Source organism: Apodemus sylvaticus, chromosome 6 (assembly GCF_947179515.1).
Source record: "Apodemus sylvaticus chromosome 6, mApoSyl1.1, whole genome shotgun sequence".
In the NCBI taxonomy this organism is placed as follows: domain Eukaryota; kingdom Metazoa; phylum Chordata; class Mammalia; order Rodentia; family Muridae; genus Apodemus; species Apodemus sylvaticus.
The window spans coordinates 91,043,745-91,115,833 of NC_067477.1; the positions used below are offsets into that span (position 1 = coordinate 91,043,745).

The following is a 72,089-nucleotide window of genomic DNA, read 5'->3' on the forward strand; positions in this document are numbered from 1 at the left end:
ACCACTTTCTAATTCATTGGTCTCTTTTAAAATTTAATTCTCATGTTCTGTCAATCCTCTTCAAATATTATATCATTTAAAAATCTCATTCCTGGCATGTTTCAAAGTATTTTTTTTCTTAATTTTAAAGAACATACTAGTCTGTTGTAACTGTGTCTGAGGCCCCTGCTTTTGCTCATGGTATTTTGAGATTACTCTGTGAGCTGCTCATATTTCTCAGAATGTCACTTTTACACCTCATGATGCTATGCTTTTATTTCTACCATCACATAAGGGATTCTGCCTATCTCGTTAAACCTGTGTTCCTACACTGACGTTCTCTTAATATGTAAGTCTGTGATTTAGATTACAATATATTCTCTCTCTCCTCTTTTCCTTCCTTTCTTCCTTCCCCTCCCTGAGTATAAGCAGCTTTCTTTGGAGTGTCCCAGGGGCTTAAGGGTCTACTGGCTCATCTTCATCCTGAAGTGTAGTGTAGGCTTCCCGGGAGCCGCCTACTTTAGAGCAGTATCATCTCTGTGTATCATATCGGTCCTGGCCCTAAGGATTGACTTCACAGTCCCCATTTTGGTGAACATCCCTAAGCAAAAATACCCTTGCTGTTTGAGAACCTTTCACCTATACTTGGATTTTAATCTGGTAATTTCTTTCTTCTAGTTCAGTATTCTGAAAATCATGCAAAGCTTGGTGCAGCTTACTTGCACAGATGTCAGGTTTTTTTTTTTTTTTTTTTTTTTGAGTCTTTCCCACATTTGGTCAGATTTTTTTCCTTTCTGAAAGGGAGGTTTAGACAAGATTTCACTAGACAGCCTTCCCGCTTCACCTTTTTAGCGCTGAGATTCCAATGTACACACCTGCTTCTGGATTTCTTGTCTTCAACCCTTGAACTTGATTTCTACCCCTATGATCTGAGGTGTGTGTTAGTGAAATCAGGAAACTTAATTAAGAGTATGTAAATTGTATTTATTCATAAATAAGAATTTTTATGAGAAGAGAGTTCAGTTTTCATCAAACCTGGAGCTTGTGATTTGAGAGAACTGCTGAAATAATTCCAGTTTTAGTCTTATGCTGGGACTATTTTGGGAGCTTGAGAAGGTAAAGCAGAGGCTGTGCCTGGAGGTCTATATGGCCTGGCAGGTTATCCAGTTGATGTCATATGTCATAGGCATGTGCCAAACTTACCCAGCCTTTTCTGGGTGCTGAGGATTTGAACTTGGGTCCCCATGCTTTTCCCTGCTATCTTTCCACTATCTCTTGGGTAGAACTTTGCCCGTTCTTTCTCTTTAGTTGACGCTGATTAGTATCCTCTGCTACCGTATGTTCTGCACTGAACCTTCAGCAGTTCATCTTGTGGGTGCTTTATTGGCTTGGCATTCCCTTTTCTAGACATGTAAAGTAGCAGACTATCCCAGCTTTAGACTCTGCTGCTATAGCATGAAAACAATGGTGACCGCTACTAAGTGAATGGTGTGGCAATGTTCCAATAAAATTATCTGCAAACCAGATGGTGCGCTGGACTTGGTGGCAGTGGGGGTGGATGTGCCAACTCTGGCTCCACGCTATAGAGCTGTCCTGTATGTCCCCAATGAACACCTACACACACACACACACACACACACACACACACACACACACACACACACACACCACTGTACACATACCTGGAGGTCCTTCTGCATCCAACTCTGTATTCTCCAGATACTTATTTACTCTTTGCATTTAAATGTCCCCAAGTCCCCTGAATCTACCCTTCCAGCACTCAGTAAATGGCACTGCCATCCAGAGCTGCTGAAGGCGGGAACCAACGGGAGCCATCTTCACCACACCCTCCTCTCATCCTGATTCTGTGGAGATACCTAGAAAAGGCAGGTCTGGAAATGGCATCTGACACACACAGTCAAATTTAACATTTCACTAACAGAACTAAACTTTATTTCCATGTTTATTACATGTTTGTCTTTGATGCTGAGTACATATTAGAATTGACTTAACATACAACTTGGGAGACCGTCTGATATTCTCCACTGAATGAGTTAAAAAGGAATGTAAAACTACAAAATACTACTTTAAGTGTGAGTTCTAAGGTATGGTAAATACAACAACAAACATCTTGCTATTTTCTCTAATTTTCCAAGATGGATTTCACTATAAAAGCTTTTTTTTTTTCCATTTCAAGAAAGGAAGGGCTACTCATAAAAACCTTTTAAGTAGAGGGTACAAATAACACAAATTCTACTGTCTACTTCCAAGTTATGATTTGAGGGGACTCATGTCAACTGCAAATCTAGTGTCTTAAGGATTAGTCTGACCTAAGGGTGACACGCTAACACAACTCCGTTTGACATTCATGATAACCATTTGGTAGTCAGAATGGGGATGGCCAAATACTGCTTAGTGACAGAAATCCAAAATGAATCTGTTCCAAGGGGACTGAAGCCAAGAGAGATGACTCCTTCCATCTCTGCACCCACGCTGTGCACAAACGGAAACTGCTAGTTTACACTACATGTTTCAAGACAACTGGCATGTGTAGCTGGTGGAATTCACACAACACCAGTGTGACACCACTGAGTTTTGTGTAGTACTCTATAAACCGTTGTGAGGCAGTACCTATCCTTTCTGGGAGGAGACACAAGGGTCTCTATGGCTCAGGCTGGCTTTGAACTTAACAAACCTCTCAAGTACTGACTATGCCTGTACCCACGCAGGACATGTCTCTGCAGCACTACTAACCTTAGGTACATGTTACTTTTCTTGAGCCAGGTAGCACAGGCTAGCCTAAAGTTTGCTATGTAGCCAAGTATGATGTTGTTTCTGATCGCCTCATTTCTGATTACAGGCAAGTAGTACAACATGACCACACTACTCAAGTTCCATTTTTTTTTAAAGTTAGTTTAAGATATATTTTTTCATGTATTACAAAATAAAGATTACTAAAAGTGAGTAATGCTCATTGTTCTAAGCTTTAGGATCACCTGCTCACCCTCTAATTCACCTCATGTGCTTCCTCATGAAATTGATTTACATGATTTATGGCTTAATATCTTAACGGCAAATTGTTAAAACTTTTCTAAATCAGTTTTCCATTATCAGATTCTTAAATGAGAAAGAACAAGAGACACTCCATAAAATTCAACTTCCTCCCTTCCCAGAAAAACCAACATCTCTCTGAAAATGCAAAAGCTCGCTCCTTTTCCTAGACCCAGGCTAGCGAGCTCTCCGTGATTGGGTGTAGTGAGCATTCCAGGCTTTGAGGACTATGTGGTTTCTATTGCAACTACTCAATTTCTGCTACCAAAGTAGGAAAGACTTAGACAGTGTGTAATTAAAAATGAAGCAGTGTGAAGTTGGCCAGCAGGGGAGGCTGGCCACCCCCGCTTGTAGTGTCACCTAAAAGAGACTGGTATCTTGTTGAGTGCAATGGCTGACTCAGGACCTAGCAGTAAATCACCATAAATATTTTGAGGATGAATATTTTAAATTTAGCTAAGTCTCTGCATTAAATAAGATGCTTCTATTAAGAATCATGCTCTCCATTGGGGATAACATCAAGAACTTGTTTAAATATTAGTTACTGAGGGTTTAATTTTAAATTAATAAATGATGTCCATACAGTTTAATATCCAATTTAATTTTTAAAAAACTTAATGAAAATATGACAGAATCAAAACATTTAAAATAAGTACACTCACTACCCACTCCAGCAATTCATTTAAGTCATACCAACTATAGAATATGAAAAATAAATTCAGAAGTGTAATTACTTTAAAATACACTACTTCCACTTTCAATATTTTACATTTATGTATATATTCTATAGTGGAAGCAGAAATTCTCTCTAAAAACATTATCTTCTTAAAATCTTGAGGTGCATATTAGAGCCACAGGCAATATCCGACATATAAAATTGCAGAACAGGCCTTTGGGATTTGGCATCACTGGTACAATACAATGAGCAGGGCACAGACTGTACAATGCCTAAACATTAGAATAAGAACCATTATTCTCTTCAATGGAGAATGATTACTGCATATTCTACAAGGGCAGTGATGTTAGCAATTCTGTTGGGTGAATGTCCTGACATAATTTCCAAATGTACAACAACACAAACAACTTTGTTAAGGCCATGTTTTATTTGCTGATTAATGGACAAAAGGCAATGTAATTTATTTCAAGTATTTTCTTGAAAGTCTGTGCTCATAAAAATCATGAAAAGTTGGAAACAGACTGTTAAATCACTGAAACTTTAAATATATCTTACACAATCTCGTTTGTACAAAAATACAAGTTAAATATAAACATAAAGCAGGCATGGTAATTTTATGCAAATCTGTTTTATGTGATCTGTAGTTATATATAAAAGTTTCTTGGTTCTGTTATTTGTGAAAAGATCAACACCAGATTGAGTTACTATCTATTAGCAAAGGGCCCTAAAAAGCTTACTTCAGCATTAATCTTGTACATGGTTATAAGTGTTTTCTAATTTGAGATCATCTAAACACTGGGAAAAAATAAAAAGGGCAGTATGTCCATAAACCAACAAATAATCTGGCTGCAGTGTATCCTAAACACAAATGCACACATCCTTACGATGAACATGTTAGTGCATACACACAGGCGCACACACATGCACGCATGTATGCGCGCACACACACACACACACACTCTCTCTCTCTCTCTCTCTCTCTCTCTCTCTCTCTCTCTCTCTCTCTGCACACATAACAACCCGGCTACACGAAGCCTAATGAGGCGCCGCGTCCTGCTCGATATTCAGCTGTGCATTTTTTCTGACTTCATCGAATGAGTAGCTTTTTGTCACCTTCCCATTCTTGAAAACCGTGTGGAGAAGATCCTGCAGGATGTAAAGTTTGTTATTAAAAAGACCATCTACTAAACAGTCAGGCCATGCATTGACCAATTTACTTAAGAGGTCAAATACTCAAAGCTGCCGAGAGCGTCAGCTATGACAGTCAGATTATGATAAACACGCTTAGACTGCCTTTCTTCAAGGGAGAGGCAAGCCACCAGACGCTCATCTTCTCTACTGCTGAGGACAATGTTTGCCTGGGAGAACTGCAAGTAGTCCTGGTAGTTACTACTCTGAGTCTGGCCGAGCGCCTCAACACTGCTTAGACCTGCCAATCTACAAGTTTAATAAATATGTTAGCCATTAAAGTTTGGCCTTAAAAACAGATAAAATCTAAAAACCCAACCCCAGACAGAAACAGAAAAGCAGGTATTGATTTTTGTCTCATTTATAGTGACTGAGGGACATAAAGACTGTAATTGCAAGGCTACAGACAAGAATCAACAGAGGACGAGGACTCACTTTCCCTAAGGCCCTGGACAGTCTAGTTTCTATATGAAACATCTACTTTAATTCATCTTCCTATTAGTACACATGATGATAATAGTACAATAGCTGGCACCTTGTGTGCTCCAAATTAGTGTTCTAGATGTAGCATTTCTTTTTTTGAAGTTTCAATATAAACTACAAGAAAATGTTGGGTTTTAAGCGTTAGCCAAAATGGCTTGATGATCATAGAGGCTACCATCAAGCTTATGCCTGGACGCGAGGATACTGGACAGATGCTCTTGAGCACTGTTCAATCAATATTCCCTTTGACTTTAGTCTCAACTGCCTTTGCTTCATTTGAGATGACCCAATACAGCAGAGCTTTGGAAGGTCCAATTGCTTTGTAAAATCTACTCAAAGAATTGTTGGTAGACTACAGAAAAGAGACTTAATTCTACAAGCCTGATCTACCAGTTCATATGGTTTTCATAGAAGGATTATTTTATTTCAATCCCAAGTCTTAAAAGACATAATGAAATAAAATTTGTAAGCAGTCAGATTTGCACAGTATTAAAAGCAAAATAGCGGTACATGTGTACTTAGAGTTGAAGAATATATTCATGAGAAGGTTTTCCTCTTAAACTGAAGCCCCCCTCCCATTTAGTGGCTTAGAGACCTGTTAATTTTTTAGTACATATGTTAAGTGTACTTATGCTGAAAACCGTCAGCTCACATGGCCTACTTATGCACATATGCTATATGTGCTTTTCAGTTAGGTTAACCAGGATCAGAAAACTCATATAATCTGAATGACGCACTCCATGTCTATGATCCTAAGACAATTGCTTTATCTATTTATTTTTTTAAGCCTTAAAGTTCTAATGATATATTTGCCATCAAAATGTTTGGAATTTGGCTAGTTTGTCTATTATGAATTTACGATATTTTACTATACTAAAGATAGTTAAATGAAGTCCAAGAGCAACATCTAATAGTATCCTTTGCTATGCTCCTCCAGAAATCAGTCACTGCTAACTTATAGTAAGATTAAGACCAAATATAAAAGGTCTGTTAAAGGCCATCAATATGGGTCATGCTGGTCACTGTGGGAAAAAATTATTTCACTGTTGTGACTGTTCTTAAAACAATTTGCAAGAATAACACAAAACTCCCTTTTCTTAATTTGTGAAGCTAGTTCACTACTGTTTTAAAACCCAGTCAACAGACACTTACATGGCCATATTCCTCAAGGTCTCCTTTCCCTTCTTCAAGGGTAACAAAGTTCCCCGCTGGTGTCCTATGTAAAGATAACCGGCCCTTTTTTGACCTTTTGTTGGGATCAGCAACTGGGTCCTTAAAGACATTGACCTGAGAAATCCAAATTAAGAGAAATATGATAAATCATCTCCCACTGAATGTCTCTAAAACATGTACACAGCTCAATGCTGGAGCTCCTGCCGGCACACACAAGGTCTTGAGTTGGACCACTAGCTAGACTCAAGATTTTTGTTTTTTTAAAAGTGTATTACATACAAGTTTTAAAAGTCGATATAGTAGCTACATCACCCTACAACTGGCTGTTAGAAACATAACTCATTAGTTAGCCTGTTTCCTTCAAAACAGTCATGCCATGGAAACCCACATCTTGGTTTTTAAGGACAATTTAGAGAAATGTATCCTCAAGTTGCCCTTACATAATAGACGTTTACATAATCTATGTTTACAAACTGTAGAGAGAACTAGGGTGTTTAAGATACAGACACTCTTGTCATCTAACTTTTCTCTTTCGTTACTTCTTACCTTTATCCTAGTAAGAGACTAGAGATACAGCTCAGAGGTGGGGTGCTAGTCTACTGCGAAGGAGACACACACACACACACACACACACACACACAGTTGGAGAACCTACTGAGCATGGTAGACAGACATGAGAAGCACAGACCAAGGGGTGCTGCAAATTCTAATCCAGGCAGGTCGCACTGCAAGACTCTGACCCAGACCAGTAACAAAAACGACTTAACGACTCAGAAGACAGAACAATGTGTATATTAAGACCAAAAGGGTGGCGGGTAAAACTCAAGCAGATGGCAGCAGCAGTGGAAGCGCAAGAAATAAGACAGTGTCAGGACTCTCCAAAGCAAGGCGGATGCAGCACACAGGGTTCCTTCAGGATTTATTTATAATTACTGTTTACATATGTGAACATGGTCAAAGCACAACTCTGCGGAGCTGGTTTTCTCCTCCCCCTCTATGTGAACCTGCGTGGGAGGAGCCTTTGTCTGCTGAGCCATCCCGCGGGCTCTGCTCTTCTGGGCTCTTGGCTTTCCCTGAGCCCTACTCCACAGACTCCTCACTCAGCTGTTAAGAGGTGATGAGAGCTGAAAGGGGTGGTGCCCAGCCACTTTCGGCCACTGAACGGGAGATTCTGGTATCAACACCGGAAGAAGCTCGCACTCTACCCTTGTACTAGGTCTTGGCAATGACATACTTGATCACCTTTAGTATGTGATGGCCAGGCAAGCTGACAGCCTTAATCTTATCCAAACAACCAACTTCTTCATACAAAGGTATACAGCATACAGTGGGAATGATTCTCCAAAGAGAGAGATCAACACCGGTTCTCTTAAGTAATTGTGTTCATTGGTTCCCATGTGTTTGTTAGCAGCTGACACCCTTCTTTCCTATTTCTAAGTTAGGTAGTGCCCGCCAACATCTGACAGCCCAGCAGCACACTGCCCTGCATGGCTCTCACTGTACTTCTAGACACACACACACACACACACACACACACACACACACACACACACACACACACACACACACGACAGGAAAAGCTGAAGGGCTTACCCCAAGGCCATTGGTTACAACATAGCTGCACTTGAAGGAGCAATTCAAGAGGTCTCTGGTTAACTTCTGTAGCAGAGCGCCGCCAGAACCGAAGGAGACATTCTCAATACTCCACTTTTTTTGTTTCATTCCCTCTACAATCTAGAAGATTAAAAACAAAGATGATGGAGGTTATTCTCAAAGGACAATACTGTGAAACTCCTGCAGCTGTTTTGTATCACTCAATACTTACTTAGAGGCCTAGGCAGATAATAGAACACGTTTTCTTTCTAAAGTAAGTCCCACTCAAGATGAGAAAGGCGTCAACATGGGTGTTGTGGAAGGCAGGGATTTCACTTGTAGAGGCCACTGTGGTTGGGATGTGGGCGTGAAGAGGCGTGAGAAGACTGGCTATATATATACACTTAAGGTTTTGTAAGCTCTCTTTCCTAGCTACCTCACAAATCACTGCCCAACGCCATTGACAAGGCTGAAATATTTGCCCCAAAGTACTACGCACTCGGGATTTCTAATCATCACAAATAAGTCCCAGTGCACTGTGTTACTATGTATAACAATTATTATGCACCACAGGCAATGGATCTGTAATTGGCAAGAACATATAATGACTTGCTTGTAGGTAACGGTGGTGACAATGGCCATTTCAAACTGCCTGGTGCTGCAGTTACAGCCTTAAAATGAATCATTTTCACATTCTACCCACACATCATTTATATGTTCTCTGAACAGATGAAGTCTCAAATTGATCTTTTCTCTTGATTTTCAACGTTGTAAAAGGAATGGAAATCCCAAATAGCATCACATGCTACTAATCCAACACAGAGAAGTTCAATCACTTTTAAAAATCCAACCATCTAATTTTTCTGTGGGTTTTTAAAAAACCAAATGTTTTCCAATAAGAATTAATGTAAAATCAGTTTATTTTACTAAAGTGGTGCCTTTAGCTCTTATACAAACTTGGTCTCGCATCTATTTATTACTGTGCTCTGTGGGAGGCATGGCGGCCTTGCGCTCACAGATAAGCACTAGGGGAACCAGGCATGTAAACACGCTGGGTTGTCTCTTCAAAGGGACAGAGGTACATCCTTGATTTCTGCCCAGAAGGCTAGAAGCAGATGTGGTTCAGAGCCTAGTGACCTCTGCACTTCCTGTGGGGCTGAGACCACACTGGAACTTTTGCCAGACTTTTATAAGTTCGCCAATCTATAGAACTTATCTTTTTGACAATCTATAAATCCCATCTTTATAGAAGATGTCACAAGTACTTTACAAAGAGTGCCTTAAGATTAAGTTAGTATCACCAGAAAAAAATTTCCACAAATTGTGCTGTATTTAAATAAGGCCTAAAATACCCAGAGTCAGACTCTTGAAGTCTGAATCAACAGCTACTTAGTTGTGTTGAACTGCACTAGCTTCTTGCCTCCTGCTACAATAAGCTCTGTATCCAAGGCCCCTAAACAGAGTTTTCACTGAGATAACTATCACAATTAGAGAACAAAAGCCCTGGCAATCTGCCAGATTTCAAAGACATCCTCCTTTTATGAACTTTGAAGAGTCAGTACTATTTTAATGACATTAGGAAGTCATTCTAGTGGAGAGAAGGGTTAAGCTTCTTCTTTTTTGGTGGGGCCAGGGGGTGTTAGAGACAGTGTAGCCCTGGCTGTCCTGGAACTCACTTTGTAGACCAGGCTGGCCTCGAACTCAGAAATCCACCTGCCTCTGCCTCCCCAGTGCTGGGATTACAGGCATGCGCCACCACCGCCCGGCATGGGTTAAGCTTCTTAAGGGTGAAGCTGCCAGTCCAGGAAAAACAGCAATTTGTTAAATAAAGTACTCCTCCCCATTTTTACCAAAATTAAAGAATCTGTTTTGTGTATGTAGAGAGAAACTGTTAAGATGAATACCGCTGCCTGCGTCTAAAAGCACATGAGACTTATTTCCAACATGAAAAACTCAGGCGTTATCGTCTAGGTGTGGGTTTCTTCCACCTGCTTGGCTTTGAGAACCATGAATGTATTTGTATCAACAGAAAACTACTTGTCACAGATGGTTACCTTCAGTTGTCACCTTGACACAAGCCAAGACAGGGAGAGGGAACTTCAACTACCTCCGGCCAGATCTATAGGACATTTTGGTAATTGCTAACTGATGCGGGAGGCCCGTCACACTGTGAACAGTACCATTCAACAGAGAGGTGGGTCTGGGTTCTACTGAGAAAGGCTGAGTGAGGGGGTTCTATACTCAAGGTTCTCCACCATCCTCTGTAGGATGTCCCTAGATACTTAGTCCTTCTCACACAACAGCTTCTAATGTCCTAAGACCCAGTGTCTTAAAGCAGAGTTCCCACTTAAGCAAGGTCGTTTGGGAGGGCAGGGAGAAGCACCTTCATTCTGCTCCTGCAAACCTCCAGGGACCTCACTCTGGAACACAGGAGGCCATAGAAATATGATTATACATCAAAGCTCTCATTTTCAAACCAATCTTTTGAAATTGATGTAATCCGGATAATGACTTAAAGTCACACTACCTTACAATTTCTTTGCCTGATGTAATAAAACACCCTGAAAAAGCAACTCAAGGTGACAGGTTTATTTGGATCAAATGCCAAGTTACAGTCCCTTACTGTGCGGAAGTCATGACAGCACAGGAACCAAACCCAAGAAATTGTCAACAATGGGTGGGTCTTCCCACCTCAATCAATGTGGATCAAAATACCACCCCACCAGATCATACACCAGCCTGGCCTAGATAATTCCTTAGTGGGACTCTGTTCCCAAGTGAATCTAGCTAGATTCTGTCATTCTAGCAACGAACACCAATTCTCATACACATACTCTGAGCTCTTCACACAAAAGCCTTTATTTTTCTTTCTCTTTAGAATCCTGTCAGAAGGTAGCTAGTGAGGCCTGTAGAAATATGTTTTGGCTGCCGTTTCAGTATTTTAAGCTTCTATTATTTCTAAACTTTAAGTACTAGACCAAAAGTATTTGCCATTATAAAGAATTTAAATAAGACTCACAACTGCATTTAAAATTCAATAGGCTGTCTATGAATACAAAAGAGTTGTTTCAAGAATGGGGATTCGTTATTGGGACACATAACCTGTAAAACACATACCTCCTGTAAAGTATTGATATCCACTCCATCTCCTTGAATGACTCTAAGATAAGGTGGCAGCAACTTGTAGCCTTTTGAGTTCTCAGTAACAGGAAACTTCTTGCCTAAAATATCTAAGACCTGTGTGAGGAAAAACACATGACATAAGTAACTAAAACTGGGACAGGGTATAGGGGTGCTCCCTCAGCTAAAAACAGTTACTTAATCTTAAATCACGTATAAAGTTATATAAAGTTTGTTTCCAACACCTTTTAACTGTATTAGAAACAGGTGTGCTCTCTCCTAGTTCAATTAATTTATGTCACGGAAGTCGCACAAAACATGCTTGCTTTCTTTACATCTTTCAAAGTATAGCTACAAAAAAAAAATCCCTAATATTAAAACCAACACATATTTAAATAAGAATGTAGGGAATGACACAACAAATTAGTAATTATGACTTTGATTTGGGCTTATTCTGGTTTAGATGTGTCTGACATCTGGATCGCAGTGCTGAGAGAAATGTAACCATCAGAGTAAGAACAAAGTGTATATAACGCGCAGCTGCCCAAAGCTCTCGGCTCCCTCCGGCTCACTCAGGAGTCCTTACGCTACTTTAGCCAACGACAGCTGCTTAAGATTGTACAGCAGCGCAAACACTTAACACAGATTTGACCTTGCTCAGGAAAACTTGGTCAGACGCAGAAGCGCTGAGACACCCCTTCAGACTGTAATTACTCCCTGACAGAAACTGCTTAAAGATCTTAAAGAAAACAGACCATGTAAATGGCTCTATTTTTATAACTATCACAATGGAAATGTAAAGGCAGTTTAGTCTGTCAAAAGTGAAATACCTCCAGCTAAGGCACTGACCCTGGGCTGTTTACAGAATAAATAAAGAAGACGTTCTGTAATCTATGCTCCCACGTCCTCCAAGAGGACAGTGACATACATACCATCTGCTCATTAGCTGAGAGGCCGCACTGGATACCAGGACCCCGGTTCCATGTCTCTCAACCTTGGCAGGTCATTTCCTCCTTTACAACAGAAAGCTACCAGAAGGTGGGCTTCCTTCCTTCCCTTTTGATAAGGTTAAAGTGAACATTTTGGTGTAAAGCACCACACAGCAGCTCTCTAATAGAAGGCATCAATGAACGCCTGCTGTGACGAATACTTTGTAAAAAAAAAAGCAAATCAGGCCCTCAACACCAAAAAGGCCTTCCTCGGCTTATTAAGAAGCAGTGTTAGCTCCAGTAACACATGACTGAGAGGGAGTTTTGAATTATCTGTATTCCGTATTACCCTGAACACATGCTTCTGTAGTAACAACTTCAAAGTTGTAACGATGACTTCTAACAAGTGGAATAAGCCGTGAGTAGTCTGATTGATGGTAATGCTACTAATTCTGAAGGCACAGAAGGAAGTATTAAGCAGTCCTTAATTGTCTACTTGACAACATATAAATAAACTAACCTTTATATCCTTTCTATGCTATTAATATGTGACCTAGGGCAAATCTTTTGCTCTCCCTCTAAGTTAAAATTCTGAAAAATAGACTTTTCCAGAGAGCCTTGAAATGCTGTCTACAAAATGATCAGTGAAACAGCTGTGTCCAGGCGTCCTAGCGATACACATTACAATTTACCTTCAGTACAGTGTCAAGCGGATTTCCAGAATCAGGTCTGATGATTAGTGGCGCCTCTGTACTTCTCGATACTATTAGATGTCTCAGGTCTTCACCCCATATTTTCTCACACGCATTATAAATGTCATAGCTATCGCTGACCACAGACACAGGCACTGATGAGAACTGCGTTACTATGTGTTCAAAAGCATCTTTTTCATGGTCTTTCCCCCAAGCCGTTATGGTACTAGAAGACAAATTGAAGAGTCAGACTTTCTTAGACGGACACATGACCTATTTCTGAAGCATATTAACTACCTGTTCATTATACCACATCTTCAGTGTTACAGGGAAGGAGATCCAGTTTAATAAGTATACATCAGAAGGCAAATTAATTTCTCCTAGTTCAATTAATTTATGTCACCGAAGTCGCACAAAACATGCTTGCTTTGTGGGCCAAACCACTCCGTGAACAATTTGTTTTCAACACTACAAGTTGATTATTACTTAGCTCTTAAATTAATAGTTAATCAGTAATAAACTGGTTTTTGTGTTTCAGTATCCCTCAGTCTATTCAAATAAAGTCAGCAAGCTAAAAAGCACGTGCAGCTAGCCTTCTATATTTCACGCCAGATATTAGAAAGGGTGTATGCATGCTTCTACTTTTGGGTGGCAATGGTAGCACTTGGCTCTTTGCTATGAATTTCTAAAAATTTACATCTGTCTAAAGACACATCTGTCTTTTTCACCTTGCAAAATCTTTTATCTAAAAGCAAGTATCTAATACTTTATCACAGTATATACAGTCAAGTAACTATAACTTAAACCTGTTATACCTTAAAATGTCCAGTAATAGGCAGTGATGTAGTTTATCTATAGGTAATAGTTAGAACATAATGTAATTTAATAGAAAACAAAATGTAAAAGTTTCTACTAGGAAACTATATTTCATTCATCCTTTAAGTTGATTTTCTTAGGCACTCCTTGATAAGGGTGGAAAGCCAACTAACAGAACTATATTTATTTAACTCAGAAATTGTTATTTTATATTACTCTTTTTATCCTAAAAGCCTAACTAAGGGAAATACCTTTTCTGTCAGTGGCTGTTAGGAGCAGCTGGCAGGTGCATTTGAGGACTATACGACTACACTCACTGACATTGAGACAAGGCCTGTTTATACAAGTCATGTCACAATGAATGTTCTTCTTACAAACCAGGAGCCACATCACGTCTCTACTTCACATAGCTGCCTGCATGCTATAGGAAGGACAAAGACAAGAAGCCCACTTTCATCAGAACTGCTCCCATCCTAAAGAGGACATTTACGTCGGAGAATTAAGCTCAGTGATCAACCCTGGAGGGATACACAATGGAAGATCAGACTCCTACAGTCAGGCATTACTGCTTATGTAGCTCCAACTGACTGACTCAATCTCAACAGGCCTACTACCCGGTCAATCTCAGTCATAGGAGGTTTGGAATTTCTTCATTCTCCTGCTGCTCTTTTCTCCTTCATCTACTTGGGAACCTGGCTCTCTGGTACAGACTGGAAGTCTCTATCTACTCCATGGACTTGCTGTGTGGACAGCACTTCTAGGATCACAGACCCGTGCTTTACTGATGGCATTTCCCCAGACGCCTGTCATCAGCCTAGGCTGACATCACTCCAGAATCTGAGGGGAAAAGGTGTGTAACTGAATCATTTTTTTTCCAGAGTCGAATTCTCTAAGGAAGTATTTACAATAGCAGTAATGCTTTAGAACTATTTTAGATGTTAGCATTTATTCTAAAGGGCCTTCTGTTGTAAAACGGTAGCATCTCCTTTTGTGTGGTCGAACAGAGGAATAGAAAGAAAGAGAGATGAATTATGCGCCCAAGGCTATCTACTGTGTCAGCTATTAAGTCAAGCAGGCTTTTAGTCAACTACAGAAAATATTACAGGATCATAAAGCACACTGGGCTTCATCCTGTGCACGCATAGTGTCCTTTTCATTTAACCCAGAAGCCCTAGGAAACTCCTTGTCTTTAGGCTCATGGTATATTCATGTGCTTATTACTCCAAAACTTATTCAGTTGATAGCCTACTATGTGATTGCTACATTAAAAATTGACAAGACATGGGCACAGACTAATAAAAACACAAATAACACAAATAACTTTCATCAGCTAATACCTGTTGCTTAATCTTAAAGCTTTTATGAAAACATATACATCACAATTCAAATAATCTACTTCAGCAATTTTATCTCGTTTATCAGCTTCTTTGCATTCATTTAACCACCTAGGCTCTGCCCTCACCTCCTCAGACTACTGTTTCCTATACTACCTCCCAGAAAGCCTAGCTTCTAGTAGAAAGCCTAGCTTCTAGTAGAAAGCCTAGTTTCTAGTTTTTCTATTTTCCTGCTATCCAAATGGTCTAAAATCTATCTCTAATATATTATTTGCTCAAAACTTCAGGATCTACTTCTTCAAGGCCAGACTGGGCTACAGGAGACCCTGCATTAACAAACAAACAAACAAGCCATCATGCTGTGCACAGTTAACACTTAACATTAAGGTTCTTAATAAATTAACCCTCGCCCCACTTCTCAATCTACTCCCCCCCCCCCCAATATAATGTACTCTTTGGAAATGTAAGCTCAAATAAACTCTTTCTAAGTTGCTTTTCTAGTCATGGTGTTTTATCATAGCAACAGAAAATATCTAATACAGCATCCTAACCCTGTTTATTGAACTCATTCTACTAATCTTACTCCAAATATCTTTTGTTTTTGTTTTTCAAGACAAGGCTTCACTGTATATAGTCTTTGCTGTCCTGCAACTCCGTAGACCAGGCTAGCCTTGAACTCACAGAGCTCCACCTACCTCTGCTTACCTAAGTACTGCAATCAAAAGCATGTGATACTACCACACCTGGAAAATATTCTTTCTTTCTTTCTTTTTTCATCAATCTACTTTTAATATACCTGTTTCAGCCCTTAGTCTCTAAAGCATGTGTATACTCTATCATAATGCTTGGTAGACAGTAAAACATAAGAAAAGTATTACTCAGAAAATGTTCAACCACATTTTACTACTTCCTTATGAGGCCAAGATTCTACATAATGTCCCTATAAGAGCTTTTTTGATCTGGTCAATGGATATGAACCTCTCTCAACTTGTTTGAGACTACTACACCCTAATCGTGTTTCTTTAAATAAAAATGCTTAGCAAACAGAGCTGACTGTTACTAGTGTACTATTTTTATCTTGAGAGGGTCAGCTTTGTATCTTTTTGTCCCTGGCAGCACGAAGCAGACTGCCTTGTACATGAAAGCTGGTGAGTTAAAATGTATCAGTATTTATAGGATGAATCCCCAGGTAGGGCAGTCTCTGCGTAGCCTTTACTTCAGCTCCTGCTCCACACATTGTCTCCCTTATTGCTCCTGTGAGTATTTTGTTCCCTTTCTTAGAGGAACCAAAGCACCCTTACTTAAGTTCTCCTTCTTGAGCTTCCTGTGCTGGGTGAATTGTAACTTGAGCTTTTGGGCTAACTTCTGCTTATTAGTGAGTGCATACTATGTGTGATCTTTTATGACTGGGTTGCCACGCTCAGGATGACACTTTCTAGTTCCATCCATTTGCCTAAGAATTTCATAAATTCATTGTTTTTAAAAGCTGAATAGTACTCCATTGTGTCTATATACCACAATTTCTGTATCCATTCCTCTGTTGAGGGACATCTGGGTTCTTTCCAGCTTCTGGCTATTATAAATAAGGCAGCAATGAACATAGTGGAGCATGTGTTCTTATTGCATGTAGGAGCATCTTCTGAAGTAAAGGCCACCCAGAGACTGCCCTACCTGGGGATTCATCCTATAAACAGTCAACAAACCCTGACACTACTAAGGACGACAAGAAGTGTATACCAAAAGGAGCATGCAATGGTTGTCTCCAAAGGGACCCTGCTAGAGACTTACAAATACAGAGGCAAATGCTAGCAACCAACTATTGGATTGGGCATGGGGTCCCCAATGGAGGAGCTGGAGGGTGGTCCAGAAGAGCTGAAGGGGCTTACAGCCCCATGGGAAGAACAATGATTTCGGCCACCCAGATGCCCCAAGACTCCCAGGGACTAAACCATCAACCAAGGGGCACACATGGTTCCAGCCAAAAATGTGGCAGAGGAAGGCCTTGTTGGGCATCAGTGGGAGGAATGGTCCTTAGTCAGGTAAAGGCTCAACAGAGGCCCCAACAAAGGGAAACCGAGGTGGGGAGGGGGGAGTGTGTCTGGAGGAGGGGTATATACGTGGAGGCAGGAGGGGTTGGGGGTTTTTGGGGAGGGAGCAAATTGGGAAAGGGCTTTACCATGGCAATGTAAATGAAGATGACACTCAATAAAACACACACACACACAAAATGTATCAGCGTGATAAAGCTCAGATCATATGTACAGAACTTTAAGCATTCCTGAATGATATATATAGGAAAGGAAACTAAGAACCAGAGACATGTACTCACTACATACGCTGTTTACTTCCCATAAAGGGAACTCGACTGGCTGCAACCTGGACTGTAATTTCCCAGTGTGCCTTTGGCTTAGTAAGAAGGAAGCATAAGAGAACCTGAACATCTTTTTAAATCATCATTATTAAAATGGCTTTTAGTCTAGAATTGAAGCTACAGGGTCCAGATGGCAATTTCCTGGACAGAGACAGGTGAGCTCACACAGAAAACCAAGGAAAGTAAGCAGTCCTCAGGGGTTCCTAGCCTCGACTTAATCAAGAAAGATCTACCTGCATGTGCAATGTAGCAAATGAAAAACCATTCCTTAAAATAAAACCAGTATGGCAACTGTTAATTGTTAGGAAAGGTCTTCACTTCTTTTACTAGAAAGGTTTGGAAATCCTAGTCAGCTGGATACTAAGCTTTGTAAAACATGTGCACATCTAATTTGTACTGTCCATGAAAGTTTATTTAGCATCTGGCTCTGTTGTCAAGTAAGGTGTTGCTGAGTTACAAATAACTAATTCAAACAAGATTTAGAAAGCCATTTTGTTTGTAGGGCCAGAGATAGAAAACATGAGGATGAGAACAAACTCAGTTTTACCTGTGCTCTGCCGCTGGAACAGAATAGCCTGGAACAGGATCTTTTGTCCCATAGTATTTTTTAATTAGAGCAATTCCTGCCACAGTATCTGTTCCTTTGAAGTTAACCAAATGAGCAGATGCCCCTATGCCAGCAGTCTGGAAGATCAACAACAAATCGAGATTCAGAGTAGGAACGTCCCGTCCCATCTGCCCCACCCCGCCTCTGGACAACACCCCCCCCACCTCTGGACCTCACCCTCGTCTCCACCCTTGCACTTGTGCTGTTCTGCACCAGCATCTGCTGCCCCTTGTCTGTCTTCCCTCCACCTAACACATAAACGCCAGAACATGTGCTGAGAGGTATATTCCACATACTAGGAGCAGGATGACACACAACAGACATTCAGTATTCTGTTGCTATGCCTCCAGAATTGCAAGAAATGGCCTACTTAAAAGCAAGCTCAGTTCCAGTGATAATTATAATTCTATTTGAGAATGGCCTCTCGCTGCAGCGGTTTATGTAAGAATGTTCCCTATAGCTCAGATATTTGCACACTTGGTTTCCAGTTGGTGGTGTGTTTGGCAGGTACAGCCTTGCCGGATGAAGTGCATCACTGCAGGAGGCTTGAAGAGTTTCAAGCCTCATGGAATTTCCAGGTTTCTTACTCTGCTTCATGCTTGTATTTGGAACTCTAAGTTCTTGGCTTCCTGTTCCTGCGGTTACACCTCCTGCCACGACAGGCTTTCCTACCTTTCTTCCATCTGTTGCTTTTGATGCTTTCTCAAAGCAACAGAAGTAGCTAACACACCACTGACAATCCACATTGTATTCCATGAGGCTCGTCTGTTTCCTTACCTCTTGCGAAGAGACTCCTCTGTAACCAAAGTCGTGTAACTTGTATTCTAGACCATCTAAGTTACCAGAAGTTTCTAACAAATATTTGGCCAGTATTTTCTTCTGCTCTCTTGAATTTGTGGCCACAGTAATTGGATACCACGACTGAACAAGAATAGTCTGTAAAGAAAAATAACCACATTATTAACATAAAATATTGGGTTCCTTTTGGGGAAATGATAGCTTTCTTAGAAGGAACATCCTGTACATTTAGACTCTTAGAAACTTCAGTGGGCTCTCTGAGGCAATAGCTAGTATGGGCACTACAGATGTAGTCCATCGCTCATCATTGTAAACTCTCTAAGCCTCAAGGAGGCAACTCCAAATAAGTTTTGATTCAAATTCCAAAGAAGCAAATGGTATTTTGAATGTCCGATGACGGGTCAGTTAATATTGAGGGACCATCACATTGTCCTAAGTCCCTAATGCTCGCTCTTGGTTTCTTTACCTGTTTGGACCTGTACCCAACAGGCCCACAAACCAACTCTGACACACATACTAGACTCTACAAAGTAATTACTTAAAGGAGTCGTGTTTTCACTCCTTCAGGCCAACTTGGTTCTAGGAGGGCTACTGATATTAGAGAATTCTACCTATCAAAGCTTGTTATAAAAAAGTTTTGTGAAGTATTTATGCGAGGAAGTGTTAGACTTGTTAAGTTCTTACTTTCTAGTAAGAACTATTCTTCAGTTTCACTTTTTTTTGACTGCCAGGAAACTAACTCCAAATTCAGACTGATGTGTAACCACTGGAATCGCACTGGTGAATTTGGCTTGGGAATGTATTATACTTTATTCTAGAATGATAAATTTCCATTTTTATGTTTGAAGCCTGATAGCATATTATCAGATGCTGCTTCCAATCTACTTTAGAAACAGCTAGAATATAAAACTAAAATGGTAAAGATTACTGAGCTGGATGAAAAAGACAGTTCATTTCTGATATAAATTTTATAAACCAAACGTACTACATATAAGCTAAGTAAATAAAACAAGTGGAAAGAGATTATTTCATCTTAAACATGACAATCTGCTCATCTTAAAAAAAACAAACTACTGTGGCTTTAGACTCCTGTGGTTGAATCGAAATGGCCCTAAGGTCTTCTCATTTGAAGCTCCAGTTCTCATCCCTTGATTCTGGGCTATCCTGTGATCAATCATGTCTATCTCTTTGTCTCCGTGCGTCCTTATGTGTGTCTGTCTGTGCATCTGTCTGCCTGAGGCTGCCTGGCTTAGCTGAATGCAGGTGTTTAAATCGAAGCAAGACCTGAGGAACATCTGGGGATCATAAGAGCACAAGGAACAGTAGTTGTGTAAAATTACTAAGTCTGGGAATAGTGTGCTAGACAACAAAGCAGATGCAGCTCTCACCTCTGACCCGTCTGCTCTCAGCAGTGCTTGCCTGATCCCACTGCCAATCATGATCTTCCTGTGAAGCTGTGCTCTGTGCTTCACACTGTCACTGGATATCATTCCAACTCAAGCTTTAGGCAGGTTCTCTATCATTCTTCACTCATATGGTCTGGCATTCCCCCGCCCCCCAAATACCTGTAGCCATTTTGTTCCCTGCCTGCCAGCTATTTCATATAGTTGGTGTAACATGCCTGCCAGTCACTGACACAGAGAAGTGACGGCTTAGAGCAAGGTCATCCTGACCCCACACCCTGCTTTGTTCTGTATGAATGTTCTATATGAGGTTTGCTAATCTTAAGAAATTCCACTAAGCTTTATGTAGGACCTCTCAAATCAAAGGTCAATATAAACTGTTACGTCTAAATAGCTTGAGTCGGGGCTGACCACCAGGCAGCACTTCCTACACCTACATATGTGCTCACTGTGGTTCTTGTGGCTGACACTAAAAATGCTATTAATATGCCAAAAAGCTATGATAATACTCATGCTCTATTATCTCAATATTTTGGAATTTCCCTGTTCACCACCCAACCACCACCCCCTTACCTTATTCAGGACCAATTGGCTTAAAGGCTAGCTAATGATTCTGTAAGCCAACTGCTCCCCTCCTTGCCCTGTAAACTTTTGAGCCTGATTTTTCCTATAAAAAGCTTATCCTAAGAGCTTAGTAGTACTATTAGGCTTCGGAGTCCCTTGTGTATTCCTGAACATTCAGTAATATCATGGTGTGTGTTCAACAAACTATTTTTGTTTAACTGAGATCAGTTTGTATGGTTTGAGTGGCCATTTCTCAACACCAACATTTACTAATTAGTTACTTTCAATTAAGACAGAATCTCCTTGTGTTGTCCAAGCTGGCCTGGAATTCATTCTAGTCCTGCTTCTGCCCCCAGGTCCAGGTTTAATTACCATTTGCCTGCTTTTTCTGAGCTATGGGAAGAACGGAGGGACTTCTCTGACCTTCACCGGAAACATCCCTCTCCCTGCAGCTTTCGGTTCACACCCCCGCCTCTGCTGAGCCGTGTCCCTCAGCTCTGCCGTCCTCTTATTAAAAGCCACCCCCCAAACTTATGATTCCTAGGACAGGGTTACCCATTCTTCCAGTACCAACTCAACAGACATTTTCCATGATATTCATGTTCACGGTTAGCTACGAAGCTGCAACTCTCCCATAAAGGACCTGAATAAGGCATAGCTTACCCTTTTGTGCCAAGCACTGTGTTGAGTGATAAGACAGATAAATGTAGATAGATAGATAGATAAATTTACTTGTTGAATCAAATAAATCAGCTCTACATTTCTTTGTGTTTTTTTGTTTTGTTTTTTGTTTTCCTAGAGTGTTGTGATGCAGCCCTGGCTGGCCTTGAACTCAGAGGCCCGAGGTTCACCTCTGTATTTAAATAAGCTCAGTAGTCAGTTCTCTCTAGGAGTAGACAAAGATAAGTAAAGCACAACCTGAAAAACTCTAGCTGCGTTATACCTCAGAAGACTGAAAGGAGGGAATTTACTATCATACAGGGCTCCTGCACAGCAACAAAACCGGCTTAGACTGCACTGCTGTGACACACCCCACCCCTACAAAAGACCCTGTAGGAAGAAGCAAAGGGTGGTGGTGGTGGTGAGGAAGGCAAGTTAGTTTGGGCTAATCCAAGGTCTACTAAGTAGGCAGGCCTTGATGGCAACTTCTCCAAATAGTCACATCCTCACACAGATCCAGACTGTTTCTAGCAGAAAACTGAGATCTTACTTTCCTTTCAGAGTGTTTATTACCACGTCACTCGCATAAATGAAACAGTCTGGCTGCTCTATCTGCTTACCCTGGTAGGCCTCAGTTTCTCCCTCTGTGAAATGGCATTTTATAAGTGTAATTTCTTTAAAATCATCTTTCAGTAGCAAAAAGGTTTCATTCTAGTTTTTATTTTGTTTTTTTTTTTTGGTCAGAAGGGAGTATCTGGTCTAACGGGCTGGTTCCTCAGCCACTCGGGATGCCTGAGATGGTCTGTAGAGCTCCTAGCCTCTCTTAAACTTAGCTGGAAATCTGGCTGGAAAGGACTAAGGCTTCTCCAGGCACCAATGCTCATGCAGGTGAGTAGCACTCAGTGAGGTTACTCATTATTTCAACCACACACTCCAAAATGGAATTGAACTATTTGGGTGTTATGTTTAATCTTTTAAAGTAAGAGCATGTTCAAGTTTGTAAGTAGGGTTTGCTGCTCTGGCAACAAACTTTAAGTACACAATCGTGAGAGTAGGGATGAATTTCTTCAAAAGATACAGTGACTGTGCCCTTCTGTTTAGCAATGTGTGTGCCTTTGTGGAGGCAAGAGGCGGGGCTGGCTGTCCTCTTCTATCCTCTGCAGTGTCCCCTTGAGGAGATGGACATTTCTTTTTTGAAGTTGGAACTCACTGATTTTTGGTGAGGGTGACTTACTGCCAGCAGACTCCAGCCGTCTCCCGACCTCTAGCCAGCATTGGCGTGGCAGGTGTGCATAGCCTTGCCGGCTTTTTGTGTGGTTACTAGACAATGGGATTTAGAGTCTCACACTGGTGCCACAACAAATACTCTTATTAACCAGCCCTCCCAGCTGCCTGATAAGATTTTTTTCCTTGTCACATTGTGGTTTCTTAGTAAAATACACCATATAGTCACTCTTAGAAGATGATCGATATAGAAAATCTCTAAAGGGAAGGTGAACGACTTACTCCCCCCTTTTGCATTTTTCAAGCGTGTGGCGTGTGTGTGTGGGGGGGTGGGGGGGGGGTGGGTGGGTGTATGCATGTGGGTACCTGAGCTTCATGTTCAGAATCATCCAGGATTGGTCTTCCATCTTATTCATCGAGACAGGGTCTCTCAATCAAACCCAGAGCTCTGGCTAACTTGCTCTGCAGATTCCCTGTATCTGCCTTCCAAGACTGAATTTACAGGTGGGCTCTCAATCCCACCTAGCATTTACAAGGGTTCTTGGGGTCTGGACTCCCATGTTTTTAAGACTGTGAGGCAACCACTTTAACCACTAAGCCCCTCCAGCTCCCATTTCTCTACTCTTTACCTGCCTTTTGGAAAGTCCAACTAATCATTGGGCTTACTGATAGACTACTCAGTGGCAAACTAAGTGATCCATGTGCTTGGTTGGCTTTGAAGATAAAATGCTAGTCTGAATGTACAGGCTGAAACAGTGTGGTTAGGAATCACTCTACTACTATAAGGTTGGGGATACCGGCCGGGCTGTGGTGGCGCACACCTTTAATCCTAGCACTTGGGAGGCAGAGGCAGAGGCAGGCGGATTTCTGAGTTTGAGGCCAGCCTGGTCTACAAAGTGAGTTCCAGGACAGCCAGGGCTATACAGAGAAACCCTATCTCGAAAAAAAACAAAACAAACAAACAAACAAAAAAAAGGGTGGGGGATACCGGTCAGTGCAACAAGTATGTGTTTAGCATATACGAGGTCCTGTGCTCTGGGTTCCTTCTCTGGTACCACCAAAATTAAATCCCCCAAATCTTTTTTCTACTTTTGTGGTTTTATAGTCTTTTAAAATTAAAATCTCTGAACACAGTTAATTCAAATTTTTACTATAAAGTATAGGCGATTAAAACTTATATTTTAGCCTACTGTACCCTTTTTTCTAGCTTTTTAGGCCTACAATTAGTTGATGGCCCATCAAGAGTTTAACAACATTTTAAATTCCCTGTCAACTTAGTAAAATGTATTTTAAAGATATTCTTGGGTCTTAGTTTTTGAAAATCTTATGTTATGCAGATGAAAAATTTTATCAATTCTGAAATGCTGATGTTAACTATGCAAACACCATTCAGCAATGGGGCGTTTTACTGTTGCTTGCTGGGTTGGTTATTTCCTCTATCGATAACTATATAGTAATCCATTAAGAAGCCAGTATTATCACCACCAAAACTGTAACCATAGCAATGTGGAACCACTTAAGAGATATATGTAAGGAATATACCCCATCCCCAAAAAAACCCAGATTCCATATATGCCCCTCTTTTAGGTTTGGAAACTAAACAGTATGAACACAGAATCATGTCTATATTTAGGAGCTGAAAACTTCTCTCTCACACACACACACACACACACACACACACACACACACACAAAATCAAAGAATGGATTGACTCTGATTGGAACAGAATGTCCACCAGAAGTCTATAGTTATGAACACTGGACTTGGTCTATTTTTCTCATTTTGTTCTAAGCTAGTTTACATGGAGAAAGACAAGGGATTAGCTGGCCTGGTATAGCAGCTGTTTGTGAGGCAGAGGCAGGAGGACAGTCAATTCAAGGACTGCCTTAATTGTGACTTAAGGTAACTCAGCAAAACCTTGCCCCAAAAACCTTCTTGAGGAAAGAGCAGGACATGTAGTTTACCGGGAGAGTTGCCTAGTGTGTACTAAGCCCTGGACTCCAGCCCAGGCATCGCCAAAAGAAACACACAAAAAATTGTAAGGAGATGTCAACTGAGCTTTAAGTAACCAGTATCAGTCATCTGATTTAGACGGAATCTCCTAAGACCAAATTTCATTAAAAGAACCTAAAAGTATCATTTAGTGATAAGGAAGCTGTAACAGGAGTTACCTGTAGATCACACAGCTTTACCAGTAGTAGCAACCTCACCAGATTTCTAGTTCAATGATCTCTTATCTTCAGTCACACACAGAAAAACAACAACCAAACCAAGCCAAACCAACCCAACCCCCCCACCCCCCAGAAAAATTCTGGAAAAAAAGCAGAAGCCCTACTGACCTCAATCCAGTTGGTGAGCCAGTAGCACTCTGGGTCTGTGTTTTCCACGGTGAACAGCACGTTCCCCCTGGGGATGACAGAGCCCTCGGGGACAGCCTTTACTTCAATTGGGAGATGACCATCGTATTTCTGTCGGGAGGCAACAGTACTTTCATTCATTGAACAGGTGATACTAAGTTGCCTGTTGTTTTGAGTTGTTTTTACACTTTATGGAAACTAAATTTTGGCACTGCAGAAGGTATAGATATTGTTAAGTCATTAGCAATAATCTACTTAGTGTATCCTGCAGCTTCTAAAGTAAGTTAAAATGATTAACAACTTAGGCACTAATCCAGCTCTTTAAATTCATGCTGTTTCTGCTAAGAACACCTACCATTTACAATCAACATGGATCAAACAGCATTTCCTCCGACTTGTTCAGAAAAGCGAGAGTAAGTTCATTCTAACATACTCTAAAAATATCCTACAAAACAACTTGCTTGACATAGGCCCTTCCCATAGATGAGAGAAGGAAAGGCTACAGAGAACACACAGAGAAGAAGAAGTTATTAACTATATAAGAATTTTAAGTAAACTTATCTGTTATCTGGCAGTAGACTTGTTAAACCACAAAGACCCTGACATTCAATGCTTAAGTCTAAGTTATAGCCCCCATAACCTCATGTACTTGAATACTTGGTTCCTAATGGTGGAACTGTTTGGGAAGGATCAGGAGGTGCCTTGTTGGAGGTGTGTCACAGGTGGGATGGGCATTTTTCTCTGCCTTGTGGAGAAGGATGTAAGTAAGCTCTCAGCTTCTGTTCCATCAGTTCCCTGCTATGATGGTCACACACACAACTTTTGAAACTGTATGTCACAATAAACTCATATAAGTTGTCTTGGTCATGGTGTCTTACTTAGCACAGCAACAGAAACCTACCTAGGCCAGTGGCCCCCCTCGCATCCTTTCTCAAGCTGAAAGCTACAGTTAACCCTTGTGTAGAAGGCAAGTTTTTAGAAAATCCTAAGAGTTTATGCGATTCAAGGCACAACATTTAAATGAGAAAAAAATATTTCCAATGAAAAACACTGGAGACATGATGATGTAGCAGAAGGCTGCTTACATATCCTGGTTTGATCTCAAACTCATCTACAAGACCTTGGGGAGTCACTTAACAGTTCTAGACCTGACTGTAAACTGGGTCAGACCAGATTATGTCTAGTGAACCCTAAGATTTCCTACATACATAATTAATACTGGCCACCAGAACTGGCCACTCTTCACTGCATGCTATCTTCACAGAGACTCTCCCAGGAGGGAGTGATGGCAAACACACATTAGCTCAGCTGGCATGCTTAGCAATATGCTATGGCTCTGACTTTATCAAAGAACCACAGGCACCTCACTTTAGCATAAAACTCTTATTACTATAGGCCTGAAAACTACAAGTATTTCTAATACTATGGGTTTGCTATGCTGTACAGCATATTCTAATTTTAGTGTAGTGTAGTGTAGAGAAAACACTAGACTAAGACTTGGTCTTATAATTTAATTCCTGGTACCTGGAAGTTCAGGACATTATAGTAAAGCAAAGCATAAGCATCAACTCCAAGGAGCCACATCAAACAAGTCTGACTACTTGGTGAGAGGCAGTTCCCAGAATTATGTTGTAATAAATTTACAGCATCTATTCTGAAACTGCCAAGTAACCATTCTCTTTAAGAATTACTAGTCTATTCCCATTTCTAAGGTATGTTTTCCAGAAATGTATTAAATTATCTTTCAAAAAAAAGGAGTTATTTATAATTTAAGTCACATAGCATATTACTTAGGTCTACTGTAAACTACTGGTTAGTGATTCACACTACAGGAGAGAACCAAATGCTACATACAGATTTTTGCTAAGTATATCTAAAAATAACCATTATATTGAGATCATCAACAAAAAGCTTTAGTTATAGCTGAATTTTCTATTCAAATTCCATGGCCAAGAAATTTTGAATTAAACCAAAACCAGAGAAGCACTGACAGACATTTTTACCTCAAGGATGTAGTTCCATCCTCTTTCATTAAAGACATCATCTTGGAAATGTTCTCTGTATACTTCTTTGGCCTCCTGGATTTTCTCTTTGGTCACTACTTTACCTGCAAGCACACAAAGGTCGTGTCTCCGTTATGAATGCTGAGTCACCACAGCAATGTTTTCAGCTCTCTCACCCAGTTCATGACTGAAAGGTGTGGGGAGGAGGAACCAACTCCATCAGGTCAAGAGCAGAAGCAGAAAAGGAACTTGTACTTCCAGGAGTTTACCCTAAGAATAAACTTTAATCTACTTTACAAGCACAGGAGCAGCCAAGCGTAGGGACTGAGGCTCATAAATGAGGTACTCGGGAAGCCAAGGCAGGAGAATCATGAGTTTTGAAGCCAGCCTGGGTTACATGGTGAGACTCTGTCTTGAAAAACTAAAACAAACAAGCAAGCGGAGAGCAGAAAACGGTTTACATAGTATCAAAACAAAATAAACAATGCTTTTAGAGATCTTAAATGTAAGAAAAGCAACAGCTTTTATTTTCCAGGTGAACTTTCTTCAGAGATGTCTCTGGGGCTGGGAAATCAGTAATTTTCACAATTAGTAAGTTTCTACCCACTCTCATTTTTATCTAGCTTCTCCTTCTGTACATCGAGGGTGGGGTACAATACCTGCTTACAGGATGGCGAGAAGAAATACATCGTTTAAGATACACAGCTATTTGTAACATACAGACCCAGAGCAAGTTCTTAAAGTACAGATAGCAATGGGAAACTAAATGGTAGGTAGGTGGTTTTAGATTTGACAACAGTAAAACCTTCTGAATGTACAGGCATTGAAGTTAATTCAAAACCAAACACAATAAATTCAAGGTACTTTTTGGCAGTGTTCACCTGTATTAGATCATGCAGCTTCATCCCATGGGGTCTGAACACACATGTGCACTTTGCTGTCACATCACACAGTGTCAACAAATGCTGCCTAAGATATTGCTCAGCTCTGAAACTAACTGCAGTATTTTTACTGTATACACAATATTCTCTGCTCTTACAGAAACACAATGGTTTAAGCACAGAAAATAGACTTCTACCAGTGTTTTCCTCCTGCCTCTCCTAAGTATGTAGTTTAAGCAAGTGTAGGTCTGTACTGTGTTGTGTTAGTGTTTGATTTTAAAACTGCTGTTTAAGTTGTTGATCTGAGTTTCATAAAAAATTCTTCTTTGCATTTGGCTTGTGATTAGACAGAACTCCCATCAATTTATGAAATGACCTTAAACACACTTCTGACATTTGTACTATATATCTATATGAAGTGGCAGTCTTAGCACTGATGATTAGAAAATCAAACTATTAGCTTTAAAATATGTTGAAGATTCTCTATATTCTTCAGTTTCAAGTATCCAGCTAAAATTTAATTCTTTAGGTAAAAATAAGCAAAGGTACATTAATGTTTAGTCATTAATAAAAGGTAACATTAGATGTATTATGAAGTTCTTTGTTTTTTTAAATCAGCTAATGTTTACTTTGTATATCTGTTTTATATACTTATATATTCAGGACTGTGTAAACATTTCTTGGGTTAAGAAGGAATTGCCAATGGCAGTCGTTTAAGAAGCAGTACTCTAGAAGGCAACGAATGGAGCACGTGTGCATGCAGAGTAGGCAATCAAGGTAGCACGTGTGCAGTTGTGTGCAATGTAGACAATCAATGCAGCACAAGTATGAATACTATTTATATATAATAACTTACAAAGTTACAGAACTGAATACAAATTTGCAATCTATCTTTAGAAACAAATATAAACTCCTTAAGTAAGTATAAACTATTTAAAATACCCTGTGAATTCTTTTTCGTATAGTAGAACTTTTACTTCTAGCTGGGTTTCCAGTAATGCAGCATGTCTGACCTATCTGACCTTAAAATAACAATCATTTGCAGAAAAATTAAACCCAATCTATACTCAATTGAAATTATTTTGTTTCAGAAATTTCTAGATGTATAAGGTCTTTGGATCTGATTCTCTGCCTAGAAACTCCATTACACAATACGCTGTAAATGGCCTCTACAAACAAACAACCCACCCCTGAAAATTACCCGGGGTGGGGGGTGGATTTTTGTTTTAAAATGCATTTAGAAATAAACCCACTATTATAAACAGTTTTGAAAAATGAAAGTTTAGGGTATATCTGAAGCAATCAATATAAAAATATTCTAGTTAAACCTACTATAATTCAAAATGAGTTTCTGGATTACTAGTAAATCCCTTAATGAATAATAAATAGCTCTTAGTGAATGGTTAAGTCTACGAGTAAACAAGAATGACCTAGAAATATTACTGACTGCCTTAAACTTACTTTGGAAATGTATGTTTCAGAAAACCTTTCTCCATCTTAAAACACCACACACACACACACACACACACACACACACACACACACACACACACACTTTCCAAATTCTAAAATTTAATGCATTTAAATTAACAGACCAAAAATATTTTATAAAATAAGTTAAGTGTGATGATAGCTCAACACTATAATGTTAACATTTAGGAGGCTGAGGCAGGAGACTGATGTGAATTTTAGGACAGCCTGAGCTACTTATCAAATTTAAGGCCAGCCTAGGCTACAGAGTAAGGTGCAATAGTAATAATAATGATAATGATAATAATAGCAGCAAGCCAAACAAACAAACAAACCCAGCCAGAACCAAACCTTCCAACACAACACCTAAAGTGCTAATCAAATGTAATTAAATATCAAAATTAAATTACTCAAAAAGTTACTTCAAATAATAGAACATAGCAATATAGAAAAATATGAAGTTACATAAAAGCAGTGTTTTAAATGGACTGGGAAAAGCAATACCTTTTAAGTACTTATTAAGAATGTACTGCAACCCATAAAATACTGTTTCCTCGTATTTCACCTTCCTTACTTTGGAGTTTTCTGTCTTCTTTTCACGGCATTCAAAGTACGAATAAACTTTGCTTGTGTTGGGTGGGTATTGTTTATAATGAGTAACCTATATAAAGAAAAATACTTTCATTAGGAAACACTAAGAGTAGAATTAAAGCACAACAGACAAGCCTTCAAATTATTTCCAAATCAGAAACAGTTCCCCCACTACACTTGCCACTGGTCAACCTCTTACCCTGGAGACACATAGCTAGATACAAGCTTATCACCGAAGACCTTTTAAAGATAGATACCTTATCTACAGTCAAACAAGCACTGAGATTACAGGAAGTGGGTTTAAAACCCTTCTAGTGGAAAGGACCTCACCTGGTCTTAGAGTGCAGCCTTTCTTGCAGTCTGAGGTACACAGACCATATCAAAGGGACCAGGGCAGCCAACACACACAGGCTGTGCACTTGTTTTCGATCAAATGCTTGAGACTGGGGGCACTTCAGGTTTGGGGCTTTGAAATACTTGACTGTACTTGTATTTGGGGGTAAGACCTGCCTACATGAAAAATGCTTTTCATTTCTGTGTGCATGTGTATGTGGTGGGTGTGCATGTGCATGCAGGTGTGTGGAGGCCAGAGGTGCCTTCGGGCCTTCCTTGGGTCTTCCTCAGTCACTCACCGCCTTACTTTTATGACAGATCAAACCTTGAGCTCATCAAGTCAGCTGCACCAGCTGGCCAGCACGCCCTCAGTCTCCTTTCTCTGCTTTGCCAGCACTGGCCTTGCAAGCGGGTGCCAACATGCCTGGCTTCTCATGTCAGGTGTTGGAGATCAAACTCAGGCTCTCAGGCTTGTGCAACGAGCACTTTACTGACTGCGCCATCTTCCTGGCTGCCATATTCTGACTGTGACTTGTTTTATGAGGTCAAGTTTGGAATTTTGCTCCTGGACATCCATGTTCAAGAGGTTTGAGTTTTGGATCAAGAATGTCCAACCTATACAATTACTATGTAGTGTGTCAAGTCAATGTCTCCTCGTGACCCACCTCTTTATGCACCAAAGATGCTCTTGACTGCCACAATGTTCTACAGAAACCTGGATTAAAGCAACAGTAGCAGCAAGAATTATGAAAAGCAAATAGGAAGCTCGTTTTAGGAGTCGCTGAGATGGCTCAGTAGATAAAGGTACTTGCTGTTAATAATTCTGATGACCTAAGTTCGATCCCTGGAACACGTGTGGTAGGTGAGAACAGATTCCTGCTGGTCATTCTCTGACCCCCACATGAGCACCAGAGCACACATGTCCCTACACATACATAAATATAAAATGTAGTAAAACATCTAAAAACAAACGAGAACCTCCCATTTTGTTATTTCTCAAATTGCTTTTGAACATTAAGTTTCTATATGATCTTAACCCTTATTAGTTTAAAAACATGAAAGCCTCCTACTAACAGCTTCTATTCTATGAATTTGGTAAAGGCCGCTGTTAGAAACTTAACTTCCATCAGAAGAAAAGTCATTCACTAGACTGTCAATTAACTGTATAAATAAGTCATTTATCTGTAAATGTACAAAGTTCCTGACAAACAGCTAGAGTAGTACGTGTCTGCACAGTGGTAAGACTAGAAACAGGAACATTAACAGTTCAGTAAGGTATAGGGTAAGTCACAGCCACGGCAGACCAAGCTTCATGGGTGAACACAGTTCACACCAAATTCCCTGCTGAGCTGTGGTTCCAGGTTTAGGAAAGCCAGTGTTTCTTTGGCTGCACAATCTCAATCTCAGTGAATCTCGACTCTATTCTAAAGAATCATTCTAGCTCAGCATTAGTCCTCTAAAATAAATGCATTTTCACTGTGATTTCGGAACAACCATCATCTGTGTGTCCTCCCCAGCGAGGCATGCTGGCATACAAAGGTGTGTGTGGGGGTGTGGGGGGGTGGGGGGGTGGTGGGGTAAATCTTTACAGTAGCTTGGACTTTGAGAGCCTGGGTCCTGCAGCTCCTTTTTGTTTAGGCACAGCTCCATTTGATAGGCACAGCAGAAAACCATAATAAAAGGCACAGGAGCCCATGGCCTGATACTGATGTCAGTTTAAGGAAAGCTACAAAAACTAAGAGAGAAAGCTCAAACAGAACCACAGTAATTAAACCCATTAACCTACCACAATGCAAGCCAACCAACCAAACAAACGAAAAGCCCAAGGTAAGTCTATTTATAAATGACATTTCGGTTAAGAGTTAAGCTCACTAGGGGAAAAGATGACCCACACTTAAAATATACCCGAGATATACGTAAACCACAATATCCTCCAAGCTACAACCTTGTAACTAGGTACTGATGTAGAAGAAAAGGAAAAACGAAATGAAGGTCTGGATCACATGGTACATGCTTTATAAAACTCAGGGTCACAGCAGTATTCCACAGCATCTACCCTGACCTGAGTCCATATACTCAACAGTGTATCTACCTCCTACCAGATGTTATAATTTGTAAGGCAGGCTGGGGGATGGGCCAGTGGGCAAACACGAGGACCATGTGCAAGCAAGTGGTGGCCCAACTGCAATCCCATCATTGGGATGCAGACAGGATCCACAGAACAGACTGGCTAGCTGGGCTGACCAGACTGTGAGCTCTAGGTTCAAGGGAGACCCCACTTCAATGTTATTTTGGAGAGCAACTGAGGAAGATACCAGACATTAATCTCTGGCCACCATACATGTTCATACACCATGTGTGTACAAACTGAATATTCCAGAAGCATGCAAACACGTACACACATGCCACATACATAAAAATATACAAGGCAAATTAATTGATTTTTTTTTTTTTTTGCTAAGTCAAGAGACAAAAGTTGAATGGAAATATCACTAACTTATTTAGCTCCACCAGGGTCTAAAAGTATAATAAAACTTCCCATCATAGTTACACTTCTGTAAAACAACTAAAGTTCTTAATTTTTTTTTTTTAAAAAAAGATACTTATTTTATGTGTAAGAGTGTTACCACATTCATGCAGTTCCTGAGGAGGCCAGAAGAGGGCATCCGCCCAGAGGGTCGAGTCACCACGTGCATGCTGGGAACTCCTTTCCAAGAGCAGCCAGGGCTCTTAACTGCTGAGCCATGTCTTCACCCACAAGTATTTAATTTTTAAAACTTTCTTTAGGATACTTTTTTATAGTGCTTTACAACCCACTTTTGCCTAAATATATAGAATGTTTCCTATGTTCAAAAAGATAGCATCATTTCAGAGTTGCATAGGCTATTGAAGTAGAAATGACTCATATTTTACAATCTTAAGAGAAAATTTAAAGTTTAGCGAATAAGGTTAGGAATTTAAAATGCCTATGCAAATTGACAGGTAATTAACTACGAAAGAAAACCATTAACCTATGAACACGCGACACGCTGTTATTAGAATAATATAGTGATGATTAGATCTAGTTATATGGGAATACACAATGGTTGACATGGTTGACGGGTACTATTTTTTAAAAGCGGAGTTTCTCAGTAAATATTACTCCAAGAATACAGTCGACAGGGAGCAACTCCAGCTTTACTAGTTTGCTGCCTTCTTTACCTTCAGCTAAAGTGATCAGTGAACTTCATCACACACAGGGTATGACTTAACTAGTCAGTTCACCCACAAACACATAACCGGTTTGTTCCATGTGCCAGGGCTCACGGTTTCAGAGGCTGAGGGGAGGAAGGAAAATAGGCCGACATAGTCCTAGTTTTTACAGTGCTAATGAGAAGGGTGAGAGAAAAACAATACGCAGACAAAATAACTCCAGATTAAGATGGATGCTATGAAAAATTGAGGACAGAAGGAACCTGGCAATTATCTTTAAGGGGACCTAGGGAGATTTTTTTCCAAGGTGGTGAATGTGAACAAGACTCAAATGGCAAGACAGGAAACTCTTTGGCCTAAGGAACAGTACAGAATAATGGCCAGTGTTGTTGGTCCTTGGAACTGGTCAGGTCGGTATAGGTAAGAGATCACACACAGGCACAGGTGCTGAGGAGGAGCTCCCATTGTGTATTAAATGCAACAGGAGCCACTGACTTAAGCTGGGGTAAATGTAACCTGATTCACACATTTTTTACTGCTGGGAATTGAATCTAGGCTCTTACTTACATATGGTCAGAATGTGTTCCAACCCTGAGCTACAACTCTTAGCCCCGCCTCACAATGTCCCGGGCTGGGGGCTGGGGGAAGAGAGACAGCACAGCTGGAAACATGTGCCATACATATCAATCTTGCAGACAGAAGGAGAAATATGGATTTCAGGATGCTCAGAGCAGAGTCAGGAACTAAGAAGTTACTGCCCACAATTAAGTCAGATAAGGAAAAGACCTACCCAGTATTTCTGGAGGTAAAGAAGGGTTGGAACTGATGCGGAGAACAACAGACATAACAGATACCCCCTAAAGTTTGGCTTGAGCAACTGGGTTAACAATGGTGCCATTTAAACCAGGAGTAGTGGCACACGCCTGAAATGCCAGCACTCAAGTAAGGCAGAAAGGTTGCCTTGAGCTGGAAGGCTAGCCTGGGCTACCTAGTGAGTAGCACACCAACCACAGGTCTGTAGCAAATCCTACTGCAGTTTCTTCTCAAAGAAAGGGTTCATGTATTAAGTCAATGAAGACTATGAGAGGGATAAGTGGGAAAATCAACAGCTCAGTCTTCAATATAAAGCAATACTAATCAGTTTCATGAGCTCAGAATTAGGTGTATGAAATGGAAGATCTTGATTCCTATTAATTTTTGCACTGCCTTGATTTCTATTGCTAGATAAATTGATTCTATGAGAAATACAAAATTCTTAGGCAATTCCTAGGCAATCTTACTCTTAATTGTTCCCTGAACTGGCAGAGCCCTCCTGTGGCTAACAGCTCTGTTAAGAACACAGGAGCCTGTGAATATAACCTTTAACAGAACTTCATTGCATCTGCTTTCCTGATGAAAAGGTAAGCCCAGAGCCTGGAGCGATGGCTCAGCGATTAACGGCACGATTTCAGTTCCTAGCACCCACCTGTAATTCCAATTCCAGGGAATCTAGAGGCACCTGGCACACATGGTAAACAGGCATGCATGGAGGCAACATATCCACACGGTTTTGTTTTTTCTTAAAAAAAAAAAAAGCCCCACAACGCTTCTAGAAAGATTAGGTGCTAGACAATAACTTTCAATGCCTAGAATAAAAAGGTTTTAGCTCCATGTTTTAACAGGAAGAGTTTTCTCCAATGTGGGTTGTTAGCCAAGCAACTTCATGAAGACATTCCATTCCCTAGGCTTTCTAGCCTTGCCCCACTATGATTCAGGATTGAGGATAAAGGCATAGTTAAGGTAAGCAGAATCCTCCTGGTGGAAGGTGGTAGTTTGAATAAGAATGGCCCCCCCATAGGCTCTCCTATTTAAATGCTTGCTCATGGGGAGTGGTACTATTAGGACACTGGCCTTGTTGGAGTAGGTGGTCTTACAGGAGGAAATGTGTTCACTGTGGGTGCTGGGATTTGAATCTCCATTGCTTAAGCTACACCCAGTGTGACACAGTCTCCTTTTGCTGCCTTGGGATGAAGATGTAGAACTCTCAGCTCATCCAGCATGTCTGCCTGTGTTGCCATGCTTCCCGCCATGATGATAAAGGACTGAACATCTGAACTACAAGCCACAACAATTAAATGTTTTCTGAGAGTTGCCACAGTCACAGTGTGTCTTCACAACAATAGAACACTGACTAAGACAGGGAGTTAGGTGTAATTTTCCCTGCGTGCTCCTTTAAGGTGTTCCAAAGGTTGGCCTGAGATAGTGTCTCAAGATCTTTCCTTCTAAACTGATACCAAATCACCAAAGGCAACTGGTACTTGCCCACTTTCCCAGCATTTTTAACTGGTAAGGAATAATCAAGAGCCAAAGTTTAAAATACCAAGGGCTAATATATTCAAGGCCACAGACTAAGTCACATGGGCAATACCTCCAGCATCAGAATGGGCTCTACTATCCCCATCCTGGCTGACCTCTGCCTTACTACGCCTAATGAGTAAAACAAAACAGAACAGTAAAACTTATCTGCTTTCCAGGAGTTTCTAAAGTTGGTGAGGCCCTGGAAATTTGCTGCCACAGACAATAATCTGTTGCTCCTTAGCTCTGAAGCACCAACTGCTTGCAGGAGCTGGTGCTCTCCTTCCAGGGCGTGGTTCCTTTACCTCATGTTGGCAGCCTCACTGTCTTATCTCGATTGTCCAAGTTTTCCCTACAACTTATAAAATTTACTTAAGGAAATACCTATGTAAGCAAGGGTGGCCTCCTATCTCTACTTTCTCATGCTAGGATTCCAGAGGTATGTCAATGACTGTTACATTCCTGTCTTTAAGGACATGAGAAAAAACAAACAAACAAACCCCCGCTGAGTCCTAGCAGGGCCCCTGCTCACTGCTAAGTGCTGACGCCATGGGTCCACGTTCCCAAGCCACCTAAGAGGCGATTACAAAAAAATGGGAACCAGTGAGAGGAAAAGATTGGAAGTTCCAGTCAGAACTAACCTGGTCATACGATTCTCATCTCTCCAAATCTCTTCTGCAATAACTCTCAACTTCCTGTGTTCCTTAGCCATTGGAGAACACAATGTCTGACGGCTTCATCGCTACAAGGAAGTTAGGCAGCTCTTGGAAGCGTCCCTAAAACCAACCTTTCTCCACTCTGGACTGGAATACACTGTTGCTCCCCTCTGGGTTCCTTCACTACATGTTTGCGCAGGATAGCAAGAGAGCCGAGCTCTACATCGCTGGCCTAGGAAGCCCCTGAGAAGGAAGCAAGTTCCCTGGCCGCACACTTCTCAGTGCTGTGATGAGACCTGAACACTTCTGAAGGACTACTTTTGTGTATTCTGTCTTCTCCAGCCACAGCACAATGACAGTGTCTTCTGCTAATCTGCTAGAGATAAAATTTTGAAAAAATGTTAAAACTATTCTCTGCTGTAGGCGTTTATTAAGAAAAAAGGTATACAGTTTTGTGGAATCCAAAAGAAAATCATCTTTGACTGCTTTTGATTATTTGGAAACTGATTATCCCAGAGGTAAGCTAAAAAGAAAAACCATGCCTCCTTTACAGGAAAGTCCCAAAAGCAATCCGACCACCAACTGCAATGGTTGGCGTGCGTGCATGGCTCCTGCCCATTTGCCCTAGCTGGGTTAGTGCAATGTCACTAAAGCTGGGTAGGAAATGTGCCCTAAGCGATTCTGAAAATATAAATGATTGAAGACATAAAAGCAGGCCCTTTTTATTTGGAAAATGAACTCAAGATGAAACTGAAGAGCTGCATTTGCCTGTGTTCTCAGCTCCTTATTACACATAATGAAATACGAGATCCCAGAAATGGAAGTGTGTTTCAAATGCTCCTCCACTAGCCCTGAATGTCCTGCCCTCTTTTAAGGACACTGTGAAAATGTATCCCACATGTTGCTATATGCTTGGCCACCACCTTCACTGCTCAGTGTAGTTTAGGAAACGTTTTTTCCCTTTAATCTGAGAAGAAATCTCTTCATCAGCCAGCCACTCTCCTAAACAGCCACGAATTTTTGAGATCTGATAAGAACATATAATAAAAGAATTTTTCACTGTAATCTCGTGTTTAGCATTCTTGCTACCTTTCTACCTAGGATTAAAAAGACAAAAAGTAAAGGATAAATACTTTATATTAGCCCGATGAGGAATAAAATTTATTATATGCAAATCAAATTCATGCAGATAAGCAGGACTTGCTAGGACACTGGAAAGCTTTAAGGTCACTTATTAACTAGAAGCATCTCCAAAACACCACTGCAACCTGCTGCTACAGCGGCTTCACATTTGGTATTCACAATGGCTGAAGGAGCAACTGCTTTCTTTTTGATAAACCTTGTAGCGGATCCAGCTGCTCGCCTGGACCTCACAGAAGCCTGCCTCTCTGGTTTCTGAGTTTAGGGATTAAAATAAAGATGTGCCCTTCTAAGCCTGGCCTTTTATGTCTGTTTATATTTCCCCCCATTTACATTCAATCATTTATATGTCGTAATACAGTAAAATATCTAAAAATTATTTGGGGGGTATTTACTTATATTTTACTTTTACAAAATGAGACTTTTCTGAAATCACTAAGAATACCCCCCCCAAAAAACGCCTCAACTGAACTAAATCAAACAGAGATTTTAGAGCTTCCAGTACCACGACAGAAATGGTAATGACCTTGCAAAAGGTGATTTCCACTTTAATTCCAAAACTCAGAAGGCAGATGCAGAAAGATCTCTGAGATCTACAAAGCAAGTTCTAGGACAGCCAAGGCTGTTACACAGAAACTCTCCCTCGAAAAACTAAGATGAAATAAAATTAAATTCCATGTGAAAGACCACCTGTTGATAAATCTTGGCTCTTTTAAAATGAAAACTTACCTGCCTAGAACAGTTAACAACAACAACAACAAAAATGGACAAACTAGTATGTAAGCAAACTAGAACTCAGAAACATTCAGATTACAGGGTTAAAAAAGTAAAAAGCAAAGAACCAAAATAAAAACACGAGAGTACTACGCCTAACTCGCTACACTCTAAACCATCACGATATTCAAGTAAATACTAAACTTGAAAGCTAAAATCTAATCTGTTCTAGTGATGGTACTACTAGACATTTTACCTTTTAAGCGTCTTGGCTAACAAACTTAGCTTAAGATGAGTGCAGTTCATGTCACATAGTTGGGAAGGAGTGCATTTCTTCATCACTCCTCTCATGGCTAAGGTGCATTTCAAATGGTATTAGTCCAAGAGTCAACTCAATAGGCACCTTAAAGCAATGTGCCATTTTACTCTCCCCACAAGTTCTCCCGGGTTAAAACTCCAGTTCCTTTACCTCTTGGTGTTTCACTTTCCATTTCACAGAAATCACGTAGTGATCCTGAAAAGCCAGAGCACACTGGCCTCTGCAACCAGGGGCCAGGCACGTGAGTGCTCCCTAGGTGCAAGGGAGTTCGAAATGCAACCCCACAGAGTGGGACGGCTGAATCAGACCCCGCTCCCGGGGCCGGGTTTATCCTCCGCGCTGGGACCACTAGCTGGGTGAGGGGCACACCGCCAGGACCTCTCCCCGAGCTCCCCAGGGCAGGACCGTGCCTGCCGTGCCAGGGGCTGTTACCTAACTAGCCCGATCGTCCCGTGGTCTCCTCCGGTCCACCCTAGCCAAGAGCCAAGGCCGCCGGCGGCTACGGTAGCTGCAGCGTGCGCCCATCCCGCCGAGCCTCCGGCCGCGCCCCCGCCGCGGCGCAGGCCCCGCCTCCGGCCCGCGCCTCCATCCTTCAGCCACCGCGTTGCGGCTCCTCCACCTGCCCCATCCAGCCGCCCTAGCTCCCGCCGCCCCCGGCCCTGAGATCCCCATCGCAACTCCACCTTGTACGAGTCGGTGGCCAGCAGGATGTTGAACTCGGCTTCTGCCGCAGCATTCATCTCGGGCCGGAGCGGAGGCGCCGCGCCACGAGCTGCCCGGCGCGGCTGCGAGCAAAGAGAAAAATGGGCTTCGCTGCGCTCCGTTGCTTAAGTCACCGCTCGCTCGCAGGGGGGCGGGAGAGCAGGGAACGGAGCGCGGGGAGGGGCCGGGAGGGCGGGCAGGTCCGTGACGCGCGGCAGCGGAGGCTAGCGCGCTACCCAGCCCGGCGCGCTCCGGCGGCTTTCCCGGCGGCTCCGCACCCCGCCCATCCCGGGGACAAGGGGCGGGGCATGGCTGCGCGTGCGCAACGTAGGGGCAGGGGGGGGCGGAAAATGAGGAGGACGTGAGGCACGCGCTCTGCCTCAGCGGCGCCCGCCCCGGGCCTAAAGCCGATGGTCACCCCAGCGCGTGACCTGGGCGCCTGCCTCTGAGGGGCGTGGTTTGCTGCATGGGCGTGGCTTGGGCGTTCCCAGCCTCGCCCCTCCTGCCGTGAGCCTCTTTGCCCGCCCCAACCCGGACCTTCCTCTTGTCCTACCCAGTCCCTGCTCGTCCTGAGAGTCTTGTTGGAGTCACGCCACCAGCTAAGGCCAAGGAGCCACCCACTGTCGTCTCTCCGTTCCCTCACGCGCTGAATTACCTTTGTCTTCCGCTTGGACTATGGTTGGAATCTTTGGTCCCCATCCGTCTTGTCGATCCTGATCCTCTAGATTTTCTTTTAAAATCACAAGAGCTGTTTCGGTCTGAGTTCCCCTGGTGCGTGGACTTGCTTTTCTCCTTGCTCTGTCTGCAGCCGAGTTCTTTGATCCTTTGAAGGCTGTTTTACTTTTCCTGGAGAAAAGCCTAAACAGTCTTAGGGGAAGGTTAAATTCAACCCTCTCAGACAATGTAGGGATGAGACCAAATTGAATATCATATTGTTGGGAAGTAAAAGGCATCCAGCCAAGTCTTAGACAGTGGATCTGTTTTTTTTTTCTTTAAATCATTAAATAGTGGAGAAAGAGCTAGTAACTTCCCAAATTAGCGAAATGACGTCTAATGACGTCATCCAATATCCCTGAGCCAGTCCTGTTCAGTTTTCACATACATAGTTGCGAAATTTGTTTTGCATTAAACTAAAATTCCCTTTGTATGTTTAGTAGCATTTAAGAATTCTAAGATTTAGGTTATGTTTTTTTGTTGTTGTTTTTATAGAATACAAGTAGCAGGGGGAAATTGGTATAACTAAACTGGCACAGACTGCATCAAGTTAGTAGCTTCTATTTGCCTTTTATTTCCCAACAATATTATATTCAGTTTTCTCCAGGAAAAGACAAACAGCTTTCAAAGGATCAAAGCGCTCAGCTACAGAGTCCATTCATCTACTATTTTAGACTGTTTTATGCAGAAAAAATTAAGATTCTAATTACAAAGTAGTCTTTGTTTACGATAGCATTTTTAAAAACAAATTTTGATTTTGCAATCTTTGAGGTTTTTCCTTGTATAAAAATAAAAAATGTAAAAATGCTAACATTGAAAGCATACTGACACTGCTAGATAATTTCAAGAACAGTGTTTGCAGAAGTATTAGTGGCTCAGTCCACAGTGATCTTGAGAGGAAAAGGTGCCGATTGAAGTTGTTAGAGTTTGGATCATAAATGTCCCTACCCCCAAAGGCCTATATGCTAGCATGGACTGATGAGTGGGGAGCAGATCAACCTTTACGAGTTGGGATCCGAGTAGAGTTAGTTCCATAATTGAGGAGATGGGGGATGTTGGAAGACTTACTCCCTTCTCTTTCTCTTCAGATGAGATGTGCCATTGCCACCACAAGCCCAGGGCAGCAGGGCAGAGCAACTGTGAACTGAAACTGAGCCAGAATCAACCTTTTCCTCCAGAGTTGATTTGATGAGGCATTTTGTCGCCATGATGAAAGCTCACTAACATAGAAATCATGTTACCAATCGAAACCCGCATTGCCAAAGGCAGAATCTGCCATGTTCTTGCACAATTATATATTTAAACCAGGCTGGTTTTGAATCTGGGTTTAGAACTGTGATAGGAAATTATTACCAGATATAAAACCAGGTTGAAATAATGTCTACCAAAAGATAACTCGAGAGAAGAATTTAGTTGGCACTGTTAGTAGCGTGCCAAAGATATAACAAACTGTTTATCGTGGATTACCACATCACAAATAATAAATACCCAGATTCAAGTAGGTCCTGTCCACTTTATCAGAGCTCTGGATCAGTCTGTCCGTCTATAGGTCAATCACATAGAAGAGATTGGGAATCAGGATCTTACTACAATCAAAGTGGGTGATGATGAGTTCTTCTTGTTTTTCAATCAACCTGTGGTATACTTTTGTATTTCAAGATATTCCAACCTACGGTGATTTCACTTCATTAAACCAACAAAACAGTGGAGAAAGATGTGTAGAGCTGTCCCATCTCCAACCCCTGACAATGGTGCTCTCCTCTCTCTCCACCATCTCCAGCTTCATCACTTAGCAACAACTCTCATAGAGGCAGATAGACAACAGGACCTTCGTGAATATAGCTTAGAGCTTTCCCTTATTTAAGTTGCTAAGGTTCCAGGGTAACAGTTTTGGACTCATGTCTTTGGTAGAGATTTCAAGGCAGCCTGAGGTTGACGCTGTTGCATGGTTATCAGTAACCACACTTATGCAGATCTGTAATGAGAGAGAGCAAGCAGGGCAAAAAGAAGCACAAAATGGACGGTTTGAGAGCTGGGTGTGGTCGTGCTCGTCCTTAATCCAAACACTCAGGAGGCAGAAGCAGGCAGACCTCTGAGTTTGAGGCCAGACTAGTATATAAAGTGAGTTCCAAGACAGCCAGAGCTACATAGAGAAACCCTGCCTGGGGAGGAGAGGTGGGGAACCGTTGGAAGAGGAAAGGAGCAAGAAGAAATGTAATATTTGAATCATGGTTTATTCTGAGTTTGGGAGAAACAGAGTAAACCAAATGGTGCCCTCAGGGGGAAAGACCCTGTGCCCAGCAATTCCTGCAGTTTGTGAGAAGGCCTAAAGAATTACCTGGTTCAAAAAAGCTTCAGCAAATCAAAAGTTAGGCAAATGTATTCCAGGGAGGGGTTCAGGTTCCATCCTGAACAGGCAGAGGAATTTGGCAGCATCAGTTGCATGGTCCTGGTTTTTGTCTTGAAGGATGTAGGAGTAAAGGGGATGTGGGATCTTCCGAGGTTAAGAGGTTAAGGAGAGCTGCTGAGTCCAGATGTGTGGCCAGGGAATCCTTGTTGTGTTAGAGATTCCACAATATTGGAAATGTCAGATATCTTAGTTAGGGTTCTACTGCTGTAAACAGACACCATAACTAAGATAAGACTTATAAAGGACAACATTTACTTGGGGCGGGCTTACAGGTTCAGAGGTTCAGTCCGTTATCATCAAGGCTGGAACATGGCAGCATCCAGGCAGGCCTGGTGCAGGAGGAGCTGAGAGTCCTCTATCTTCATCTGAAGGCTGCTAGCAGAATGCTGGCTTTCAGGCAGCTGGGATGAGATCTTAAAGCCCACATCCACAGTGACGCACCTACTCCAACAGGGCCACACCTACTTCAACAGGGCCATACCTTCTGATAGTGCTGCTCCTGGGCTAAGCATATACAAACCATTACACTAGACTAGTAGGATATTTGACAAGGAGACCTGCAGACAGGGAGTAGAAATAGCCCAAAAGAGAAGGGCAGTGCAGTCAGCAAAGCTGGAAGGGAAGAGTCTTTTCAGGCCATTGACATGAGATGTGGAGCTACAGGATTTGCCCTGCTGGGTTTTTGTGGTGCTCAGTTCCAGTATTTCCTCACTCTCCTTTTTTTGAAATGGTAATGTATATTCTGTGCCATTGAATGTTGGAAGTACAGAATTTGCCTTGAGATTGCCCTGAGTCTCAAAACACACTTTGGACTTTTAACTGTATTGAATCTTTGGATTATGGGGACCTCTGAAGTTGGACTAAATATATTTTGCATTTTAATATAGAGAAGAATATTGTGGTTTGAATGAGAACGGCCTGTCTAAGTTAGGATTTCATTGCTGGGAAAAGACACCATGACCAAGGCAACATTTATAAAGGACAACAATTTAACTGGGGCTGGCCTACAGTTTCAGAGGCTAAGTCCATTATCATCGTGGTGGAAAGCATGACAGCATGCAGGTAGAATGGAGTGTGCTGGAGGAGCTGAGAGTTCTACATTTTGATCAGAAGGCAGTGAGGAGGAAGTCAGAGCACTAGGAGCCTTCAAAGCCTGCCTACAAAGTAACACACCATAGGCTCACTAGGCCACATCTACTCCAACAAGGCCACACCTCCTAATAGTGCAACCTCTCATGAGCAAGTATACTCAAACCTTTCCAGCCTCCATAGGTCCATAGTTCCCTAGTTGATGGAACTGTGTGGGAAATTAGGAGGTATAGCCTTGTTGGAGAAGGTACCACTGGGGGTGGGCTTTGAGGTTTCAAAAGCCCATGTTGTGTCCATGAGCTCTTTTTGACTTGTACTTGTTATAAGCTCTCAGCTATTGCTCCAGTGACATTCCTGCCTGCCTCCTGCCATGCACCCCACCGTGATGGGGTGTTCTAGCCTTCTGGAACTGTGATCTCTCAATTAAAAGCTTTCTTTTATAAGTTTTCTTGGTCATGGCATTTTGTCACTACAATAATAAAGTAGCTAATGCAACAGGAACACATGTAGTCCAGCTAAAATGTTTAGGCTCATCTTTAAAGGAAAGGTAAGCATGAACACATTGCAATGTTATATGGGGTTCAGTTGTCATATAAGTTACTTATAAATTTTGCCAATAGCTACTGGTCTAAGATTCTAAAGTCCAAATCAAATGCTGAGACAATGAGCCTGTTAGGATTATTAGAGGATACCAAGTTATTTTTAATTTAGTATTTTCCTGAGTGAGGTATGTTCGTCACTTATGCTATGGCAGATGCATGTTAGTGGTATCTAGAGGGACATTCTTAATTTCAATAATTATTTTAAGGGATATTAGAAAAAATATAGCTTGCGCATAGACTCTGGTTTTCTTTAGGAGTTTTTACTCCTAAAGAAATGAATGAATCGAAATGAAGGACACTCAGATGGCAAGACATATTTTCTTTGATGTTCCCTAGCTTATATTTGACATATGAAGGATATTCTTGCAGAAACTGAACATGACAGATTACATGTTATAGGAATACTATATGAGAGTTTAGAACAGGTGAAAAACATGGTGCAAGAAAGCAGATTAATGGCTGCACAGGCTGAGGTGAAGGGATTCTACACTAGATTCTGTACTAAAATTTGTGAATCAGAAAGTCTAAGTCTAAAACTTAACTAAGAACACCTTCCATTTTGAAATGATTCTGAATTCTAACTCCTCTTGTCCTGGGGTTTTATGTATTCATTTTCATGTCTCATTGTTTCTAACTTAGTTTGCACGATTAGGCAATGAATACCATTTTGCCCTGGGCATATAAAAGATATTTTTGAATATTTATAATATCCTAATACCAAAAGAGTGAATATCCCTGCTGTTTAATAGATATTAGGATAACAAGAAACTAATCCTAATATGGAATATGGCCAACCCTAAAGGAACATGTCCGCACCTCTCACAGACAGTACACTATACACTGAAGTACTAAGAGCTTCAGAAGCAGACCTTCCGTTCACTTGAACTCTTTTACTTAGCAGCTATAAAGTAGTAGGTGTCTGCAGTAGAGAGAGACAGAATCAGTGATAGCTCAGGAACCCTAGCAAGCTCAGCATTTGATTGTAAGATTAACATAAAATTGCATAAAATTCTCTGCAGGAACAACTTCTGAAGAACGATTAAGGCCTGGATAATGTTCATTTAATCAGTTTCTATGTTCTCTACTTTTCCAGATAAAAGAGTTCCCACCAGTGAAACCATAAACCTCAGTAGTCTGCTTCCTGATCACTGAAATCTTGCTTTGTGTCTCACTCATCCCCTATCTCTGTACACTGGCTCTGGCCCTCAAGGCCTTTGCCCCAGACCCCGATTTGCCCCATCTGACTTGCTATTTATTCTTACCACATGCGTTAGATATTTGGCAACGTGGAAATACCTTAGCAACAAGAGTTTTAAAAGAGGAAACATCTATTTGTAACATAGTTTCGGAGTTTGGTCCACACCCCTTGGTGTTGTGCTTTTGGACAGAGTGGGAGAGTGAATCACGGTGGAGTAAGAGGAAAAGTTCTCACTTCATGGAAGTCAGAAATGGGGGTGGTGAGGAGAGGGAGCGGATGGAGAGAAGACAGTAGAGTCCCAAGAACATACCGTGGTTACCTTCTCCTAGCAAGGTTCCAAATCATAACATTTCTATCATCTCACAAAATAGTACCATCCACTGACAAGTGATGACACGTAAGCCAGTAGAAGACATTTTCTATTCAAACCATAACGTTCTAGTCCTGGTCTCAAAGGCTGATCACCATCTGACCTATCAAATGCATTTAGTCCATCTTCAAGAATCCTCAATATCTCAAAACTTCAAGTCCAAGCTCTCTGCAGAGCTCAAAACAAAATTTTAGCTTTCAAGATACGATGGCACAGAGTAAGCATTCCCGTTCTGCAAAAGAGAAATGGGAACACAGAGATGGGGACTAGAAACAAAGCAGATCAGAAACATAGCAAGACACAAATCAAATCCTAAGGCTGCATAACTTCGTGTCTGGCAATTGGGGTTGCATACAGACAGGATGTAAACTCTGAGGCTTGGATAGCCATTTTTTTTTAATATGGAATAAATTTTATTAAATAGTGCAAGGTTAAAAACCTTAGCTTTTGTCACTCCATGTTTATAAAATACCTATTTATATAGTTTGACATGTACATTAAATTAAACTATATCTTTACCTTAAGCCTAATGAAGGCTTAGGTTTTGACTACATCTGTACCCAAGGTAACCAAAAGTACAGGCCACGTGTCAGTTATTATTTGGTTCTTCCTATAGGACTGAAGGCCTACAGACTATATAGAACAGATTGTATAGATTGATTACCATGTTTGTTTTCTCAACAGATTGTCAGGTACCTATCTTATCTTTGTTACCAGATGTAATTCTCACTTGGGTTTAATATCTAATCTTGCCTTGAAAGTCTCTGAAGATACATTTTTTTTGTTTCCTTGTAAGTGAACAGGTAATCACCAGTGCCGTCATGTTATAAGTATATATGCCACAATTTATCTAACACAGTTTAAATGTTTTTTTTTTAAATAGCTGTTTCAAGTTACAATTCATAGAGCACAGGAAGCTCAAGAAGAAGGAGGACTTAAGTGAGGGTGCTTTGGTTCCTCTGAGAAAGGGAACAAAATACTCACAGGAGCAATAAAGGAGACAAAGTGTGGAGCAGAGACGGAAGTAAAGGCCACCCAGAGACTGCCCTACCTGGGGATTCATCCTATAAACAGTCACCAAACCCCTGGCACTATTATGGACAACAAGAAGTGCATACCAAAAGGAGCATTCTTCCGGAGGGGCCCTGCCAGGGCCTTACACATACAGAGGCAGATGCTACCAGCCAACCATTGGTCTGGGTGTTGGGTCCCCAATGGAGGGGTTGGAGGGTGGTCTGGAAAAGCTGAGGGGTTTACAGCCCCATGAGAAGAACAAAGATGTCGGCCACTCAGACACCCCAGGACTCCCAGGGACTAAGCCATCAACCAAGGGATACACATGGTTCCAGCCAAAAATGTGGCAGAGGAATGCCTTGTCAGGCATCAGTGGGAGGAGTGGTCCTTGGTCAGCTGAAGGCTCAACAGAGGCCCCAACAAAGGAAAATTGAGGAGGGGAGGAGGTGGGAGTGGGTTGGGTGGAGGGGCATATACTAGGAGGCAGGGGGTGGGAGGAGGGGTTGGGGGTTTTTGGGGAGGGAGGAAACCGGGAAAGGTTTTACCATTTGAAATGTAAATGAAGATTATATTTAATAAAAATAGCTGTTTCAACTATATGCTTTAATTAATTTATGTAAGCACAGTTAATCAAAGCAATTATATTTAAATATTAATAGTATGAAACCCTTTATACTGATTTATAAGACATTTCACATGGTATACATATGCAAAATAACTCATTGTTCTTCATAATTTTATAAAGCCATGATTTATCTATGAATATAATATTAAAAAATAAAATAACAATAGTGAATATCAAGGATAGTAGTGACACAACCATCTATATAACTTTGTTTTTACTAATTGAACTTGGACACCCATTCTTATTGTGGTTTTTTTTGGGGGGTGGCTGTGTTCTTTGCCTGTAGCTTTTCATGGAAACGTCCCATGTACCTAGCATCTTTCTACTATATCTTCAGTTTGACTATCACAGTTTCACAAGCCATCCTCACAGGACGACCTGTGGGAACCCAACCAAAGGATACATTGACTGACTTCTCAGACTTGACTTGGTGGAAGCCTCTGGATCCTATGATTGTTGTGTCCTGCATACCTATAAAACCAGCATCATGTGGACAACACCAAGATCTGCCCCATGCTCTGCTGCAGCCTGGTTTCCTTTGACCATGGTAACAACAGCCTCCAAATAGCTGAATAACTAAGCAAGGTGAAGGGAATCCAGGGGAAAAGACTTCCTGTCTGAGAAGTAAGTAAGGTGCCCAGTGGTGCTCCCCTCTCAAGTGGAATCTTTTAAAATGATTCTACATTTTTTATACCCTGGAACTCAGGTTGAGGTGAAACCCCATTCCTGAGATGTTCTCAAGACATAGTCCTATTGCCTCATTGCAGACTGTTCAGCCTCTTCATAATTTCACAATTCCTGTAACAGCCACATCTTCCTGTCCACAGCTTTGAATTTGTTCCCTTTCTTGAAAGAGTAAATTTTTTTTGTTTTTTAATTTAATTTTTATTTGTTTTATTAGATAAATTCTTTATTTACAATTCAAATGTTGTCCCCTTTCCTGGATCCCCCAACCCAAAAATCCCCAAACCCATCCACGCTCCCCCTGCTCACCAACCCACCCACTCCCGCTTCCCTGTCCTAGCATTCCCCTATACTGGGACATTGAACCTTCTCAGGGCCAAGGGCTTTTCCTCCCTTTGATGTCCAACAAGGTTATCCTTTGCTGCATATGCATCTGGAGCCATAGGTCCCTCCATGTGTACTCTTTGATTTGTGGACCCTGGGAGCTCTGGGGGTACTGGGTGGCTCATACTGTTCCTCCTATGGGGCTGTAAAACCCTTCAGCTCCTTTGGTCCTTTCTCTAGTTCCTCCATTGGGGACCCTGTGCTCAGATCAATGGTTGGCTGAGAGTGTCCCCCTCTGTATTTGTCATGCACTGGCAGAGCCTCCCAGGTGACAACTATATCAGGCTCCTGTCAGCAAGCTCTTGTTGGCATCCACAATAGTGTCTGGGTTTTGTAATTGTATATGGGATGGATCCCTAGATGTGGCAGTCTCTGGATGGTCTTTCCTTCAGACTCTGCTCCACATTCTGTCACTATATCTGCTCTTGTGGGTATTTTATAACCCCTTCTAAGAAGGACCAGAGTATCCATACTTTGTTATTCCTTCTTCTTGAGCTTCATTTGGTTTGTAAATTGTATCTTGGATATTCCAAGCTTCTGGGCTAATATCCATTTACCAGTGAGTGCATACCATGTGTGTTCTTTTGTGATTGGGTTACCACACTCAGGATGATATTTTCTAGTTCCATCCATTTGCTTAAGAATTTCCTAAATCATTGTTTTTAATAGCTGATTAGTATTCCATTGTGTAAATGTACTATATTTTCTGTATCCATTCCTCTGTTGAAGGACATCTGTGTTCTTTCCAGCTTCTGGTTATTATAAATAAGGCTGCTATGAACATAGTGGAGCATGTGTCCTTATTATATGCTGGAGAATCCTCTGGGTATATGCCCAAGAGTGGTATAGCAGAGACCTCAGGTACTATTATGCTCAGTTTTCTGAGGCACCATCAAACTGATTTCCAGATTGGTTTTACCAGCTTGCAATCCCACCAGCAGTGGAGGAGTGTTTCTCTTTCTCTGCACCTGCTGTCTCCTGAGTTTTTTATCTTGGCCATTCTGACTGGTGTGAAGTGAAATCTCAGGGTCGTTTTGATTTGCATTTCCCTGATGACTAAGGATGTTGAACATTTGTTTAGATGTTTCTCAGCCATCCAGTATTCCTCAGTTGAGAATTCTTTGTTTAGCTTTGTATCCCATTTTTTAATAGGGTTATTTGGTTCTCTGAAGTCTAACATCTCGAGTTCTTTGTATATATTGGAGATCAGCCCTCTGTCAGATGTAGGGTTGGTAAAAATTTTTCCCAATTTGCTGGTTTCTGTTTTGTTCTATTGACACTATCCTTTGCCTTACAGAAGCTTTGTAATTTTATGAGGTCCTATTTGTCAATTCTTGATCTTAGAATATACGCTATTGTTGTTCTGTTCAGGTAATTTTCCCCTGTGCCAATGTGCTTGAGGCTCTTCCTCACTTTCATTTCTATTAGTTTCAGTATATCTGGTTTTATGTGGAAGTCCTTAATCCATTTGGACTTGAGCTTTGTACAAGGAGATAAGAATGGATCAATTTGCATTCTTCTGCATACTATCTGCCAGTTGAACCAGCACCATTTGTTGACAATGCTGTCTTTTTTCCACTGGATGGTTTTAGTTCCTTTGTCAAAGATCAAGTGACCATAGGTGCCTGGGTTCATTTCTGGGTCTTCAGTTGCATTCCATTGATCTACCTGCCTGTCACTATACCAATACCATGCAGTTTTTATAACTATTGCTCTGTAGTACTGCTTGAGGTCTGGGATACTGATTCCCCTTGTTGTTCCAGACGGATTTGAGAATTGCTCTTTCTAACTCTATGAAGAATTGATTTGGAATTTTGTTGGGAATTGCGTTGAATCTGTAGATTGCTTTTGGCAAGATGGGCATTTTTACTATATTTATCCTGCCAATCCATGAGCATGGGAGATCTTTCTATCTTCTGAGGTCTTCTTCACTTTCTTTCTTCAGAGACTTGAAGTTCTTGTCATACAGATCTTTCACGTATTTAGTTAGAGTCACACCAAGGTATTTTATATTGTTTGTGACTATCGTGAAGGGTGTTTTTTCATAATTCTTTCTCAGTCTGTTTATCCTTTGAGTATAGGAAGGCTAGTGATTTGTTTGAGTTAATTTTATATCTGGCCACTTTGCTGAAGCTGTTTATCAGCTGTGGGAGTTTTCTAGGGGAGATTTTGGGGTCACTTAAGTATGCTATCATATCATCTGCAAATAGTGATATTATGAATTCTTCCTTTCCAATTTGTATCCCTTTGACCTCCTTTTGTTGTCTAATTGCTCTGGCTAGAACTTTAAGTACTATATTGAACAAATATGGAGAGAGAGGGCAGCTTTGTCTAATCGTTGATTTTAGTGGCATTGGAGTACATGTTTTTAAATATTACTGTTCTGCATTAAGCTTCTTATTCTCAGTGTACATGTTGCTAACAACACAAAGGATGTGAATGCTGGATTACCATGTCCTTTGCTCTGTCACATTCATTATTGTGTCATATAGAGCCTACCTCTATTACAGTGTGGACAAAATGTAGAGGAACTCCTTGTCACCATGAAACAGGAGTACCTCTAATTCAAATCCTAATAGATTTCTTATTCCTATATGAAGCTTTGTAAGTCTTTATTTTTTGTCCTTTTTAAAACCTCCAGTATTCAGGTCTCTTTAGCTCCAGATAGAATGGCCCTTAAGCTTTTATTGCATGGTCAGGCTTTAAACTTTTTCAAATTCCTTTCATAAACTAATTCTAATCGCTTGTGAACTGCCTTGGCAGTAGAAGTCACAAGCCTATGGCACACTTATGTTCAATACCTAACACCACCTGCCTTGGACTCTACCTTTTATATAATGCATATCACCTATTTCTGGTTTTTCTCAAAGCCCTCAAGTCTTCAGACCTTTACTGTAGAACATTTTAAAGTAGGCAGGCTATTATACACTAGTAGAGAACATCACATAGGTGTGAGCTAGTCATCCATAGCAGGCATGCTATGTCATCCAGAAACCTGGTATCTGCCCCACCCTCACCTCAGCCTCTTTTCCCATTTTGCTTAGCAGTTATTAAAAAAATATTACCCTTCTCCTCAAGTCTTTACCTGAGACCATCCATCCCCTTCTCTTGGAAGATGATGTAGTAGCCTATAGTTTAAATAAAACTAAGGCTATCAGGTAGGAACTCCCTACATATCTATGAGAGCAGAGGTATATCCTATGTACAAATCTGCTCCCAGAGGAAAGTGCAGTATTAGATACAGATTAGGGGGTTGGTAAGTGTTTACTGAATCAACAAAGATGGCCCTGTGGCACATGGTGCTGTTCACTCCGATCTGACATCCCTCTATATTTCCTTGCTCGCTTATATGCACAGTCCCTCTCCTACAGTCCCACTCTGCTGAACTTAGTTATGAGCCTCTGAGTGGCTTTAGCCAAAAAATGAGGCCCAAGATGATGTGTGGGAGGAATGTTATAAGCTGGAGTGTGATTTTCCATCTTCCCCTTCCTTATGCTACAGAGACTGTGTCATTCCAGACCTGGGCTAATAGGATCACCTAAGTCCTGTGACAGGAAGAGCAGAGACAAATCAGAGCCACCAACATTGGATATGTAGTGAGAGAAATTCCAAATCAATTCTTCATAGAGCTAGAAAGAGCAATCTGCAAATTCATTTGGAATAATGAAAAACCCAGAATAGCGAAAACTGTTCTCAACAATGAAAGAACTTCTGGGGGAATCACCACCCCTGAAGTAGAGACCTCAAGCTCTACTACAGAGCAATAGTGATAAAAACTGTATGGCATTGGTATAGAGACAGGCAGGAAGATCAATGGAATACAATTGAAGACCCAGAAATGAATCCACACATCTATAGTCACTTGATATTTGACAAAGGGGCTAAAACCATCTCTAAGGTGATCCAGGCTTCAGCTTCACAGCTTCACACAATGGCCTTTCTGGGCCTCCATGGAAGGCCAATCCCTGCTTGGTGGCTTGCCTTAGTAGTGGTGAAAGATTTTATAACCTCTTTCTTTCATCCTTGACTCTAAAGCCAGAACCGCATGGTAGAAGCTACCACACTTTACTGCTTGCTGGAGCTGGAATATCATGCTCTCATTCAATTTCATCTTCAGCTTTCTGGTTTTAATGGTTTCAGTTCTTAAGCTTTACTGTTCTGAACCTCAGTCTCTAGACCCAATCCAACTAAGCCAAAACTCTTCAATTTAGGGTAAGGTAGAATTTTTGGACAAGGGGAAAAAAACCCCAAACAACAACAACAACAACAACAACAACAAAACCCAAAAGACCCAGCCACATTTTCTGCCAAAATATCACAAGAACAGTCTCTAGGCCACATACTAACATCCTTCTCCTCATAAACATCTTGAGCCAGGCACCCACAGTTCAAATTACCCTCAGCACCATTGTTGTCCATGTTCCTACAAGGATGGTCCATTTAGTCCCACTTAAAGGATTCAACTGCTTTTTCTAATCCAAAGTCACTAAGTCCACATTCCTCTTAACAAAAGCATCACAACAATACCACAGGCTATGGTACTGACTTCTCTCTTAGGTAGTGTTTTATTGTAACCATGGCCATGGCAACTCTCATAAAGAAAAACCTTTAACTGAGGCCAATTAACAGTTCAGAGATTTAGTTCATTATCATCATGGTGGGAAACATGGTGGCAGCATCCAGGCAGTCATGGTTCTGGAGAAGGAGCTGAGAGTTCTACGTCTGGGTCTGCAGGCAACAGAAGTGAATGCCACACTAGACATAGCTTAAGCCTCTGAGACCTCAAAGTCTGCCTCAGTGACACAACTCCTCTGAGAAAGGCACACCCACTCCTACAAGGCCCTAGGGTCATGAGAAGGGATGAGCTGGCCCTGCCTCTTGCCAACTGACCAGCTCAGCTACCACCCACTCCCAGATTCAGAGCTCTGAGTTGGCCAGTCCTGCTGATCCAAAGCTGCAGAATCTTAATAGTACCACTACTGCAGGTTCCACAACATCTCCAAACAGTGCTGCCAACTGGGAACCTTTATCTATGTCTTTGGGGTCATTTCCCTTGTAAACTACTGCACAAGTCCTAAAAGTTGCCTCCCAACTGTACATCAGTGTGGTATGTACAGAGTAAAATGTGGGCATTAAAAAAACAAGCATGGATGCCCCGCCCCTGGCAGTGGGCAAAGAGACACCTTGTTGGTGGTGATGCCTTTATATCAGTCAGGAGCAGAGCAGGATGCAGTCCTTGTTCATCCTAGCTTGATACCTGGCTTGGCGGTCAAAGCTGTTTTACGCCCAGGACATACAAAATCAATTCAAATTAAATCAAATCAAATCCAGACAGTTTGGTGGCAAAAGGAGTAAGACAGAGACCTACGTTTCTCCAAGCCACTCAGCATAGGCTGGAAACGATGTCCACAGACCTGCCCTCTGTCCCACAGCACAGGCAGGCTATTGACACACAGAGCACCCCCTACCATCAAGTAGTGCCACAGCAAAGGAAGAGGAAGACAGAGACCTTCAGAATGTCATGCCATCCACAGACCTGCCCTTTGCATCCGGCACAGGTGGGCTATAGGACAGAGGATGGATGTCACCTACGGGTTGGCTGTTCAGTCGCGTGGCAGTCCTGCAGTGGGAACCACCACAATGTGTGAATATGTGGTGGTCATACAGGAGAGAAAGAAAAGGGGAGGAGCTTGAGCCTTATGAAGAGAGATGAAACTGGAGACTCAAGGGTGGAGAGGAGTAGCTGGTTGTGAGCTGCTAGCCCTGCCATTTGGGGCTATGGTGAGGTCCCAGCCTGAGCTGCCAATAAGGGTCGTATTTGGATCCATAGCTATGTAATGGCAAAGGTCAGTGTTGATGTCTGTGGCTCATATTACTTCTAGAGACCATGGGAATGTCCTTGGTCAGCGCAGCCCCTGGGGACCATGTGGATGTCCAGGGGCTGTGCAGAACTGACCCCGCCCCTCATTGGCTACTGTACTCTGGAAAGCTGACCTCACCTCTCATCTGTGGCAGCACTAGGGGAGGAAACCCTGGCCTCGCCTGGTCGAGGGGTCTTGGATGAACCAGTCCTGAGGGTGAGAGTAATGGTAAGCTGCTCTCCCCAACAACTCTGCTGTAGGATGGACTGGATTGAAGAGGTGATTCTCCTCCCTCGTCACCACCTGCAGCAGTCTGGAGAGAAGGGGTGAGCTGACCCTGCCCCTTGCCAGCTGACCAGCTCAGCTACCAACCACACCCAGATCCAGAGCCCTGAGTTGGCCAGTCCTGCTGATCCGAAGCTGCAGGATTTCTATGACACAGGACAACGACAGGATTACTAGGAGGAGTCCTAATGAAAATCCAGTTTTGATGGTGTCACAGAAGCCAGAAACCCCAAACCAGCCCAATGATTCATTGCAATGAACACTTATAAGTGAAGATGTGTGGACAGAGGGATATTCTGTGGGACACACTGTGATATACTACAACTTCCACAATGAGATGTTTTTCTATATTTTGTTAGTTTATTTGTTTGTATGTTTTATGGTTTTTTTGGGGGGGGGGTGAGTGAAGGGTAGGTATGAGGGGATGGGGCGATGAGAGGGACCTGGATGGTTGAAGTGAAGGTACAAAGAATCAATAAAAGGTTTTTAAAAATCCTAAGAGAAAACAAAAACAAAAAGAACAAGAGTTCAGTATTTGTTAAAGTCCATGTAGGAAAGAATGTGTCTTGGACCAAGAGAGTGTGATTGGGAGGAGGGAAAGGGGATCAGAGGTATTTGGAAGCAGAGGAAACAGGACACATTGAGAAGGGAAATGTGTGTGGTGGAGGAATGGGAGATTTGTGGAGAGATAGCTGCAGGGAGGTGATGATTCTCAGGCTTTGGCTGTAAAGATTACATGGCTCCCTTAGGAGCCGTATGATTACGGACAATATGACTAGAGGAGCTAGTCAAAAGTTTAGTTTGTGCAGTGTGAGCTTGAGGGTCCTACTAGACAGTTGTGAGACAGCCTCTTGCCTTAGAGAGTTTTAGATGGTTATCTAGATTTTGTCATTCTCTGCCTGATGTCTGAATAGGAACCCAACCTCCGAAGTGTCGGTATTAATACTCAGGAATCAATGGGTACGCCATTCTTCAGACTCAGTTCTGAAATGTCATGGCCATTTGTTTCTTCAGTAGCATTTATAACACTCAGTTTCTCCAGCTCCATTCTGCCTGGTCCTGACAACGTGGTGGCTCCTCCCCATGTTTCTGAAATTATTGGATACCTTGGGACAAGTCTATACAAACCAAGCTTTGGGGAGAGACCAATGGGCTTCCTTCAGACGAATGACTTCTGGAGAAATTTATCATACACAACTTCCTTCCTTTGGTATTGTTCATTTATTGGGGAATTATACACAGAAATAAATATTTTTTAGAAAACAAACACTAAATATTCACTTAAATAAGGTGTTTCTTATTGGTATCTTCCATGTTGTAACTAGGGTTAGGATGCACATTAGTACGGGGCTAGGGTACAGTGCTTGCCTAACATGTGTAGAACCCTGAGTGTGAGCCCAGCACTACACAGGTGCATAGTAGTGCTTGTCTGGAATCCCAGGATTCCAGACCAGTTGTTTGGGAGGATCAGGAGTTCAAGGCCACTGTCTTAGGGTTTTATTGCTATGAAGAGACACCATAACCATGGCAACTTTTGTAAAGGAAAACCTTTAAGTGGGGCTGGCTTACATTTCAGAGGTTTAGTACCTTATTGTCATGGTGGGAAGTATGGTGTCATGCAGGCCAACATGGTGCTATAAAGGTAGCTGAAAGTTCTACATCTTGATCAACAAACTGCAGGAAAAGACTGAGTCACTAGGTCTTGCCTGGGCTTCTAAAACCTCAAAGCCTGCCCCCACAGTGACATACTTCTTTCAATAAGACCACACCTCTTTTAATAAGGCCAAACCTCCTAATAGTGCTACTCCCTATGGGCCAAGCACTCAAACACATGAGTCTATGGGGGCCATTCCTATTCAAACCACTATAGTGGTCTTGGCTACTTATGGAGTTCCGGGTTTGCCTGGGATACATGCGTCTCTGCCAAATAAGTAAATAAATAAATAAATAAATAAATAAATAAATAAATAAATATGGTGGTGGAAGAAACAAAAAGAGGAGGAGAAGGAGGAAGAGGAGGAGCAAGAAGGGGATGAAAAAACCAATAAATAATATGTATGGAAAATGAAGATAAAAAGAAAGGAATATCATGGCATACTTTTTTCTTATGTGAAGAGAGTTCAATAATAATGCACCTCATGACATTAGACCCAATCCTCAGCATGTCAGGTTCAGAAATATTCCACAAGGTCCCTCAAAGTTGATCTGCCTAAGGAGGATTGAGAATCTCTAAACAGGCAACCAACTGACTTAGTCTCCCTGACAGAAGATGAAATAGTATGAAAAGGAATAAGATTTGACAATGAGATCCTGGTATCTACACAGCAGGTTTCATCTATGACCAGTCTGTCCATCACAGATTTGCTTGGCAGGTACCATGTGAGATGTCCTAAAAAGATATCTTTGCTAAGTCAAATCTGGGAAATAGGTTTTCTGTACTTCAGAGGGATTTCTGTCAAGGTTAGCTCCGCTGGTCTTCTAGAATCAAAGAAGCATGCTTTTGTTCAAATCAGATAAACACTGATGAATCCTAGAGGCCCCATTTCTGTGTGTCACATGTGCAAAGCAACATGTGACTGTTCTAAGGAACAGTTGAGCCCTATCTTCTCAACACAAGTGTTGGCCAATTTCCTACTGAACCAACAAGTTTGTTAACCATCTGTTCAATGCTATGATCATATTGCTTTTTGTTTTCTCTCAGAAGATAAGCTGGTATCTGACAACAATATCCCTGTGCCAACAACATTCAAGTTTCAAGAATGGCTTTAAAGCTGTGTGCTGGAACCATTAAATCTATATAGAATCTACAGCTTCTTCCTCCCCCCACCCCACAAAGAAATGGTTTAAACTGATTAGACAGGAAGTCATACTTAAAGGAAGGGCTGGCAGTGGACTCTCACTAGATGTCACCTCTTAAACGTTGACAGCTTCAATGTTTCCAATACATGGGTGGAGCCTCTACCATGAAGGACCATATCATGTCCTTCATATGATATCATGTCAATATCAGCACTACTCTACTTCCTGTCACATGGATTGTCTGAAACACTTCTTGTTCCTCAAAGCCAGCAAAGGCTATTTCTATCAAAATGCATTGCTACTAATATAAGGAAATAAACATGCTCATTTGTCGTATTTTCCACAACTATTTAGTTATCTTTGTGTGCACATATGCTCATGTACTTGGAGGGCAGACAACAATTTGAGAGAGTGGATTGTCTCCTTCAATCATGTGGAGTCTGAGGACTGAACTCAGGTCATCAGGCTTGGCAGAAAGGATCTTTACCTGCTGGGCTGTCTTGATGAACCCTTGTTCTATTGTTCAGACGCAAACTCAGGTTCACTTTTACTAAGGTTACAGATCATACAAGGCATGTTGGTTTTCTTTCAGTTCCTGGAATATGCTATGTTCTTATCTGACTCAAGCCACTGACATAAATGATTCTTCTTTTCTATATGCTCCCATCTTCACCTTTACCTAGTTACTGTCTGCTCTTCCATTGGATTCAATTCAACATCTCTTCAGGGAAGCAGCCTCAGGACTATCAGCTCAAGTTTAAGCCACCTTTAGATATTAAAGTAACTTCTAGTATCTTTTATTCACACCACTGCTATGGCCTACTATCAAACAGATGATGGCTTTTCATTTCCTTCTAGATGATTCCCCTGTGGCACAGCCTCCCCACCACAGCCTTAGCTCCAACTGTAGCACTTGGCACAGAGCAAATGCTGAATAAGTAATACATCAGTGATGGTTTGACTGTGGGGGAGACCCGCAGAAATAAAGAGTGCTATTAATTCTATGCCTCAAGCATGGCAAAAGGACTCAGAGAAAGAAAAAAAATTAATAAGAATACAATTTCTAATGACATGTGTATGAATGTTTTAGGAACTAGACCAAAAGGTATTTGGGAGTTCTATGCTGGGTCCTCTGTGTTGTCAGCTTTAGTCCCCAAAACACAAATTTCCAGGAACACACAGAAGATAAAATTTCTAATAAGAGATGTTACAGGGAAACTGGGGTGAGGGAGGTAGGGGAATGGAGTAAAAGAACAACAGTCTGTTACTACAAAGAAATGTAGTCCTTTAAATTAAACTGTTAGGTCTCAGTAAAGCAGAGGTACTTGCTTCCTTTCTTCAAATACTTAGAAAAAAATATAAAAATAATGAACCATAACAGGACAAATGAGTTTGAGCAGACAGAGAAAGGTGGAAAACCATGGTTTGTAATACAAACAAGAAACCTATCTTACACGTACAAACGATTTCAGAGACAGTGTAAGTTTGGTACTAGAGAACAATGTCTATTAAGGGTCATGTGGTGAATCTACAGCTGAGGATGACCTTGAACTTCTGACCTCTAGCTTCTGTCCCAGCTATGCACCGTGCTGGAAGAGTTTCAAGACTCCTTCCTATTCGGATGAAGCAGACATCATGACTGAGGTATGTGCGTTTGTGGCATTTGAGTGTCTCAAAGAAGGCAACTGACAACCAGATTGAAAGCTTGAGCCAAGTTTAAACCATGTAAGAAAACATGCGATGGCTCACTTGTTTCCCTTGAAGAGTTTCCTATAGTAAGTGAAGTAGGTGTCTAAGGAGGTGCCTTGTTCAGGGCCACAAACGGGCAAAGTGGTCATTTCAAGATCACACACATTTTGCATTCAAACATGGCTCATCTGCTGTTTGAAGCCTCTTGTTTGTACCTGGCCTCCAGATCAACAATGTCAATTTTGTCAGTTAAGCTGAAATTATAGGATATCTGCCAGAAAAGCACAAAGCAGTTCCCTGTGGGCAGGGGTCTCCTTTTCCTTCCCACATCTTCTCCATTTTCTCTGTCTTCATGCCAGATCTCCAGCTTCAGATAAGGTTGCTGGAAATCCCTAGATCCTGTAGAATGAAAGACTGCTCCAAATGTCTTCTTTTCCTCCAGCAACTTGTCTGAGTAATGAGAATTGAGCCAATTTCTTAAGGCATACATTAAAAACCTGTACTACACAAAACTGAAAAATCTAAAAGAAATATGTAGTTGTTTTGATAAATACCACTTACTAAAGTTAAACCAATTTAAATAAATCTATAACCCCTAGTGAAATAGAAGAAATCATTTAAAAAAGTCTTCCAACCGGAAAAAGCCCAGGGCAAGATTGTCTTAGCATAGAATTCTATCAGACTTTCAAAGAAGAGCTAATACCAATACTCTCCAAATTATTCCACTAGTAGAAACCAAAAGAACATTGCTTAATTCATTTTATGAAGACACGGTTGCCATGATACCAAAAAAATACATGATATATAAAGACTCAACAAAGAAAGAGAATTATGGATGAATTTTCTTTACAAACATAGATGCAAAAATACTCAATAAAAAACTTGCAAACAGGGGAGTGGGGGGCTAGAAAAGGGGAAATCATTTGAAATGTAAATAAAAATATATCGAATAAAAAAATATTCACATAAAAAAACTTGCAAACAGAATCTAAGAACACATTAAAAAGATTATGCACCATGATCAAGTAGACTTCACCTAAGAGATACAGTGGTGGTTCAATGTACAAAAATGTATTCTACCAGATAAATAAACTAAAGAAAAGAAAACATGGTCATCTCTTGAAAAAAAAAGAGCCTTTGACACTATCCAATACCCCTTCAACACTGGAGATATCAGGTACATACAGGACATACCTAAACATATTAAAGGCAAGCCTACATCCAACATCAAATTAAATGGAAACTCAAAGCAATTCTACTAAAATCAGGGACAAGACAAGGCTTCTAACTCTTTCTGTATCTCTGTAAGTTTTAACTAGAGCAATAAGTCAACTGAAGGAGATCAACAGGATATAGTTTAGAAGGTAAGAAGTCAAATGTATTGCTATTTTTAGATGATATACATGAGTGACCCTAGAATACATATGATAGTATACATGAGTTTCTACTGTGAAACTCACTGGATACAAAATTAGCTTAAAAAATGTCAGCCCTCTTATATACAAATGACAAACTGACTGGGGAAAAATCAGGGAAACAGCACCCTTCACAAATAACCTTAAATAATATAAAATACCTGTGAGAACTCTAACCAAACAAATAAGATTTGTATGCTTAAATTTCAAGTCTCTTAAGAAAGAAGTTTAAGAAGGTATTAGAAGATTTTCCATGCTCTTGAATCAGGACGATTAATATAACAAAAATTCCATTCTACAAGAAGCAATTTACAGATTCATTGCAATCCCCATCAAAATTTCAACACAATTCTTTACAGACCTTGAAAGGACAATTTTCAACTTCTATAAAAACAAAAACAAAAACAAAAGCCTAGGACATGTAAAGAAAAAAAATCTTGAACAACAAGAAAAACTCCCAGAGGAATCACCTTCCCCACTTTCAAGTTGTCCTATAGAGCTACAGTAATGAAAACCACATGGTATTGGCATAAAAACAGACACACTGATGAATGGAAAGGAATTGAAGAGCCATTCATAAACTCACAAACCCATGGACACCTGATTTTGAAAAAGAAGTCAGAAATACATATGAAAAATAAAGAAAGCATATTCAACAAGTGGTACTGGTCAAACTGGATGTCTGCATCTGCAAGAATGCAAATAGATACTCATTTATCACCCTGTGCAAACTCAATTCCAAGTGGATCAAAGATCTCAATATATAACTAGACACACTGAACCTGATAGAAGAGAACAGTCTCAAATGTAGTGGCAAAGGAGTCAACTTTCTGAACAGAACACGTGTAGCACAAACACAAAGATCAACAATTATTAAATGAAAAACTTTTGTAAGGCAAACGACACTGTCCAATTGGATAAATTGGCAGCCTATGGAATGGGAAAATATTTTAATCAACTACACATCTGATAGAGGACTAATTTCTAATATATATATATAAAGAACTTTATATATATATATATATATATATATATATATATATATATATATATATATATATAAAGAACTCAAGAAACTAGGTAGTTAAAAAATAATTCAATTAAAAATGGGATATGTATCTAAACAGAGAATTATCAACAGCAGAATCACAAATAGATGAGAAATGTTCAACATACTTAGCCATCAGGGAAATGTGTAACTTTAAGTTTTTCAAAGTCTTATTTTTAATGATGATCCTTAAATGCTTTAACCTCCCTTTTAGACCACCACCCACAAGATATAGAAGAAAAGAAAGGATATGGGGGGAGGGGAAGTGGACCTGTTTATACAGGTTCTTTGGAGCAGTTCCCATCTGTGTTGTCTAGAAACTGGCAGTTAAGTTCACAGGTCAGCAAAGGCTATTTGATTCACTCACAAACACTTCACAAATATGCCAGCAGTCCAGTTCGGTAGAGTTGGGTTAGCAAACACAAATTAGCAGTGGTGGCATTACCTAGCAGAGACAGCTAGGTTTCAGTCTAGGCACAAGTCAGCAGGAGGGACCATCAGGAATGTCCAGAGAAGTTCTTGGCTGTGCCTTTCTCAGGGTCAGCAAAGATGAGAGACCCACAAGCAAGCATTGCACAGCTAGCCCTATAAGCAAGCCTAGCTCAGCCTCTAGTCACTGTCTGATGAGCCCTTTTATACCCCAACATCACATGTCCTCCACAGGTCTTGTCTCAGCACGTGTCATCTGTCTCAGCTGACATCACTCTGCTAAGCAGCCTGAGTCCAAGCAAGATGCAAGAAGCTGCAGCACAGTGGCCTTAGCAAAGATTCCTTCATCACAGGTCCTTTCACATGCTTTCTTTAGCAGGACATCCTCTCTCCTGTGTTGGCTTCAGTGAAACATTCCTTCATAAGTCTGCCTTAGTCTTTCACTTAGCAGCTACTTCAGCTAAACATTCCCTCAAGTTTGCCCCACCAAACTCCATCCAAATGACTTTCTGAAGAACCCTTAAGTTTCCACTTCAGAAATGCACATCAAAACTACTTTGAGATTCTATTTTATACCTGTCAGAATGGCTAAGATCAAAAGACAAGAGATAGCTATGATGGCGAGGGTATGGAGCAAAGTGAATACTCCTCTGTCACTAGTAGGAGTACAAACCTGTACAACTACTATAGAAATCAATATGGAAGTTTCTCAGAAAATCAGGAATTTATCTACCTCAAGATCCAGCTATACCAACCAACCACTCTTGGGCATATAAACAAAGCACACGTCATCCTACATAAACACTAGAAAAAAATCATCCTAAGTGAGGTAATCCAGACTCAGAAAGACAAATATGGTATGTTTTAACTTTAAGTGTACACATTAGCTGTTAAGTAAATGATAAGCTATAATCCACAGACTCAGAGAGGTTAGGTAAAGAGAAGGGCTATAGTGTGTGTGTGTGTGTGTGTGTGTGTGTGTGTGTGTGTATGTGTGTGCAATGGATTTCCCAAGGAAGGGAGAATAGAATAGAGTTAGTGGGTAGACTAGGGATGGGCGGGTTGTGAGAAGAGAGATTATGTGTGGGACTGGGGATGAAAGGTGGTAGAGGGAACGAGTGTAGGAAGAGACAAATGGATTTGGGGGGCAGTGTGAAAACCTAGTGCAGGGAAAATTTCCTGGGTTCTATGAGAGTGAGCCCAGTGAGGATTTCTAGCAACGGAGGGCGTGGAATCTGAACGGGCCATCTTTTGGAGCCAGGCACAGCTTCCTGGGGTTGGACTGGATAACATTTGGATAAACTGTTGGCCAAGGAGGTCCAGTAGAGATCCCAAACAACATAGATTGATGCTTGGACAGAAGAATACTCTCTGAAAACTGAGAGCAGGGGCTCCATTGCCAAGGACAACTTCCACATGGTTCCTTGTGTAGCGAAGTCATGCTGGTGCAGGCTTGGGGCCTTTACTCCTTCATTCTAGTCTCTTTGGCATGAGAAGGTGCTCTGCAGGCTCTGGAAAGAGAAACCTGGACACCAACTCAGCCATGAAACCATTGCCGTACAATCTATCCTGACTGCCAGATGTTCTGGGGCAATGGTGGCTTGTGGGAATGGCTAACTAATGTTTCGTTTAATTTGAGGCCCATGCCACGAGAAGGAGTTCAGACCCTACACTGCCTGGATGGCCACAAACCAAAGACAGGGTGGCCGAGAGACCTAGGGTAGAAACAAATGTGACAAGAGAAAAAAAATTCAATGAGATGATTCCTAATGGTATTCTGCTATACTCATAGATCAGTGTTTTGTCTGGTTGTCATCAGAAAGGCTTCCTCTGACAGCAGATGTGCAGAGACCCACAGCCGGCAATATGTGGAGACTGTCTAAATTGGAGGTCCCAATCAGGTTCCTCTCTTTGGAGATCTGGGAAATCCCACAGAAGAGGGGGCAGAAACATTATAGGAGTCAGAAGGACTGGAGGATACCAGGAGAATATAGCCCACTGAATCAACTAATCAGGGTTCACATGAGCTCACAGAGATGGATACAGCAGTCCCAGGGCCTGTATGGGTCTACACCAGGTCCTCTGCATTTATGTTGTAGTTGTTAGCTTGGTGTTTTTATAGGACTCCTAATAGTGGAAACAGGTTTATCTCTGACTCTTTTGCATACTCTTAGGATATTTTTCCCTCCTATTGGGTTGCCTTGTTCAGCCTTGATATGATGACTTTCAATTTGTTTTATCTTGTTTTGTCCTATTTGGCTGTTGTCTCTTGGAGACCTTCTCTTTTCTGAAGAGGAAATGAGGGGGAATGGATTGGTGGGAGAGGTGGAGCTGGGGTGGTAGTAGGAGGAGAATTTGTGTTGGAATGAGTTGATTGAGAGAAGAATATATTTTCAAAACAACAACAACAACAACAACAACAGCAACAAGAGCCAACAAAAAGTTGAGAGGCCAGGGCCTCTTCTAAGCAGATGCAGTCAGTCCCACCCATGAGTCCAGAAGTAAAAGTGAGTCTCTAGGAAGAGAAGTGAGTTCAAAATGACTTTTTTTTCTTCTTGTACTTTTTCTTCTCATTCTCTTTCTCTATCTCTCTGACTCCTTCCTCTTTCTCCTTTCTTTTGTCATTGTTATTACTATTACTATTTATTACTATTACTATTACTAGAATAGACTAGTATTACTAGTACTAGAATCCCAGAATCCCAATAGTAATAGTACTAGTGCTATCATTGAGTCAAGGTGTTGGTAGGTAATCCAGATTGGCCTGGAGCTCACTATATAGCCCAGCATGGTCTCTTAACTTAGCATCTCCCAGCCTCCCCCGCCCCCAGCCAATACTGGGATTCTAGGACTGTGCACTGTCATACTTTGATCATTATTTTAATATAAGAAGTTTAGCATGTTACAAAAATTCAGAAAAACCAATGAAAGAGTCTGTCTTGAGGACCAGGTATGGTGGTACACACCTATAATCCCAGAATCCCAAAATCCAATCTAGAGATTGGAGATGGGACATAAGGCTAGAGTGATCAAGCCTTGTCACCTGCAGACAGAGGAAAGAGAACAGTCATTCAGAACAAGAAGATCTGACATCTCTGTAGTGTAGAGAGGAGGAAAGTGGCCAGAGGAAAATATTTTCTATTGCAGTGATAAGATACCTTGATCATGACAAAGAAAGAGTTTATGCGGTGCTCACCATTTCAAAAGGTTTATGCACGCTTTAGTGACATATCTATTTCAACAACGCCATACCCCCCAGCCCTTCCCAAACAGTTCCACCCACCAGAGACCAACTATTTAAGCACGCGAGCCTCTGGAGGACATTCTCATTCAAAACACCACAGGAAGCTCAAAGCCAACCAGGGCTACACCAGACCTTGTCTCAATGCCACCCCAAGCAAAAACAAAACAATAACAGGGCCAATGAAGGCAAGGTCAAATTTGGAGCCTTGGCTAGGAAATGCAAAAATAATAAACAAACAAACAAACAAACAAACTAAAATAAAATTCAGATCAATGTCACCTGCAGACAGAGGGAAGAGAAGAGTCATTCAGAACAAGATTTGAAATAACTGTAGTGTAGAGAGGTGGAAAGTGTCCAGAGGAAAGTTTGGGTTGTGGAGAAGGGCCCAGGAGAAGTCTGTAATCATACACTGCAATGATATTCATGTCTCTGCTGTGAAAGTTTCTCCAGCATCTTTCCCTGGCAGTGTAAGCATTGGCAGGTGAAACGTAGCTGACTCTGGTCTTAGCCTATATCTGAAAGCTCTTACTATCAATCTGGGTCTAGAGTGGGAACTAGGAGACATTTGTTAACTGGCTCCCTGTGATGCTCCGGACACAGGCCTGCTCTCCTCTCTAGCTGCCTCTTCTTTATTCCTCAGTAAAAAGCACTGTCTTCATATTCTTGATGTCTCTCTGCTTCATAATTTCTTCTGAAACCTTACCCAGGTGAATATGCATTGACCACAGCTTTCTTGTTTCCTGGTTTTGTCCCAACCAATGGAAAGGAGGTGGAGCAGGTCCATTTAAGTCATTTGCTCTTGGCATCATTATACTAACATTGTGCACAAGACCCTTTTCTTTTTAAAACACATTTGTGGCATGTGCTTTTTAGGGGATGAAGTCCTTTCATTTTGGACTGTTTTATATCTCCCCTAGCTCTCTTTGTGGGATTCAGTGTTTTGGCTGATGCCAGGTTCAGATTTCAGATAAGTGGGGAAGAGGAGGTACAGGCAGTTCCCACATTTTCATCATTGTGACCATCTCATTTGGCACCACCACCACCTTACTGTTGACCCTGCAAGCAGTGGCTGCTGCATCTGTCCAAATGGTAGATGCTGACAGCCTGTCATAGGGCACAATCACATTCTGCCAAGAGTGTATCTTCCTTCAGGATGATTGAAGACTTGGTTTTCAGAGTAAGTACATCTAAAGATAGAGTACTATGCAACTGACGATTGGTACCCTATCTTCATAAGCAAAGAATACAAGCTAAGGGCCTATTCCACATTAATCACATAAGATATCCTAGAATAAAATAGAAAAATTGAGTATTTTGAAAGACAACATTGCCATGTTTTGAATTTATTTAGCAAAATATAGCTTAACAAAGATAAAGACACACAGACAGAGACAATACAGGATAAATGGGAAGACTGAGGCAAGGCATTGATGCAATCATCATCTCCAGGAGAAAGCTCAGAGCGACATTTTTTTTTCAACAGGCTTAGAAGGTAAGAAGTACAAACTAGAACAGAGACATCAATATTCCTCAATAAGAGAAATGGGATGAATCCCTTGGAATAGCTAGTATATATATTTAAGGGGCTAGAATCCACTTATAATATGGAACAGAAAGAGGTACTTCTCATCAAAACTCTGGCAATCAAAACCACAAAATATCCTACCAAAGTCAGAATCCAGATATGCAACTTAAAAATGTGTGGTAGTGTCTAATAATTAGTGGAGGGAGAGAACAAGACGCATCTGATCTTGACCCCAGAACATTTTTTTGTGGCACAGGAACTAAGATGCTGGTACTACATGGAAGAGAGTCATATTTGCATATATTCATGTTCTCCCTAGAAACTGTATTTTGCTGTCATTTCTGGTCCTGGGTTGCCTGATCATGGTGAAGGATTCACAGCGTTGGGTTGGTTTCCTTAACCCTGCTCACACATTTACAAACACCCCTTCACTAACCACTCTTTCCTGCACCTTTTGAGAATAGCTATTCGTGCTCTGGACAAAGGAAAGGAGCTAATGTAATGCCACTGCAGGCCGTGAAGTCACAGGAGAGGCAACTGACGCATGTACTTTATCTTCTCAGTCAGGCTTAGCCCCCACGTCCATATTCTCTGTGCTCTCATCTTCCGGTGCCAAGCACCACTCCAGTGCTTGCTGGTCTTTTAGATGCAAATACATCCTGAACTCAAGCACATCACGTTAGATGTAAGTGGATAAACAGCAATCAGTTCCAGTGGCCACTCAAAGTGTTTAGAGGTGGAGAGAGGGTGACTGAAAAGCCTCTCTCCTCTATCTTGATGCCAGGTCAGGTCTGATTCATCTGTACTCTGTACTAGTCTGGGGCCCTTGTGCAGGCAGAGCTGCTTCTCCACTCTTTCATAGAATGGTGTTTCTTCTCTGCACTGCAAGAGACATTGCTTGTGTTGATGTTGAACTCTCTCTCTCTCTCTCTCTCTCTCTCTCTCTCTCTCTGTGTGTGTGTGTGTGTGTGTGCGCGCGCGCGTGCGCGCGCACGATGCTTGCAAGGTCAGCACTTTATCAGCTGACATCTGCCCAGCCCTTCAGGACTTTCTAAGAAAGTATTGGAGTTGACAGTTACAGGCTGATGAATGAAATGTTTCCCGTGTTGGGTAATGCTGTTCTCTTCTTTCAGTTTCTCTTTCTACAAGGTTCCTTTGCTTATCCGGTGCTTTGAGCATACCACTTAGTTCCTTTCTGTTTCTTCTCAACTCTTCATTTCTCAGAAATAAGATCCAAACCATTTGTCATTGCTTCCCCTTTCCTGTGCTTATGTTGCAGTTCAGGGCCATGACTGTCCGGCTTCTCCTTCTGTTCTAGCATTGTGTTTTCACACCATCAATCGCCAGCTTATGTTTCTTCTCCCCAAACTCTTTTGGTCTACTTTATGGTCCTTTAATTATTTCTGCCCATTTGATTGACAAGGATGGGTAGCCAACCCATTTATGTTTCTCATTTTTTTATGTCTCAAATTAGGTAAACATTAATTTTAAGCCTGATTCTTTTTTTCTTTTTCTCTTCTTCCTTTGAGGTTTAAGGCACAGTTCCTGTTGGTTTATACTTTCCTTATTTTCCTTACTTAATTGTAGAACAAAGGTCATCAGCTTCATATAGAACGTATTCCCAAATAAATATGTCTTATTTTTTCAATTCTCAGGTTTCACTCTGCTATTCTAGTTTAGGGGTGAAGGACAGACTATATATGTATATTGTTGATATATATGAATTTAATATGATATGTATATATACATATATGTTGATTAATATATGTTTGTATGATATGTGATTTCTGTTATACATATAATATATATGTTATCTATGTTATGCATATATGTTATATATAACATATTATATAAAAACTTCAAAAAATATATAGAAAAATTAATTATGCGATTTCTGTTATATATGACACATTTTATATATTCTACATGATGAACTTCTCTCTATATATGAGTTATGTGATTTCTGTTATAATCATCTTTTTTCCAGCACTCTACTGATTAAGATCCTCTGCTCTAGAAGCTCCACTTCCTGAGTTAGAAACAGTCATTTGTCCATGACAATATCTTCTAGCCGATCAACAGCCTGTCTTAGTTGCTTTTCTATTGTTCTGAAGAAACACCATGACCAAGACAATGTAGAGACACCATGACCAAGAAAATGTATGGAAGGAAGAATTTGTAGGAGATTGACTGTTCCAGAGGGTCAGTTCATGACAATCATGCCAGTAGGTATGCAGGCATGGTGCTAGAGCAGTACCTGAGAACAACTCACATCTACTTGTTGTGTGCACACACATGAGGGAGGGAGGGAGGGAGGGAGGAAAGGAGGGAGAGAGAGAGAGAGAGAGAGAGAGAGAGAGAGAGAGAGAGAGAGAGAGAGAGAGAGATAACAGGGAATAGTATGGGCTTTTGAAACCTCAAAGCTCACTCCCAGTGACACACCTCTTCCAACAAGACCATATCTTCTAAACTTTTTGAAATAGTCCCACCAACTAGGGGCCAAGCACTCAAACATGTGAGCCTATGGGGTCATTCTCATTCAAACAATTTTATATGCTATGGGTTTAGAAAGCACTGTACTGGATTACCTGGGAACAAGATGTGAATAACACAGAAAAACAGGGAAGAAACCTGTCTGACAAAGGAAAACTCAGCTGGGGGCTGAGCTGTGATTCACTATATTATAATCAGTAGCAATGCTCTGCAATGGAGCTTACTGAGAATTCAAGTGGAAAACACTTTTCGAAATTGGTCTTCTGGACTAGAAAGATGAGATGGTTCAACAATTAACACCACTGACTGCTCTCCCAGAGGACCCAGGTTCAATTCCTAGTACCTTTACGATAGATAGCTCATAATAATCTGTAGTTACATTTCAGGAGGATGTAATTTCCCCTTCTGGCTTCCACAGACACTGCATGCACATGATGCACAGACATACATGCATGTATACACTTAAATACATAAACAAATCTCAAGAAAGTTTTTTTTCTTATACTTTACTGTTCTAAGTTCACTTAAAAGACTTTGGCTTCCATACAATCTCTGCCCCAGATTCTCCAGCAGACAGAACTACAATGACCACAAAAGAAAGGAAAATATAAATAGATTGGTGAATGGAAGCAAAGATCCCATTTTGTTCTTTGGGTTCGGCTGTAGTAAACCTTTACTGTGTGAGACGTCATCAGGAGCACCACAAGCCAGAAAAGCAAATAGAAGGACAACAACTAACACCCTAGATGAAAGGTCAGGGCAAACCAAAGAGGACTGCAAGCTTTGTTCTCCAGAAGCAAAACCAAGCTTTGGGGTTCCTGTATCACAAAAGTACTGCTTTCGCTTTGAAGTTGGTGTGAACAGAGGAGCAGTCCCTTTGCTTTGCAAGGCCATGGCTGAGTTCTGCTTCCGGTCAAGGATTTTGCTACCAAGCAGGTGTCTGAAACAAGCAAATGGTATGAATAGATAGCTTTGGTATCATCAACCCAATTATGTGTGTTTATTATAGACACCAACAGTGATTTTAGGGAAGGACTTACATGTTCTTACCTGTGTATTTTGGTATCCAGTTTAGTGCTTAACATACACAAACAGTTAAAATAAAAATTTGAGTCTGTGCACGAGACAGAAGGTGTCTCAGATGCAAGGGTGACTTTCTGTACTTAGGCAGGGGTGAAGGAGCCCATCTTAGACACCAGGGCTGGTAAAGTGGCAAAGGGCTAAGCAGGGAGGCTGGAAGGGATGCCACGGCACAGCCCTTTATCTTTGTCCTCATTACAAAATCCTGTTGCTGTCATGCCCATTGCCACTTCCTCAGAGCATAAACTTGGATCAGTAATTCTCACTGTATCCAGATACTGAATTTTGAAAATAATCCCCTTTCTGTCATAAAATTTGTATACATGAAACCTGGCCGGTAGCTTGTTTCTTACACCTTCATATTTTTGACTGTCTGGTAATGTTCTCATATGTAAGTTGTTTTAATTAAATTTAGTTTTATTAAGTACTCTATAGATCAAATGTAAAAAAGAAAAAAAAAACCCTTCCAACCAGTTATACAGAAAACAGTCTCTCAATATTCTTCCTCAAACACAGCAGCTTCCTCCCCAGCAACAAACACATTAGACCTCACGTCACCTCTACCTTACTCAGAGTGGGGCTATTGCTAAAGTTGTCTGTTTCAGAGGCTCGAGGTGAAGGGATGGGTGGAGGAGATAGGCTTAGCCTGGTCTTTCATATTTTTTTCTTTTGATCTCTCCATCTTCAAACTTGTCAAATTAGCCCTGGAAAGCCCATGGCCCTGCCTGAGTACTCTGCCTCTGTCCTGAGTATTCATTTAAAAAGGTACTGGTATTTTCCAAAAGCCACACCCAGGCAACCATCACTTCCCATGGCAGGACCTTTTCAAGGGCGCTTCCATCCCATCTCTAGGATTACTGATCTTCAGGGTTTCTCTGCTTTTCTCGGGCTTGACATTGAAATGGAAATCCATGCTCACCCTTCATCCAGTTACTAGGGTCTTTACTGTCCTTACTGTTACTTTCTTTTGTATTCAGAAACAATGTTCGTCTTTAAAATTTACTACCAAAAATCATTTTGGAGTCTTGGGACATGGTATGAGGAAAAACTCATCTCTATGTCTTCCCAAAGTTGGAGGGAGGTACTAGGGCAGGGGTGAGAGCAATTGTTGGCTCCACTCCATTCCATTTTTATTTGTGTATATTTGCTCCCATTTTCTTCCTTCTTACTTATCCATGTGGTATACAGGAGCTGCAATGTTAGTTCTAATGTAGTTCATGTTTTAACCATGGTTGAATAGCCCAGAGGCTAATAGAAAATCCTTGTCAAGGCATTTAGCCTTTGGACTAAGACTCACACCAGTCTCTCTCTAGATGACTGAACCTACTGGTAATTAATACAAAGGAACTTTAGACTGTGTCGTGTCACTAGGAGAGGGAGTATGTGGAGGCAGATGATCTGAGAAAAGACAAGTGCAGAAATGAGGTGGGGATTTGTTAACTGCCAGAGTTCCTGTCTGTTGCGACTGCTGCTTCTTGTGTCTTCTATAAAACACCCCATCTTCTTTAGGAGCTAGTTCATCCATGCTGACTGTGAATTTCTGGAAAACCAGTCCAACAATGAGTCTAACCACTCAGAAGAGCAGTGCTGGTAGCACCTAGTCCGGAGAGCTGCCAGGTGGGGCTTGCACATCTCGTGTGGTTCTCCACAGTGTTTGTTGTTCTCCTAGTTAGAAGCTTGCACTCTTTTAAAGATGCAACTCTGATCCATGTATATTACTTAAATATTTCCCTGAAACTTTTCTTTGATAAATGTTCAGTACTTAAATATGGCAGGAA

The 72,089-nt window shown here is 41.3% G+C and overlaps 1 protein-coding gene and 1 non-coding gene across 2 annotated transcripts; one reads left to right on the forward strand and one right to left on the reverse strand.

Moving 5' to 3' along the window:
• Positions 1 to 1,902: 1,902 nt before the first annotated feature.
• Positions 1,903 to 39,489, reverse strand: Nampt (nicotinamide phosphoribosyltransferase). The gene is made up of 11 exons (XM_052185974.1): positions 39,335 to 39,489; positions 29,877 to 30,033; positions 27,022 to 27,125; positions 25,001 to 25,129; positions 18,790 to 18,948; positions 17,953 to 18,089; positions 12,885 to 13,110; positions 11,261 to 11,380; positions 8,144 to 8,284; positions 6,530 to 6,664; positions 1,903 to 4,852 (listed from the first exon to the last, which is right to left on the reverse strand). The coding sequence occupies exons 1-11, from the start codon at positions 39,389 to 39,391 to the stop codon at positions 4,742 to 4,744; spliced, it is 1,476 nt and encodes a 491-aa protein (XP_052041934.1). The 5' UTR covers positions 39,392 to 39,489; the 3' UTR covers positions 1,903 to 4,741.
• Positions 39,490 to 53,599: 14,110 nt separating this feature from the next.
• On the forward strand, positions 53,600 to 53,742 carry LOC127688206 (small nucleolar RNA SNORA48). The gene has a single exon (XR_007978617.1). It is a non-coding gene; the product is annotated as a small nucleolar RNA SNORA48 (small nucleolar RNA).
• The last annotated feature ends 18,347 nt before the right edge of the window (positions 53,743 to 72,089 follow it).

Excerpts from the sequence above, each read along its gene's own strand:
- Nampt (XM_052185974.1), bottom strand. The coding sequence starts at position 39,391 with ATGAATGCTGCGGCAGAAGCCGAGTTCAACATCCTGCTGGCCACCGAC. Across the intron at positions 25,130-27,021 it reads GATGGAACTACATCCTTGAG|AAATACGATGGTCATCTCCC; the intron begins GTAAAAATGTCT and ends GCCTCCCGACAG. Across the intron at positions 4,853-6,529 it reads ACCTTGAGGAATATGGCCAT|GATCTTCTCCACACGGTTTT; the intron begins GTAAGTGTCTGT and ends TACATCCTGCAG.